The following is a 71,250-nucleotide window of genomic DNA, read 5'->3' as shown; positions in this document are numbered from 1 at the left end:
GGTGTTGGCATCATGTTATGCTTTAGCTATTGAAAAATAGCAGATCTACAAGCTCATATCGCGCCACTGAGTGGCGCGATACGAGCTTGCAGGTCTGCTATTTTTTTAAAATCGAAGAACGACTGACGTAGAAACATATAGCTTTATCAGAAAACTGTCAGGATGTAGAAGACATTTATAGAATCTGATCTCAGGTCAGTGAATAGGACTTTTCCACTACCACCAGTCAGAGCATGGGACATGCAGCCAAAACCCCAGATCTCCAACGGAATCCACAACAACAAATGCCGGGGCCGCAGATTCCAGATCAGATCACAGTGAAGAAGATTCACCCTGGACTTATTGTGAGTGTATCTCTGTGCAGCCTCTCTCTCCCATGGATCAGACGGCTACAGCGTTCGAGGTCCAACAACAAAATGAACAGACACTTCATTGCGGTGACTTGTTGTGTGGTGTTCAATCACCCTGTTTAGCCCATTCTGAACGGGCACCCATTTTGGTGTCAGCATCATGTTATGCTTTAGCTATTTAAAAATAGCAGATCTACAAGCTCATATCGCGCCACCGAGTGGCGCGATACGAGCTTGTAGGTCTGCTATTTTTGAAAAATCGAAGAGCGACTGACATTTCTAGAATCTGATCTCAGGTCAGAATGGGTTCATCAGGACCAGTGTGTGTCCGGCGGAAACCTGGTATGAATCTGATCTCAGGTCAGAATGGGATATATACCCTCACATTGTGCACCCTAGCAGAGAGGTGCACCCTAGATATACTGTAGGCAGTTTTAGATTAGAAGTTTTATATTGTAATCAGCAAAATAATTCAGTGTTTTTCATGGCACCCGTCTTTTTTTTTAAACATTGTGATCATGGCTGAACGCTGAATAATCTTATACATTTGATGACTTAATTGAAATGGGACATTCTGCACAATAAGCATGCACTTTCTCCATTTTGTACTTTTTAAGTAGCCTACATTTTGATACCAATCATTTTGTACTTTTACACAAGTACATACCCGAAGGCGGGGTTGGCGAAAGGGCCTTTCTGTGTGGAGTTTGCATGTTCTCCCCGTGTCCCCTAGGGTAGGTACCCTCACAAAAACATGCAGTAATCCTGGTCTCTAAACTGCCTCCCCCTGGCCAGCCGGGACGCCTGATGGAGGGGAAAGGAACTGGTTGGAATAACGTGTTCCTTCCACGCGCTACGTCCAACCAGGGAAACTCCCCCCTGTCAGGTGTAAAGGAGCAACTTGGACACTCAAGCATGAAGGAAGCATGAGTTAAGTCCGTTGCTCTCCCCAGGTTGGCGGAGGGTGTGTAGAGCCCAGGATCACATCACAGGATGATTGACACAGGGGTGAAAAATGCATTACAAAGTCGTGGGTCAAAAAATATAAATTATAAAAAAAACAAGTACATTTTGAATTCCGGACCTATATGTCACTTACGTTACAGCTGGCTAACGAGCCATGGCCCGATTATATAGGCAAGCTGCAACGCAGCCGACACACTTGTAACAGCTTATGATTTCTGTATTGCAGTATATATTGCTACTGTTACTTCAGTGAAACATTGGAGTGCACTGATAGACGTGACTCATTGAGAGCTAGAGTCGTGGGCGCGTCGTCCGCCGTGCAGAAATCAAAGGCCTCTGGGTGAGTCACCTCCATCCAGATAGCAGCAGGGCCATCTGCACAGCCAGGCCCCCGCAGGAGCCTGCAGGGTCTCACTCATTGTTGACACACAGACCGTCTCTCTCTCTGCTCTGTCATCACCCTGTTATTACAGACTGTCTGCTTCTCTCTCTCTCGTGTGTGTGTGTGTGTGTGTGTGTGTGTGTGTGTGTGTGTGTGTGTGTGTGTGTGTGTGTGTGTGTGTGTGTGCGCGGGGGGGGGGGGGGATGTATGCCCGTGTTCAGAAGGCGAACCGCACATGTACATGCATACCAATATGCTGATTTGCACATGACTGTGTAGTGCCTCTTTGTGTCTGCAATTGCATACGCACGTGTGTGTGTGTGTGTGTGTGTGTGTGTGTGTGTGTGTGTGTGTGTGTGTGTGTGTGTGTGTGTGTGTGAGTGCGTGCACGCGTCTGCCGTTCCGTCTGCCTTTGAAGTGTGTCTGAAGACGTCTTATCGGCGCTGATTAAACTTCAAGAGGGGCAGACGAAGACGAAGGGGCAGACGAAGGCAGACAGACGGCCAGAGATATTTGGAGGCCCTGCACATGCAGACATCAAGTTGGATGTGACGTGGGATAGGGAGAGAGAGAGAGAGAGAGAGAGAGAGAGAGAGAGCAGGGCTCATCACATGCAGATCAGGTTGGATGTAACATGGGGTAGGGAGAGAGAGAGAGAGAGAGAGAGAGAGGGAGAGAGAGCAGTGCTCATCTCATGCAGACATCAGGTTGGATGTGACGTGGGATAGGGAGAGAGAGAGAGAGAGAGAGAGAGAGAGAGAGAGAGAGAGAGAGCAGTGCTCATCTCATGCAGACATCAGGTTGGATGTAACGTGGGATAGGGAGAGAGAGAGAGAGAGAGAGAGAGAGAGAGAGAGAGAGAGAGCAGGGCTCATCACATGCAGATCAGGTTGGATGTAACGTGGGATAGGGAGAGAGAGAGAGAGAGAGAGAGCATGCATTCTGGCTTGTGGTAGCCTGGATTCCAGGCTTCTGACTGGTCTGTATATAGTGCGGGTTGGGACAGAAACACCAGTTTGACATCATATCAATGCCGCAGCTATACTGCTGTTGCCGTGCAATCGTTCGTCCGCGAGTGATGAATCGCCTTCGCGTTTGCGTATAAGGACGCCTCTGTGATTGGCCATTGACCCATGGTGCATGCAAGGACACACTGTGACTGGCCAGTAGCCAATTTGAGTGTCAGTCGGGGGAAAAACGCTCTGAACATGATTCTATTCGGTCCATATCGGTTCGCAAACCGAACGGGGCCTGAGTACTCAGTGGGTACTCGGGGACCCCCGGTGCGCGAGGCACCGGTCCCCCCGGAGTCTCCCGGGCGTGGACGCTCTCGGCCGGGGCAGACTAAGCGAACTTCCCAACGCCTGACACGGCAACGTGCACGCTTTATAGCACGCTCTGTGGTGTTTCTCGTGACTCAAGTTCGCTTGAGGCGGCGCCCCCTCCGTCGCGGTCTAAAAGTGGACTTGGAGGGTGGCGTGACCATTTACTCAAACATGAAGGCGATTCAGCACTCGTCATTCAGTACATTTACCCCACACAGCCGGCAGTTGTTTTGTACTACTGGATCTGACATAGTGGACTACTGAATCAAACTAGTTTACTACTACCTTATCGTGGGTTTTACTCTAGAGTCTCGAACTGGCACCATTTTCTTCAACAGTGAGAAAAGCATAGACAGAGTGGCGCTGTCTGATGGTGGATCAGCGACAACGTGGCGATGTAACAGGTGACGTTATGAAACATGACTCGGTCTTAACCCATTCTGACCTGAGATCAGATTCTAAAAATGTCAGTCGCTCTTCGATTTTTCAAAAAATAGCAGGCCTACAAGCTCGTATCGCGCCACTCGGTGGCGCGATATGAGCTTGTAGATCTGCTATTTTTCAATAGCTAAAGCATAACATGATGCTGACACCAAAATGGGTGCCCGTTCAGAATGGGTTAACAGGAGGCTGGCCAGACGGAGTATAGCGAAGTGACAGGACAAATCACGGAACACAGCCAATCAGGCTGGAGACCAGCTCTTTGTGGTGGACATTTTGTGGTTATACATTCGCAAGCATGCAAAACGAGTGGAATGATACCAAAAACACACAGAGCCCCGAATAACCATAACAGGCCTGTAACTCAGAGAGGGTTCAAACGGAGCCAAATGGACCCGTATAGGTAAAGTAAAAATAGTAAAATACCTCAACTTTTTTGTACTTAAGTACAGTACTTAAGTAAACGTTCTTACGGTAGTTACTTTTTACCACTGGCCCCCAGAGGTGGCACACTAAACACAAACACTCCATTATCACTCCATGAATCCTCCATGAATCCTCAATGAGTGTCACGCTAATGTGCACACACTGGCTGCTGTGCCAGTGTCCTTGGCACAGCCACTCTGTCTCTCTCCCTCTGTCTCTCTCTCCCTCCCTCTGTCTCTCTCTCTCCCTTGGTCTTAGACCTATCAGCAGCATTTGACACAGTGAACCACCAGCTGCTCCTAGAAACCCTAGCGGAGCTAGGCATCGGTGGAACGGCACTAAAGTGGTTCTCCTCCTACCTCACCGATCGGACCTACCAGGTTTCCTGGAAAGGTCTGCTATCATCCCCCCGAACCCTCCAAACTGGGGTCCCACAGGGATCTGTACTTGGTCCCCTCCTTTTCTCACTGTACACTAAATCCCTTGGCACTATCATCTCTGCTCACAATATATCCTATCACTGCTACGCCGATGACACACAACTGTTCCTATCCTTCCCCCCCTCTGCCACTCAGGTGGAAGAGCGCATCACTGCATGCCTGGCTGACATATCACAGTGGATGTCCTCCAACCACCTCAAGCTGAACCCAGACAAGACTGAGCTTCTCTTCTTCCCAGCTAAGTCCTGCCCTATGCGGGAGCTAACTATTTCCGTAGACAACGCCCTGGTAACGTCTGTCCCAACAGCCAGGAATCTTGGTGTTGTCCTGGACAGTCAGCTCTCGTTCAAAGCTCACATCACAGCTGTCACTCGATCATGTAGGTTCACACTCTATAACATACGACGAATTAGACCGTTCCTCACCCAGGAATCAGCCCAGCTCCTAATCCAGACAACAGTCTTGTCAAAACTCGACTATTGTAACTCCCTCCTTACTGGCCTACCAGCATGTGCACTTAAGCCTCTCCAGCTGATCCAAAATGCAGCAGCTCGCTTGGTCTTCAACCAGCCAAAATTCTCACATGTCTCCCCCCTGCTCCGCTCCCTCCACTGGCTCCCGGTCGCTGCCCGCACAGAATACAAAACTCTGATGCTGGCATTCAAAGCAACCAAAGGTATGGCTCCCCCATATCTTACAAGTATGATTGAACCCTACAAACCCTCCCGCGCACTCAGATCAGCCAACGCAGGGAAACTGGAAGTACCCTCACTAAAAACGCCGGGACAACGCTCCACACGTCCCAAACTCTTCTCCCTTCTGGCTCCAAAACTGTGGAATGCACTTCCCATTGCAGTCAGAACTGCAGCATCACTCCCAATCTTCCGCCGTAGCCTGAAAACCCACCTTTTCAGACTCCATCATGGCCCATAGCACTTACCCTAACCCCTTACATAGCATTTCTGTTGGCTTAGATAGCATTTGACACAGACTTATAGCATGTTATGTAGACAGCACTATAATTGTATTGTATATAGTCATAGCACGCCATAGTACATATGTATAGCATAGTAGTGAATATGTATAGTTTATTATGTATAGTGTATGTATAGTTTCATCATATAGATATTCCACTGTTACCTTCTTATCTTACGCATGTTTCATGATAAATGCTTTTATGTGATGTATTCCCATGCTTTTGTTCTTGCCTAAATGTAAGTCGCTCTGGATTAAGAGCGTCTGCTAAATGCCTAAATTGTAAATTGTAAATTGTCTGTCTGTCTGTCTGTCTGTCTGTCTGTCTGTCTGTCTGTCTGTCTGTCTGTCTGTCTGTCTGTCTGTCTGTCTGTCTGTCTGTCTGTCTGTCTGTCTGTCTCTCTCTCTCTCTCCCCATCTAAATGACTGTGCAGTTCATTAAAGTCACAGTGTCGCGTCGTGTCACAGTGTCGCGTCGTGCCTGTCTTTGACTAATTCACTACCTTGTCTGATCCTTGAAGCGTGCGTGCGTTAATGCTTTTAATTTCTTTGGACTCCTAGCTGGGCTTGTGCCTTACTGAGTGACGTGTATGCGCGTGCTTTCATGCGTGTGTGTGTGCGTGCAACTGTGCATGTGTGTCCGCGATAAATGTGCGATAAATGCGTCAAAATGCAGTGGGGCAGATGGTTCCCATCGGCCGCGGTCTTTTTGCATGCTCGTCGTGTGTGGGATTTACTCTACTGTGTTGCAACTCCAACAGGGCCGAGTCGGCTCAAGGGAACTTCGCAACGTTCGACACAACTCTTCGACACATTAGGTCGCTCGGTTTTGACTTATACAGTAGGAGTATTTATTGTATTTGATTAAAAAATATATAAGACATTTAAGACATGAGCTCGACTATATGTATGTATATTAGGGTTGTCCCGATCAGGGGCCGATCGATCACGCCATTTTCAAATGATCGGAAATCGGATCGGGAGCCAAAGAAAGTGATGGGGACTTCCCTATAGTATCAATATTATATCCATATCATGATATTAGCCTGGATATTGTCTGTGATTTTTTGGATAATTGTATACTATTGTGATATGGCATAAGTGTTCTATATAAAATATAAATATCGGATCGGGAAAGATCGGTGCTCAAAATCAAATGATCAGAATCGGATTGGGGGCCCAAAAAAAAAACGTGATCAGGACATCCCTGATGTACTGTATAACACACACACACACACACACACACACACACACACACACACAGAGTGGTCCCCTCGTCAGCTTGCCGACATAAGGTCGTGCGCTCCGTCTCGCGTCAATGAGCCATGAAATGAACTGCCTTCATAGAAGAAGTGTGTGTGTGTGTGTGTGTGTGTGTCTCCCCCCCCCCCCCCCCCCCCCGGTACGTCCAGGAACTGAGTGACATCATCACTGGTCAGGGGTCCCTTACAAGAGGGGTCGCGACCTCTTGAGCGGCAGCCATTATACACGGCAAGTCCACACTCGCACATCATCGATGTGGTGCGTGCGGTGCAGAAACCTCTTATCTCCTGCAATAGGCTAATCTTTGTGGGGTTTTTCTTTTCTTTTCTTTTCTTTTTTTTCTCCGTAAATCAACACCCAACTTCAGTGCTTCTCAGAGTGGGTGCCAAGTCCAGGGGTCCAGAATATACTTGATAATATTTGGAACATATCAATGTCCCTTCAGTTTAACCACTTAACCCATATTGAGCTTAGCATTATGCTATGCTTTAGCTATTGAAATTGAGTTTTCAGAAAACTGTCGGGATGTAGAAGACGTTTTTAGAATCTGATCTCGGGTCAGAATGGGTTAAGGTGCGTTCAGACTTGAATAGTTAAGAGCGGCACGACACACAAAGGCAATGCAAAGACGAGACGTTGCGCGAACCCCGGAAATGTTTTGGCTGTTCCAACCTGGCAACCATAGACTGTAAAGAAATGGGTTCCAACCTGGCAACCATAGACTGTAAAGAAATGGGTTCCAACTGAACTGACCGTCCGGGACTCGGCAATGGTGGGAGAAAAAAAAACAATGTACAAACTATAGGCCTTTTCTAAAGACACAGAACTCATTTTGCTGCTCATGAATGATATATACAGTAGTACAGCAGGAATTATGTTAAATATATTGAACCGAGCCATCTTGGGTGAACAAGCGGGTTCATTTGGTTACACTCGAAAGTTATCGAGTGTAACCAAATGTATCGCTAAAAATATCGCTAAACTGTACTTGGTGTGTTCTTTTTCAGCCTAGATACAGTACACCAATCTCTTCACGTGCCACGTTGTGAGCTTGTAGATCAGACAAAAGGTGCTGTAAAGTGACAATGTAATTCAGGGGGTGATAAATACGTGCCGTGGCTCAAAACAATATGCACAGGGGTGACCTGTGACCTGTGACCTGTGACCTCAAAGATGTTTGAAGACCACTGCGCTATACTTTACCATTATACCACAGTGTCACACAAAAGCATCCAATATAGCAGATCTATACAAGCTTGAAGCATGTTGCTTCGCGCTGCATTTCGAGCTTGTAGATCTGTGTGTATGAGGTTTCCACCCGACAGAGACGACATGTAAAAGCACGTTGAATACACCAAATGTACGTCGGAAAGTCTGTCCCCGGGGTGGAGAGGTCATGTTTTTTCTGTCCCCGGGGTGGAGAGGTCATGTTTTTTCTGTCCCCGGGGTGGAGAGGTCATGTTTTTTTCCCCCCTGTCCAGCAGTTAAGTTTCTCTTTCGTCTGCATGGCTGCATGCAGATGGTGGAACTTAACTAAGTGTATCTACTAGCATATACTCGAGTACAATTTTAGGTCGTTTTACTTTACTTGTATTTGCATTTTTCCAATACGTCATACTCCACTAACATCTCAAGGCAAATATTGTATTTTATTTTTCCTTTTTACTCCACGACAATCATTTTGACAGCTTTAGTTAATCATTTAATAATTTAAATCTAGCAAAGGCTAGATTTAAATTATAATATTACAACAACAAAAAACATATACACTGTACTGTAATACAGCCAATCTATTTTTGAAAAGAGTTCTGACCTTTTCCAATGGTGATGTTACTGTAAGTACATTGTGATGCCAACGACTACTTTTACTCAACTAAAAGATTGAATACAGTCCATTTACTAACAGAGTATTTGTACTTTGTGGTATCGAGTGATTCCTCCACTGTCTGAGGGCTCAAGGCTGCTGGCATGAGGCGCACTGCACGCACGCACGCACGCACGCACACACACACACACACACACACACACACACACACACACACACACACACACACACACATCCGTCACACACATTTATCACAAGCACATTCTGAACAGATTTCTTTACCTTATCGGAATGCTTCTCTCTGTCTCCCCAAGGTTAAACTCAGAGTGTGTGTGTGTGTGTGTGTGTGTGTGTGTGTGTGTGTGTGTGCGTGTGCGTGTGCGTGTGCGTGTGCGTGTGCGCGTGTGTGTGTGCGTGTGCGTGTGCGTGCGCGCGTGTGTGTGTGTGTGTGTGCGTGTGTGTGTGCGTGCGTGTGTGCCGAACAGACCCCACAAGTATAGTAATAATTTAAGGAGCATTTGCTGGCAGAAAAGGCTGGTTTATGAGGGAGACATTCAGGTTGGGGTTTAGGATTAAGGCATATAGAGGTCATGGTTTAGGGGTTTAGGATTATAGTTCAATTTGATTGTGTCAAAACGAGGCGCTACAGTGAGCTTGTAGATCACCTATTTTAAAGGATAAAGTTCACCACAAAAATGACTTATTTTCTATCAATTACACACCCCTTGAATTCATGGAGATTTATTCAGCTTTAATGTTAACATAAAAAAATCACACCCATGTGAACTGAGTGGTGCAACTCTCCACCCCCCCCCCCCCCCCTGTCCTCTCTCTCATTAGCAGGCGACAGTGCACTAATACTATCTCTCTCTCTGTTTCTGGCACAACAGCGCCCCTACTGGTACTCATAGTCATTGGCCATGTGCTCATGGCCAATGAGGTAGGTGAACACATATTATAGGTGAACACGAACATTGCTGTTCCTGAGTGGTTGCACCGCTCAAAAATGCCATTGCCAATCAATAGAGAATTTACGTCATATGTGTCTGAGCAAATGCCAAATCGGCATATGTATGTCGATGGAACCCTTGGCCAATAAGGGACCACCATTCTTGATGATGATGATGTACGCTGATCAGAGCGCCCCTCACTTCACACAGGTGTGATTTCCCCCCCCCCAGTTTTTGTCGCATCCCTGAGCCAATAATTTGATGTCCGGCGGAGAGTCATCATCAAAAGGTTGGCTCAGGAATGGGACGAAAACTGAAACATCTCCATGAATTTAAGTCATGAGGTGTGTAATTGATAGAAAGTACGTTTTTTTGGTGGGTGAACTACATTACACCTTTAACTCTATGGGCTGTATTTTGCGTGTCTTAAGTACCAGGTCTTATTACTTAACTTAAGACCTGGAGGCGTGATCAATGCTCTTTGGCCACTCATAATAGCCAAATGGCATTGATCACGCCTCCAGGTCTTAAGTTAAGTAATAAGACCTGGTACTTAAGACACGCAAAATACAGCCCTATATCTCTACCGCTAGCTGTTAGCATAAACCCCAAGCTTTCACATGGCGGCGGCAGCGCCGTGGTATACAAAGGCACAAATTCAATCCGAAATGTGGATGGCAGAAAATCCACCAATTAAGGACAGCTCTCCTGGAGTCGGACTTATGGAGGTTTGAAGATCCTCCTTTCAACTGTGTGGTTTGATAGGCCTCGACCATTATATAGACGGAGTATACGTTGGGGTACGTACTGTAGATATGCGTACCTGGGATATGAAGCCATCCTATAGCTTCGACGTCTTTATATATACATACCTGGGGAAAAAAATAGTTAAGAGCAACTAAAAAAGGCGTTGATGTCGTTACAAGTCATAACAAGTCGTGTGTGTGTGTGTGTGTGGTAAATGGTGCATTTCTATAGCACCTTTATCCAAGGCGCTTTACATAGATTGTGCATTACATTCACCCATTCACACACACACACATTCATACACCGATGGCGGAGGAAACCATGCAAGGCACCAACCAGCACATCAGGAGCAATTAGGAGTGTAGTGTCTTGCTCAAGGACACTTCGTCACTAACTCTGGCGGAGCCCGGGTTCGAACTGGCGACCTTGCGGTTGCCTATACGGAAACTCTACCCCTGAGCGTGCGTGTGTGTGTGTGTGTGTGTGTGTGTGTGTGTGTGTGTGTGTGTGTGTGTGTGTGTGTGCGTGCGTGCGCACGTGCGTGCGTGCACCTCTGACTAAACCTTCGTGCACGTATAGTGCGAATAAATCTCCTGGCTTCACCTTGCGCTGTAGCCTCGCTTCCCCTCCGAAGTAAGGTTGGAGGAAAAAAAAATACCCCAACAACCTCACAACAATCTGTAGACAAGACGGATAGAGAGAGCACACAGTCACACACTAATCCCTTTGCCTTCTGGCTGCCTCCAACAACACACACACACGCACACACACACACACACACACACACACACACACACAGCCCTGTACATCTGTGCATCCGGAAGATTTGATCTCCCTGACTTTCCAGGTATTAAGCTTCTTACTCCCCCCCCCCCCAGCGGGCCAAGGAAAACACAGTGGTTTTGGTACTTTTACTTCACTACATATTGGATCAAATATGTTCTCCACGCACTGCATTTATTTGAAAACTTTAGTTTAACCCACTCTGACCTGAGATCAGATTCATACGAGGTTTCCACATGGACACACACTGGTCTGATTAACCCATTCTGACCTGAGATCAGATTCTAATCGTTCTTTGATTTTTTTCAAAAATAGCAGACCTACAAGCTCGTAGCGCGCCACTCGGTGGCGCGCTATGAGCTTGTAGATCTGCTATTTTTCAATAGCTAAAGCATATCATAATGCCAACACCAAAATGGGTTCCCGTATAGAATGTACTAAGTTACTGTGTAGATTTTGATTATGGTTATTTATACAAAACAATACATTAACCTCTTCAGCCCCTATATACCGTACATTTAGGCCATTTACAAATATAACTTATACAATCTGTATGGCAGTTATGATGCTCTCAATTAAAACCACGGGTGCCTCAGACGTGTTCAACTAGTATATATACACGTCTTTAGGTCCTTTTTAATTATGATATGAAACAGGATATAGCGATTTATTCTGAAAAACTCTGGCAGCATCATAAGTGTTAACACTATATATAACGTGTACAATCTATATGGTAGAGTATGTTATAATACAGTATAAATACTGTATGTTGGTTGTATTTTCTCTCCCTGCTCTTCCATTGAGACATTTTAGATCTGTTATTTTTGGAAAAGTTTGTCAAATTAATATAGTTCATTTTGTGAAACACGACATACTTTTACACATTTCGATGCCAATATATACTTTTGTTACATTTTCAATACAGGGGCATTTACTTGTAACAGATTATTTCCACATTGCGGTATTAATACTTCTACACACAAACAAAGCACAAAGACGCTGAGTGTGAATACTTCCCGTAAGCTGGAAGTGGCGAGGAACCAGACACAGCACATATGACGGCCATATGTCCTCCTCACACACACGCACGCACGCACACACACACACACACACACACACACACACACACACACACACACACACACACACACACACACACACACACACACACACACATTACTGCATTACTCTACTTGTGAGGACATAAACTATTTACGATTTTTACCTTTTCTTTTGCCTTTTTTTCTTCTTTTTTTTTAACACTTTATTTTGATTTTTATTGATGAATAAATGAAAAAACATATGTGTACATTTTGTTGTATCCGACATGTAAATATCCCCCCCTCCCCCCCAATCAAGGTCAGAACAAGACAAATAAAACAAAGACAGACAGTACAAGACAGTAAAAGGAATTAGTAAACTAGTTTTGAAAGTACTAATGAACATAGTAAGAAGAAAAATAATAATAATAATAAAAAACAAACAAAAAAAAAAATTTCCATCAGGGTATGGTATCTAGGTTACATACATTGTATCCATCTTTCAGTTTAGATAGTAAATTGCTCTATATCCAACTGTCTACTTACTGAGGGCCTCCAACCAAAGGTCTGCCTTTTTATTTTTAACCCTAATCTCGTTGCTCGGTTGCACGCCGGTGTTGCACACGGACAATAGCGGATCTACAATACATGCCCAGCACGACTGCCATTTTCAGGAGGGGACACCTGCACGCAACCGAGTATAAATCCAGTACGTCTTTAACCCCCGACCCCTAACCTACTAAAAAAAGTCTCTGAACCCCCAAGGGACAGTGGGGGGCTGTAGCATGCCACTTGGACACATACAGTAGGCCGGGGTCTGATCAGCCTCGGTCGGGGTCGCCTGTCTACTGTATAAGACCCAGAAACACTCTACGATTCCAGGTTTACGACACTGATGATGTGTCCAAGTTCACGCATCAGTAGATGTTTCATTTACATTCCTCGATGCTATGCTTGTGAGAACATGTATAGGCCTCACAAGTAGAGTAATTTTAACCCATTCTGATCTGAGATCAGATTCATACGAGGTTTCCACTGGACACACGCTGGTCTGACGAACCCATTCTGATCTGAGATCAGATTCTAAAAATGTCAGTCGTTCTTCGATTAAAAAAAATAAATAGCAGACCTACAAGCTCGTATCGCGCCACTCGGTGGCGCGATATGAGCTTGTAGATCTGCTATTTTTCACCAAAACGGTCAGAATGGGTTAAGCACGCACGCACACACACACGCACACACGCACACACACGCAGCACAACACAGGTCCTCTCCCCTCCATCCTCTCTCTCGCTATACCCAAGCTGCCTGTTTTTATGCGTCTCACACCATAGCGTGGGCGGCCAGGCCGCATGCAGCTGTTGTATAATATACACTCACCGCTGTCACACGCGTCGACGGCGGTTTATTTTCAGGCGCGTCACGGTACCTGGCGGCGTACAGTATACTGTCTGCTTATTCATCTACCCCATGAGGAGGCTGTTCCACACAGGATTCACGGCCGAGGCATTTGAGTGTTGATTTTTGACAGCACATTTTTTGATGTAGTTTTAGTTAGTAGTGTTTTGAATACTCCTGGAGGGAAGAAAGAGCAGCATGTTTCCTATAAGTCAAGGACCCCCAAATTGACACTAATGAACCCCATTAGAAAAGATATGCCAGGGACCCCCATAAGAGAAGATCTTTACGGCTCTAGCAGTGATTCTCAATCGTTTTCATTTCAAGGACCCCCAGGTTTGACCCGAATTAGGCTACAGTCCCCTATGTAATGGAATTTCTATCTCTGGGACCCCAATGTTTTATAAACACAGGATATGATGTTATTATCCAAAGTGCCTTGGACTCTGCATGGCCCTCCCTGAGCCAAGCTTGTGCCTAACTGCAGGGTAATTTAACTCTGGGAGTATACAAATGGAACCAAATGGACCGTTTGTACACTCTGAGTTACAGACCCATAAGGGTCCATTTGGTCCTAAGTAGCCTATTGACAGTTTGTGGTTAATTGCCTGAAAATTAAAGCCAACATACACTGACAGTGCTGTCATATTTCAATGAAAAACCGTAGTCAAACAGAATTGCCAAACTCTTGGCTCAAAAGATTTTTTTATACAAGAAATTGTGAAATGGGTCAATCTTACTTTAGGTATAAGTAGGCTATTTTGTGATGCCCATATACTTTTGTACTTTGACTCGAATAAAATTTGAATCCAGGACTTCTACTTGTAAACAGAATAATTCTACATTACAGTATTGATCATTTTACTTTAATAAAACAAGTACGTCTTCCATCGCTGGTCAAACCACATTCAACAGACATGTTTTATGACTCTCAATGTTGGCGACCTCGTCGCCTCTGCCAAAGTAAAGAGTTCTTTGTCTGAAAAGGCAGGGCGGTTTGGGACGGCCGCACCCCCGTCTCTCTATAGTGGGTCGACTTGTCTACAGAAATATATGCTACTGTCAGCACTTGTCACACACTTGCACAAAGATTGAATATGGCAACAAGTTCAAATGTGGTATGAGCCCGTCAATCGGAGAGATGACTCCCCAGTGTGCACAATCGGATCACATAATAAACCCACAAAGGCGCTAATTGGAGTCCAAGTGGGTTTGAAAAGAAACACCCGCACAATTCATTACTTGAGATCATATAGTTGGGTTTGTTCTAGCTTCAAACCAGAAGCTTCAATCCAAACCTCCTCCTCCAGAGGCCTCTGGGTGACTCTGCTTCTCTCCATCAAAGCTATAGCAAGCCTTCGTTTGAGGGAATCGAAATAATCCTGTGTTGACATAATCATCCAAATTGGGCCTATTTTCATATTCTCTGGCCTTTTTGTAGATTTTGGTCTGCACGCTTGCATTAGCCCATTTTGACCGGGCACCCATTTTGTTGTCAGCATCATGTTATGCTTTAGCTATTTAAAAATAGCAGATCTACAAGCTCATATCGCGCCACCGAGTGGCGCGATACGAGCTTGTAGGTCTGCTATTTTTTGAAAAATCGAAGAGCGACTGACATTTTTAGAATCTGATCTCAGGTCAGAATGGGTTCATCAGACCAGTGTGTGTCCGGCGGAAACCTCGTATGAATCTGATCTCAGGTCAGAATGCATTAGTGACTGGAACAAATGCCTGTGGCCTAACGGTCTTCAACATCAGACCAGAAGCATCAAGGCAGGAATCCCTATTACGTATTGCTCAGAGGAACAAGTCGTGTTTTCATTTAAAATCATGAAACAAAACATAGTGACGTCGTTCATTGAGATTATTCAAAGAGAATACCAATCTTCATCAAACAAACACATGCCTTCTATTTGTTCCCTGACTTCCTTGAAACTCTAGAATAGATCAGTGGGATCCGAGGACCCCCCAAGGGGGTCCTTGAGGGGGTCCCAAGGGGGGTCCTTGAGGGGGTCCCAAGGGGGGTCCTTGAGGGGGTCCCAAGGGGGGTCCTGAGATAACCCATTCTGACCTGAGATCAGATTCATACGAGGTTTCCACTGGACACACGCTGGTCTGACGAACCCATTCTGATCTGAGATCAGATTCTAAAAATGTCAGTCGTTCTTCGATTTTTTTCAAAAATAGCAGACCTACAAGCTCGTATCGCGCCACTCGGTGGCGCGATATGAGCTTGTAGATCTGCTATTTTTCAATAGCTAAAGCATGACATGATGCCAACACCAAAATGGGTGCCCGGTCAGAATGGGATAAACAAGGAGCAGCTTCATTTCACTAGTCTTATAGGTATTAGTCTCTTGACATTTGCTTGCCTTGCAGAACTTCCAAATGCTCCCGCCCTAACAGTCTACGATTCCAAGCACTTATAGGAATTGTACCCGTTACGTTTGGTTTGACTCGGTTTCACAGATGAATATTGTGAAAATAGCCGATGCAGCACAAGTGAGACTTCAAGGCAAGCAACGCGTCACTCTTCCATGGGAGGCCGTAAGGCTATGAAGCAATAGCACCGGGCATAACGGCAACCAGTGGCGTGCACAGATAGACACTAGGGGGTGCTAGAGCACCGTCTGTGCACGCCACTGACGGCAACGGATAAGGGAACTCTTAAAGGCAATGGCACGTGACATAGTGATTTAATTATCGTAACGCCCAAACCACACCTATGCATAATGTAACGGGTAACGGAGGTGTTTTAGGGGTTTAGACGGGTAACCAAAATACCAACTTTAGTGGGGGAACACCCCCTTCCCCACTGCTAAATCCCCAAATACTGTATTTAGAAAGCTCGAACGAAAATGGAGCCCACAGCCTACCCAGTGTATACTTCTGGTTTGTTTACTGTTGAGTGAGAAAGAAATCACACCCGTGTGAACTGAGTGGTGCAACTCCCCCCCCCCACCCCCTACCTCTCTCTCTCTCTCTCTCTCTCTCTCTCATTAGCAGGCAACTGTGCAGCACTATCCCTCTCTCTGTTTCTCATAGTCATATACTGGTGCTCATTAACCAACACATAGGTGAACCAACACGGACATTGCTGTTCCTTGGAGTGGGTGCACCACTCAAAAATGTTGCACATTAAGCTAATCCTCTGGGGACCGGCCCCTCAAAAACGAAAAACAATGTGAACCCCACCTGGGGTTCCCGAGCCCCCAGTTTGAGAACCACATGGTCTACAAACATGATACTGTATGTATCCCCTTTGTCCTCAGGAAAAGACATGACCGGCGCGGCGCGTACATTTATAATCACATCGGTTTACAAGACCAAAAGCCAACAGACATTCATATATATCGCGTTCTGAACCTAGACTCTTAGAGAAAGGCGGGACATGCCAGCACAGCTGCATTACTGCACAGCTGTAACTCACAGGGTTACGCTCACACTTGGCAGCCATGCGGGGATGTTGCTGCGCTGATATATCCTCCCGCTGGAGAGATGACGCACTTAGTAGCGAGGCCAGTGAATCTATCAGTCTCACTAGTGCACGGCAGTGCACGGAAAGTATACTAAGTATACGCTCACTGAAGCAATGTACAAGGCATTTTGTACTTTACTTGAGTATTTACAATTTCCAGCACTTTTACTTCTACTCCACTACATCTCGGAGACAAATGTTGTATGCTGCAATTGTTTGGAAACTTTAGTTACTTTGAAGATTTAGATTATTAACGCAAAACATGCATTAATTACTTTAGCCCTATGTACATTTTGTATACTTTTACTTAAGTACAAAATGTGAGTACTTTTTCCACCACTGCATGCCATGCACAATGCGTTTTGTGACCTAGACCAGCGTGTCTAGAATGAGCTGCATGTGAGAGTCAGAAGCACATTTCACAATAATATTAACCACTTAACCCATTTTGGTGTCGGCATCATGTTATGCTTTAGCTATTGAAAAATAGCAGATCTACAAGCTCATATCGCGCCACCGAGTGGCGCGATACGAGCTTGTAGGTCTGCTATTTTTGTAAAAATCGAAGAACGACTGACATTTTTAGAATCTGATCTCAGGTCAGAATGGGTTAATCAGACCAGTGTGTGTCCAGTGGAAAACCTCGTATGAATCTGATCTCAGGTCAGAATGGGTTAATATTGTACCTTTTATGTCAGTGGTTCTCAAAGAGGGGTCCGGGGAGGGGTCCCTACAGTATATGCAGCAGCATATGTTAACCTTGGCTTTTTAAAAATAGCAGATCTACAAGCTCACAAGTAACAAAACGTCACTTACGCTGCGACCTTGTGTATCTGCTATCTTTGAACATTTTTTTTTATGTTTTGTAGAAATGTTTGTGTGTTTGAACAATGTTGCTTTTTTTTAATCACAATATTCTCTTTGGGCCGGTCCCTGGCACAAAAGCTTTTCAGATGGGAGACGGGGAACAGGGATGTGGGCTCTGCCGTATAATCTTTGGGGTCCTTGGCACAAAAAGGTTTGAGGACCACTGCTTTAAATGGCCTTGTGCATACTATAGGCCTGCTGTGTGAGCGACCACGGACAAACAAACACACAGTGTCACACACAGAAGCACAGTAGAGGTACGGTATACGGGCCATTACATTCCTACACGCTAAAGTATTGCTACATTTTGGGTTTTAAAACGAAATCACTACCAGATGTTCATCTGGGTCAGTATCTCCCGAATTCAGTCCACACACAAAAAAGTGTCGTAACTTTGTCGGCCAAGGAATTAATCACGGTCCTTTTAAAAATGTATGCCTACTGTGTGCACTTCTATTGTGTTCTCTGTTTCGGGTTCATGATTTTGTCAGACTCCGCCAATGTCAACGAACGTCAGATGGCCGAATCTCCCTCCGTGGAACAAAAGCCTGCGTTCCAATTGTCCCCCCCCCCCCCCCACCCCCCCCCCCCACCCCCCCCCCCCCCACCCACTGTTCCCGAACTCCGGCCAGGAAAAGAAAAGACTTTCGAGAACTTGTGCGGAGGCGATAAAATAAAAGTTTACAGCTATCAGCTCTCAAATACAAACAACATAATTTATTTTGTTTTTTTTTGTTTTTTTTCGCTGAGCAGTTCGATTCAAACACCACTGCTGCTGGGTCCAAAGCAAGGACGAGCGCTGCCAGTTTCCAAAAGTTATTGCCTGTGAGGAACAAGGAAGCAGTTTATCTGAGTCAGGCGGACACTCTCACTACTCGGGCCTGGAGGGATGGATTATTCCATTCTGACCGGGCACCCATTTTGGTGTCAGCATCATGTTATGCTTTATCTATTGAAAAATAGCAGATCTACAAGCGCCACCGAGTGGCGCGATACGAGCTTGTAGGTCTGCTATTTTTGAAAAATCGAAGAACGACTGACAATTTTTAGAATCTGATCTCAGGTCAGAATGGGTTCATCAGACCAGTGTGTGTCCGGCGGAAACCTCGTATGAATCTGATCTCAGGTCAGAATGGATTATAGCCCTAGCTGGATCCCATCGACATGCTCCGAATGCATGCATGCGCCCGCCAGGCCTGATTGACGTTTAGTAGGAATGCGATCCAGCGAGATAGTGCCATCGTGACATGCATGGCTTTGATTTATGCACGCAACAACACGTGTCCTTAACCCATTCTGACCTGAGATCAGATTCATACGAGGTTTCCACTGGACACACACTGGTCTGATGAACTTTTCTGACCTGAGATCAGATTCTAAAAATGTCAGTCGCTCTTCGATTTTTCAAAAATAGCAGACCTACAAGCTCGTATCGCGCCACTCGGTGGCGCGATATGAGCTTGTAGATCTGCTATTTTTCAATAGCTAAAGCATAACATGATGCCGACACCAAAATGGGTGCCCGGTCAGAATGGGTTGATTTTGACCATGGGAACGATTCTATACATTTCTTCTAAATCCTGACAGTTTTCTGAAAAAGCTATGTTTCTGTGTCAGTCATTCTTCGATTTTTCAAAGATAGCAGACCTATACAAGCTCGTAGCGCGCCACTCGGTGGCGCTATGTAGATCTGCTATTTTTCAATAGCTAAAGCATAACATAATGCTTTAGCCAAAATGTGTTAAATGATTTTGATCATTATTTTCAAAAACAAAAGGAACCTTTTTCGCATATTATACTAAATATAAAGGATTTTCATTAATGGAACGGAATTCTGTGGCTGTCAAAAAACCAAACGCAACCACTCGGTATGGCTTTGGGGAAAATGCTCTGCCGTCAATTCGAGTACACAGTGAGTCATGGTTAATGGACTAACACGGGCCAGACCGCTGCTATGGTCCTTTAAGTTCAACGCTACACTGTTCCTTCTTCCCCTTTCGTTTTATGAGGCTTTTCTTGTTTTGTTTTCTGACAAGACCAACTGAACCACAAGGCCTGAAACACGTGCTATCCTTGTTCAGATTGACTGACGGGGCCAACGTTTTCGTTGGCAGCACAATGTTACAGTACGACACTATAAGCGAATGTAGTTTTACCCGGCTTTCAATTTGTATAGCTTATTGGTTTCACCCTTTATAAAACTGCATTCTATAGGGCGCTGGACTGGTCCCTGCTCAGTGCTCACCACCATGGAGGTTGTGGGTTAGAATCCATCATGGTGTGCATCCGGCATTGGCGGATATCCGGCATCGACACAAACACAATTGGCCCGTGTTTTGGGGGGGCCGGAAACCGAGGCGGGGATGGCGATATCGCTCATTAAACGTATATAGTTCTATTGGCTGGGAGGTGGCACCTGTCTGTGGGGACGTATAGTCCTATTGGCTGGGAAGGTGGGACCTGTCTGTGGGGACGTATAGTCCCATTGGCTGGGAAGGTGGCACCTGTCTGTGGGGACGTATAGTGCTATTGGCTGGGAAGGTGGCACCTGTCTGTGGGGACTCAAATTCTGCCCTATAACCCGACCCATCCGGACTCGCCGCGGCTGGGCCTAAAATGCATGCTAATTAGTGCTAATTATGCTAATGTACTTCATTTAAAAAAACCACAAACAGATCTACAAGCTCATAGCGCGCCACTCGGTGGCGCGCTATGAGCTTGTAGATCTGCTATTTTTTGGAAAAATCGAAGAAGAACGACTGACATAGCTTTTTCAGAAAACTGACAGGATGTAAAAGACCAAATTGGTTAAATATGGAGATAGGAGGTTTCTGCTTTCTGCCGGGCAGACAGATTATCGTATTCGCCACGCCACGCCACCATATGACGGAGCATAAATTATCGCAGCCGCTGTAAATTCTATTAACGATTAGGATCGAGCTGACTGCTGTTATCTCTCTATAACTCATGTCCGGCCATAACTCTTCGGTGCGTGGTGCTCTGCTTACCGTCACTGTCTATTCACATTTCCACATGCTACAGTATATATGACTTTACACAGTTTGTCACGAAAGAGCATGGAACATTATCACTATACTCGAATGGGCCCGTTCCAGCGGTCGTGAGTTTGCTTCATGCATTTTTGCTTGACTATATATTATGTTAGTTATACCCCTTACCACTCACTGTTGCTGTGGTTTCCTCTCAATGAAATTGACAGTTTCGAGCTCTTTCAGTTGGTTTTGCAAAGCAACTTTTGCCTGACTGGCACAGAAGAAATTTGTGTAAAATGTTCACATTTGTATTTTTGTATGTATTTTGTATGTACTTTTGTATGTATTTTTCACTTGGAAAGCCGCAGTCTTGCACATAGCCGGTGATGATGCATGGTACATCGTCTCTGTCTTCATAGGTTCAAAACTGTTACTTTTCAGGACTCAAATTCAGTCCAGCTGTGCCTTTTTGTGTAGATTTTGGCACAAGCAAACATTATTATTGTAATATAATAATCAAAGTCAAAAGTCAAAGTCGTTACGATTGTCACACACGTTACCGCACGTTATACAAAAAGGGGATATACCTTAATCCATTCTGAACGGGCACCCATTTTGGTGTCGGCATCATGTCATGCTTTAGCTATTGAAAAATAGCAGATCTACAAGCTCATATCGCGCCACTCGGTGGCGCGATACGAGCTTGTAGGTCTGCTATTTTTTTTTTATCGAAGAACGACTGACATTTCTAGAATCTGATCTCAGGTCAGAATGGGTTAATCAGACCCAGTGTGTGTCCAGTGGAAAACCTCGTATACATGAATCTGATCTCAGGTCAGAATAGGTTAAACCTGGCATCCCTATATATCCAGGGCATGTCGTTATCCACAACGTTTCAAAAACAGCAAACGCAAACCATGCACAAGCTCGTTTGTCGCGGCTCAATAAGAGTTATTTTTCCCACTGTGTGCGCAGGTTATAGAGTACAGGAGTGTATAGAGGTGAGGTGACCTTGCCCTCCGTTAGGTCTGTTTGGTGCAGGTGTGCTATATTCGGGGCCCAGCCTGACACCGTGATGGATGAACACTCTCTCATCCCCATGCGTGACCACTGCCCCCCCCGGCTCCAGTCCACTCCACGGCCCCATGTGACCTTTCAGCAGAGATGGAAGACCTAAAGTATACTTATACTGTAACTATTATTACAATACCTCAATGTAGAAATACTCTGTTTACGTAAACAGCCCTGTAAATACAGCGTGCAACAACAACAACGACAAGTCCTCTACAGTGACTGTGCGTCCTAAGCATGTTTTTTAACCAATTCTGACCTGAGATCAGATTCATTACGAGGTTTTCCACTGGACACACACTGGTCTGATTAACCCATTCTGACCTGAGATCAGATTATAAAAATGTCAGTCGTTCTTCGATTTTTCAAAAATAGCAGACCTACAAGCTCTTAGCGCGCCACTCGGTGGCGCGATATGAGCTTGTAGATCTGCTATTTTTCAATAGCTAAAGCATGACGTGATGCTAACACCAAAATGGGTTCCCGTTCAGAATGGGTTAAAGTCGGTAGGGTGGGGGTGTACTGTAAGATGGAATGTGAATCCCTACTGTCCTTTCAAAACCGCTCTCAAAGAGCACTTACAGGTACAGTATAGCTGGTATGGCTCCAAACTGTCCCCAGTAATAAATAAATGAAGTCAGATACTCACTTGATCCGAGCTAAATGCACTTATACAGTAGATACTTTTCCCCTTCCGTGACCTCTGAGAGGCTGTGTGGACCGGGGCGGGGCCTCGCCCCCCTCTGAGGGCCCCTGGGGGGGTTACTGGAGGCCCCTGGACTGCAGTGATGTAGATGAGATGTCATTTAGGAAAGGAGAACGGGGGGAGGGGGGCGGACAAAGGGTTGTATAATGCTCTGTGTGTGTGTGTGTGTGGAGACAGACAGACAGACAGACAGACAGACAGACAGACAGACAGACAGACAGACAGACACAGAGAGAGAGACAGAACCAGCTAGGGGCGTGCATGTTCATGCATGTTAAACAGTCAGTGTTAATTAGAGGGCTTTGGCTCACTTAACCTTCACCTTGAAAACACCACACGCTTTTACGTGTGTGTGTGTGTGTGCGTGTGTGTGTGCGTGTGCGCGTGCGTGTGCGCGCGTGTGTGTGTGTGTGTGTGTTTGTGTGTGCGTGCGTCTGCACGCGGGACTGCGACATGCAGCGGAGCGCACATGGAGGATGCTCTGTGCACGCATCTTGGTGGAAATTACTTTTACCTCAAGATGGAGTATTTCAAATTTCCAATACTTCTACTCCACTACGTCTTGGATCCAAGCATTGTATACTTTTACTCCATTTGAAAAGTTTAGTTACTATACTGTAGTTACTTTGTAGATTTGGATTATCACTATACACCACACATTAACCACTTCATTTCGGCCATTTGAAAGTAGCAAAATTGTATTGCATGCAAGCGTATATAGCCCTTATGTCCATGTCGCCGCAGTGCAGCGCCAGAATCATAGACTGTAAAAAATATGGACAAAGCGTTCCCCGGGTCTAACATGGACGTAAAATGAAGCCTCTTATTCCTGCACTGTAAGTCGCCATCTTTCTAGATCCGTTTGGGCCCAGCTGGCCATTGGCTGCCCAGACAACGAGGCGGGACTTCCCCCCTTCTTCTCCGTTGGTTTTTATTTTGACTCGAGTGGGTGGGGACTCCCGATCATAGACTGTAACGGTAGCCACGGCCCTCAGAACATACGTGACTTTATGGTCATTTATTTTATAAATGGGACCATAATTTTCCAAAAAGAATATTTTGACATCAGAAATGAGACATTTAACTAGTGACTGGAAGCAGAAAGTATTCATGACCATGTTTATTAAGGTAATACAGTCTAGGTGAAGTTGGGCCCAAATACATGGACTTCTATGGGGCTATGGGGTTTTTTGGGTCCAGTGACAGCGCCACAACAGGCCATTATATGAACTTTCAGGAGTTTCAGGCTTCACAAAATATCTGTCTGACTGCCCCCCTGGCCAGAATACATCTTTCTTGCATCAAAGAAAAAAGAAAACATAGCCTGTGTCCTTCTCATGGAGGACGACACAGGCTCATGGGGCGCCAACCCATACTGCTCCCGGGTGCCGGGTCTACATTCCGGCTGTCACCTGTCACTATTCCTGGTTGTCACATAGAAAACCGCACAGTGAACCAGAGAGAGTGTATAATGATTCAACGAACGTGACCCCGTTAGATTTGTGACACTTTCTGTATAGGTAAATGCACACTGAGGAGGATTCGCAGTTTAATGTAGAGATGTTGCTGCTGCGCCGATGTATTTATCCCATTCTGACCTGAGATCAGATTCATACGAGGTTTCCGCCGGACACACACTGGTCTGATGAACCCATTCTGACCTGAGATCAGATTCTAAAAAATGTCAGTCGTTCTTCGATTATTGAAAAATAGCAGACCTACAAGCTCGTATCGCGCCACTCGGTGGCGCGATATGAGCTTGTAGATCTGCTATTTTTCAATAGCTAAAGCATAACATGATGCTGACACCAAAATGGGTGCCCGTTCAGAATGGGTTATTGGCCAGCACTTGACCTTGGAGGCAGCAGTTATATTATTATGAGCCTTTGCAGCGAGGCGATGGGTTTTCTGGAGCTTGTTCCAATATTATGACTCATCAAATATATCTAATACACTCGTGCTACGAGCTCACACTGGCAGTGGTGGAAAGTACCTACAGTAAGTAACCTACTATGTACATAACTCACTGTCACTACAGTAAGTAACCTACTATGTACATAACTCAAGTACAATTTTGAGGTTTTCTCTGTGAGTGATGCAACCACTCCATTGCGGAGCTATGTGTGTCTCTGGCTGGCTGGCTGGCTGGCTGGGTCCGTCCTCGCTGTTTTTACTAGTCATGGCTGCCAGTTCCTATTGGCTGTTGGTCGTCATGGCTGCCAGTTCCTATTGGCTGTTGCTATAGTCATGGCTGCCAGTTCCTATTGGCTGTTGGTCGTCATGGCTGCCAGTTCCTATTGGCTGTTGCTATAGTCATGGCTGCCAGTTCCTATTGGCTGTTGGTCGTCATGGCTGCCAGTTCCTATTGGCTGTTGCTAGTCATGGCTGCCAGGTCCTATTGGCTGTTGGTCGTCATGGCTGCCAGTTCCGTATTGGCTGTTGCTATAGTCATGGCTGCCAGTTCCCACCTGATGTTGTGTGGGAGTTCAGAATGCTCCAGACCGTACTGAATAACTGCTAGCTTACATAATGTCTTGAGGCTAGGACTGAAGACTGGGACATCGCTGAACCTTCCAAAGAGAATGACACCATCTCCCACCACGCAACAGCACTTTCTATACATCGTTTCCGGGCCTTTCCCCTTGGGCTTAACCTCCTTCTATAGGAGAAAGTTTCTGGATTTAATTCCCACATATCCTTTAAATAGTGTTATTTTGCGCCACCAAATATGTACAGCTCTACATTGTAGGTGAAGGCTGAATGATATAATCGCGACCTTTCTGGAAGAGGCTGTGCGGAAGGTGTGATCATCCATTGGTTGGTCTCTGTGTCAAACACTCTGATGGTGTCGTTACAGTTGTACTGGTACACATCACCCCCAAATACAAACATCTTTGCCCCAATGATGGTGGCAGAGTGACGTGATGAAACAGGAGGTGGAGTTCCTCTGGTGTCAATTAAAGACCAGACCATTGTGCTGGTGTCCAACTTGTAGATTAGTCATTAGTCCATACAGTCTGGGTCACTCCTCCATGGATAAACATGGCTATCCCCAACTTAAGACACAGGCTGAGTGGCCGTATCTCCCCTCTGGCACAGGCCCAGAGACCTGTGGTTTGAACCATGTGTTGGGCGTCGACATCAAATGCATAAAGCACGTTGCAGAGATTATAACCTGGGATATAGTCGACCCTCCCCAGAGGTACACGGTATATTCAACCAGGACGGCTGTCTGTGTGGCCCTCCTCACGCCTGGAGGGAACCTCAAGGTGGCGTTCTCCTCTTCCAGGGGTCACAGCAGGGGTCAACATCCTCCAGATCCAAAATTCCCCCAGCAACTCCACTACAATTATTTGAATACTTCGGTATTACTTTGCAGATTTGTATTTGTTATTCCAAAACATACATTAACCACTTCAGCCCTATATACATATTATAGGCCTATACTTCGGCTATTTGAAAATAGCCATGCGACATGTTGTGAGTCTGCTTGTAGATCTGCTATTTTCAAAAGATTTCTGCACATTTTTGAATACTTGACGGGACATTTCTCTGATTTCTGCGTAACGTTATAGCCTACATATTGATGCCAATACATTTGTACCCTTTACTTTTAGGATCACATTAGTAATTGTCTTGACTCTACCGGACTGCTGTTTACATTCCAGACTAATAAAGCATTCAAATAAATGAATGACTGACTGACGGACTGACGGACTGAATCAATCAATAAATCAATCAATCAATCAATCAATCAATCAATCAATCAATCAATAAATCAATCAATCAATCAATCAATCAATCACTGAAGTACATTTTGAATATCAAAGTTTTAGGTTATAGGGCCCAGCAAAATGTCCCAAAAGGGGCGTAAACATTTCTTCCAGCCCGCATCCTTGTTGTAACAGAGTCCAGTGGCGTGCACAGACATTTAGAGGGGCAGGTGCTCAAGTGAAAAAAGGGCACCTTGTGCAGCACATTTTTAGCTATTGAAAAATAGCAGATCTACAAGCTCATAGCGCGCCACCGAGTGGCGCGCTACGAGCTTGTAGGTCTGCTATTTTTCTTTAATCGAAGAACCACTGACATAGAAACATAGCTTTAGATTGTGGGGGCCTAAATAATATAGAAGCGTTTTTTTTATCAAGATTTTATCAATGTCACCGCATGGTCCACACACTACAAATTAAAGGATTTTTTTTCTTTTTTTTTTTAGAGCAAAATTGCCAAAAGGGCAGGGGGTGCTCTAGCACCCCCTAGTGTCTATCTGTGCACGCCACTGACAGAGTCTCATACTTGTACAATAGCAAAACAGTCCTGGGAGTATTCTTCTATCACTTCTCACTGGGTGTATCATTTTTTCCCACCCTGTAACTCTGTGCTGTCCTGTCATCATTCCTCCTCGGCACTTTTTGTGGCCCCTCCTGTTGCTTCAATCTACGCGCGCGCGCACACACACACACGCGCGCGCGCGCCGGCATACACCAGAACTGCTCTCATACACACATTCCGCTCCTGTCGTGGAATCTAACAGCGCACAGCCGGACAGACACACACACACACACACACATCACACGGCGTGCAGAAGAAAGCCGGCTCATTTTAATGCAGCCAAAAGGCGCACCGTTTTATTTATTTTATTTTTTATTTTCTGCGGAACCAAACTTGTTTTCTATGGAGTTTATTAAAGTGAAATCGGTTTGAGCTTTTATTGTGCAGCGGGGGTTTAACTTCTCTGTCGGCTAAAGGAGAAGAAGTGGGGAGGAAAAAAACCGTTTTTCGTTTTACTTTCCTCCCGGACAAAAGTTTATTTTCCTTTTTGGAGATCCAGCATGCGTCCTTCATCCAGTTCAGCCAGGCTATCACACTGGATATGAGGAGAGCCGCTGACTGACTCATGACTGATCGACTGACTGACTCTCACGGTTTCGAGAAATTCGAGGTAAATATACACTTCAGCTTTAACTTCAGAGTTCAAATGACGATTTCAAATAACAACTTTAAATCTCGTTGCATTGATGTAGCTATAAGCCTGATTAAACATTGATGTAGTTAAGCTAGTCTGATTAAACATTGATCGCGTAATAACTGTGCGTAAAGAGTTTATTGGATCATTGGATTTCTTCAATTTCTTCATGAGAGAAGTTAAGTTATAATTGTCTCGTTTTTTGAGGGGCTGCATGGCTACAGCAATAAATCAGTTTTTGATTTGTCTTTATCTCCAAATCTAATTTCTCCACAATAATCTATCTCTGCATGCAGCCAGAGCTGGCATGGGGAGAATTAAGGCTACTGCTTATTAACTATATCGCTGCTGTATCCTCCATCTGTTTATGAGAGTTATGGCCTGGGAGGCCAAATAAGCTCTTAATGTTCCATTTGTACACTCTTGGAGTTAAATGAACACTGAATTGTATATAGTGCAGCAGGTGAGCAGGGTTCTTCAGTGCAGGGTTTGACAACTCTTTGGATTAGCATCCATAACCTATTCTGAGGAGAACTTTAGCCAAAAATTTTATAATATCTACATTTCACTGACATCTGGTGGGGTCCTGATCTCCTGACCCACAGGCTGATCGAGAACCAAGTCTATGAGACCTCCCATGAGTGTCTGGAATAAAGCTTGGATGGGATATATCGTGAGCTCCATATTCACACAGAATAGCTCTTCTCCTGGGCCTCTGTATACCTACTTCCTTCCACAGGTGTTACTGATGATACTGATTAAGTATCCCCCCCAGGACACTTTTGAGACCCACTGACTAGCAGAGTGGAGCCAACATAATAATAATAATAATAATAATAATACATTTTATTTATAAGGCGCCTTTCAGGGCACTCAAGGTCGCCGTACAGGTTAAAAACAGTACAAAACACAGTTAAAAGCCGAACAAAACACAGCGTGCAGCAGAAGACACAGGTCACGCAGACTTGCAGAGTCATAGTGTATAGTGCACAATACAGTAGCAGCACCTAGCCGACTCTGTTTGACCATAATGGAACAGAGCCTTCATTATAGCATCATCGGCAACACCTGTGTAGGAAGTAGGGAAGGGGGGGGGGCCCGGAAGTAGTTATTCTGTGTGCATACTTATAGAGCCAATTGAATTGTGTGTCCCCTGCAGTGTGAAGATGTGTCACCCCGCAGCAGCGACGTTGACGGCGTGGGCGTTGGTTGTGATGGCGGGCGTTGCCGGGGCTGTCCCCTACTCACTCCCCTCCTGCCCCCGGTCCTGCTCTTGTCCCCAGCCCTCAGAGCTCCACTGCACCTTCCGCTCCCTCCACTCCATCCCTGCCGGCATCTCCAAACAAGTGGAGCGGATCAACCTGGGGTCGGTACTAGTGCTGCCGATGGTGGTTTCATTATAATTCGGCCACACCAATCATGTCATTATACAGCCCACGCAGGCACATTTAAAGCTGCAATCCCGCAACTTTCTTTTTTTTTGTTGTGTTGTGTTGCAAGGTTCAACGCCATCCACACGTTGACGGAGACGTCTCTGGCCGGTCTGAGACAACTGGAGCTGCTGATGATCCATGGGAACAACATCCATGAGCTGCCACACGGAGCTTTCACTGACCTCAACGCTCTACAGGTATAACTCTTAACCCATTCTGACCTGAGATCAGATTCATACGAGGTTTCCGCCGGACACACACTGGTCTGATGAACCCATTCTGACCTGAGATCAGATTCTAAAAATGTCAGTCGCTCTTTGATTTTTCAAAAATAGCAGACCTACAAGCTCGTATCGCGCCACTCGGTGGCGCGATATGAGCTTGTAGATCTGCTATTTTTAAATAGCTAAAGCATAACATGATGCTGACACCAAAATGGGTGCCCGGTCAGAATGAGTTAAGTCTCTAACCACAGAGCTTTCACCTGCAGACAGGTGAGTCTGCAGGTGAACTGGACACTAGCTGTTAGGGCAACACACACACACACACACAGGCTGGGTAGTAGAACGGTATCGACGTGCATGAAGTGATTGTGCAGTCAGTCCAAGGTGGGAATTAGACATTACCCCCAGGTGAAGGAATTTAAGTATCTCGGGGTCTTGTTCACGAGTGAGGGGGAGGACGGAGAATCGGGGCGGTATTACAGTCGCTGTACCGCACTGTTCTGACGAAAAGAGAGCTGAACCCGAAGGCAAAGCTCTCTGTCTACCGATCAATCTTCGTTCCTACTCTCACCTATATGGCCATGAAGTGTGACCGAAAGAATACGCTCGCGAATACAAGCGACCGAAATGAGTTTTCTCCCGACGGGTGGCTGCCTGGCTGGGCTGCCTGAGATGGGCTGCCTGAGATGGGCTGCCTGAGATGGCGTGAGAAGTTCAGTCACATGAGAGAGACTCGGGAGTAGAGTCACTGCTTCGTCGCCTGGAAAGGAGCCAGCTTATAGGCGGTTCGGGCATCTGGTTAGGATGCCTCTTGAGCGTCTCCCTATAGGGAGGTCCTCGACGCACGTCCCACTGGGAGGAGACCCCGGGGCAGACCAAGGCGTTTGCAGCCTGTGTGTGTGTGTGTGTGTGTTGCCCTTCACACTGCACACCAATGAACTGGACACACTGTCACACACTGCACTACGGCTGTCACGATTACACATGTCACACTAATTAACGATTTCATTGTGTTTTGGGCATTGAACATTCGAACATAATTATGAATAAAAAATACATTTATTTTTTGTCTTTTAGGCTTTACGATCAAACATTGCACAGGGAAGATATGTTATATACAAAGACCTTTCTGACATTTATTAACCCATTCTGAACGGGCACCCATTTTGGTGTCAGCATCATGTTATGCTTTAGCTATTGAAAAATAGCAGATCTACAAGCTCATATCGCGCCACCGAGTGGCGCGATACGAGCTTGTAGGTCTGCTATTTTTGAAAAATCGACATTTTTAGAATCTGATCTCAGGTCAGAATGGGTTCATCAGAACCAGTGTGTGTCCAGTGGAAACCTCGTATGAATCTGATCTCAGGTCAGAATGGGTTAATTGTATACCAAAAAAAGGTAAAATAAATAGCAGATATCTGTGTGCCGAAATGAACACACAAACTCTCACTATTTCTGTGTGTGTGTGTGTGTGTGTGTGTGCGCGCGCGCGTGCGTGCGTGATGACGACCAGATGCTGAAGATGAGCTACAACAAGCTGGCGGAGCTGGACAGAGACACTCTGCACGGCCTGTGGTCCCTGGCCCGGCTCCACCTGGACCACAACCGCCTGGAGTTCATCCACCCGGACGCCTTCCAGGGCCTGACCGCCCTGCGCCTGCTGCAGCTGGAGGGCAACCGGCTGCAGAGGCTGCACCCCGCCACCTTCTGCACCTTCTCCCTGGCGGGAGGGCACCTCCACGCCTCCACCCTCAGGTACGGTACGGGGCACGACGCCTGACCGGGGACGTCAAAGTAAAACAAGTGCCCTTTCCTAGACCACGAATGCAGCATTTACTATGGTGGAAGAAATGCAAAAAAAGCCACTCCTTTCCGTGCCAGCGTTCAGGAGAATTGCTTTTTTTTCTCCGAAGTCTCCATACATCTCCACTAGCCCATTCTGACCCGAGATCAGATTCATACGAGGTTTTCCACTGGACAACACACTGGTCTGATGAACCCATTCTGACCTGAGATCAGATTCTAAAAATGTCAGTCGTTCTTCGATAAAAAATAATAATAGCAGACCTATAAGCTCGTATCGCGCCACTCGGTGGCGCGATATGAGCTTGTAGATCTGCTATTTTTAAATAGCTAAAGCACGACATGATGCCGACACCAAAGTGGGTTCCCGTTCAGAATGGGCTAGCTAAAGAGTGCTGGGTTGCACCACGGAATTAGCTGATCTACAAGCTCTGACTGACTTCACTCCATTATTCAGACAGAAAGTCCTTCCCACGGCAGCAGTTTCTGGAATGGGCGTTGCCAATTAAAGCGGCAGTCTTCCGCGATTGGTTCACACTGGACCAATCAAAATAGACGTCGTTGTCAATGGGGGCTAACCCGGTTGATGTTCAAACAAACACGATCAACAAGCGCTACTAGCATGTAAACAAACACAGTAAAACATGTCGGAGGATGATGATGTTTCTAAAACCTGTCGTTTCTGTAAAGAAATTATTTATCATAGGGCAATTTAATAGCCAGAACGGTATATGGTCACAAGTTAGAAACGAGTTGAAACACGGCAAAAGTGATTGGCCGGAATGACACATGACGTGATGATTTGATTGGCTGAGCACGGAATGTGATGTATGATGATAAGCGCGCCCCCCACCACACACAAGTGTGATTTTCATTCAACCATATCACAATAGTATACAATATCCAAAATCACAGACAATGGATATTGATACTAGGGGATGTTCCCGATCAAGTTCTTTTGCTCCCGATTCGATCGCGGTCATTTGAAAATGTGATTTCCGATCACGTGATGGAATGGAGACAACCCTAACCCATTCTGACCGGGCACCCATTTTGGTGTCGGCATCATGTTATGCTTTAGCTATTGAAAAATAGCAGATCTACAAGCTCATATCGCGCCACCGAGTGGCGCGATACGAGCTTGTAGGTCTGCTATTTTTTTTTAAATCGAAGACACTTTTAGAATCTGATCTCAGGTCAGAATGGGTTAATAATGAAACTGTCAGGATGTAATAGACATTTTTAGAATCTGATCTCAGGTCAGAATGGGCTAACTATTAGGTGAGTCTGTACTAACGGTGACAGCCCTGTCTCCTGTTCCTCAGGCACCTGCACCTGTCGGACAACGCGCTGACCACGCTGGAGCCGGCGCTGCTGGCCTCCATGCCGCGGCTGGAGAACCTGTACCTCCACGGGAACCCGTGGACCTGCGACTGCCGCATGCGCTGGTTCCACCACTGGGACAGCGCGCTCTCCCCGGGTGAGCTTCTGCTGCAGAGTGCCACTTTTTACTGTGGTTTTATTTTTATTTGGGTTATTTTTGTGGTAGTGAATATACATGGCAGTCAGGCAGTCAGGCAGTCAGGCAGGCAGGCAGGCAGGCAGGCAGACAGACAGACAGACAGACAGACAGGTAATGCACCCTCAAACAACCCATTCTGACCTGAGATCAGATTCTATAAACGTCTTCTACATCCTGACCGTTTTCTGATAAAGCTATGTTTCTATGTCAGTGGTTCTTCGATTTTTCAAAAATAGCAGACTATTGCTATTTTTAAATAGCTAAAGCATAACATGATGCCGACACCAAAATGGGTGCCCGGTCAGAATGGGTTAATAGTATGTGTGTGCTTTCCAGCACATACTAGTAAACGGTGAAAGGGGAGCAGAGAGTTTTGCATTATTCTATTTTGAGTCATTCACCCTTCATCATTCATCCCTGTAAATGGTCGCCTTTATCAGTCAAGCATTTACAAGGAGAGCGCTCATTGACGTCATATTTTAACGTGAACCTGTGCCTCCACACTAAATAAACGATGACGTTGTGCGTTCCCGTGTATGCTTCTTCCCCTGTCCAGACGTGCTGAAGTGTAAGAAAGACAGAGCGTACCCCGGAGGTGAGCTGTGCGCCCTGTGCTCCTCTCCCAGACATCTCCGTAGCAAGGAGCTGCAGGCTGTGGTGGAGGAGAGCATGGTCTGCAGCGGCCCCGTCATCGCCAGGTCGTCGTCACGCCAGAGGACCCCCGGTCCGCTCGCCGTCGACGACACGGAGGTCCTGGCCGCGGAGGAGTTCAGGGAGCCGCTGGGCAACGTCTCCCTGGGCCTGTCCGACGAGCACGGGAACCAAGTGGACCTGGCGTGCGCCGTGGGCGAGCCCCGGGAGGAGCTCGCCAGGGTGGACTGGGAGCAGCTGGACGCCACGCGGACGCTCTCCGCCAACGCCAGCCTGTCGGTGGAGCTGGACTGCCCCGTGGACCGCGACAGCTACGAGCTGCTCTGGAGGCTCATCGCCTACTACAGCGACGTGCCCGCGCACCTGAAGCGAGACGGTGGCGCCTCGGCGCCGCGCTACAGCTACACGTACCGGCAGGACGCGGAGAGGGACGCGCTGTACTACACGGGCGTCAGGGTCACCGTGGCGGCGGCGCCGGCCTGGCTCATGCAGCCGTCCGTGGACCTGCAGCTGGACCGGGGAAGGTCCACGGGGACGAGCGCCAGGCTGGTGCTCCGCACGCGCCTCTCGCAGACCGTCCAGGCCGAGGCGGCGCGGAGGCAGCGGCGCCCGTGGGTCGCCATCGAGCCCGCGAACGCCACCACGCGGGCGGCGTCGAGCGTCGTCGTCGTGGCGGGCGGCGCCAGCCGGATGGACTGCAGGGTGCGGAGCTCCGAGCCGGCGGCCGTTCGGTGGATGTTGCCAGACGGCACCCAGGTAAGGGAATAATATGAAAATGACCATTATTGTGGCAAAAATAATGAGATTAACCCATTCTGACCTGAGATCAGATTCATACAAGGTTTTCCACTGGACACACACTGGTCTGATTAACCCATTCTGACCCGAGATCAGATTCTAAAAAAATTCAGTCGTTTTTTCAAAAAATAGCAGTCGATTTAAAAAAAAATTGCAGACCTACAAGCTCATAGCGCGCCACTCGGTGGCGCGCTATGAGCTTGTAGATCTGCTATTTTTCAATAGCTAAAGCATAACATGATGCCGACACCAAAATGGGTTCCCGTTCAGAATGGGTTATTAGATTATGTTCACGCTAATATGTTTATAAAACTTAAAATGCCACTTTTGTTTGCGTAGCAAATGTGCAGGGTTTAAGTGGTGCTGAATTTGCAGCGCGACAAAAGCGAATCAATCCTATAGTGTGTGTACTATAGGATGGAGATAGATTTAAATCTCCCATCGTGTGAGCCGTTTTGTAAAAATCACGATAAACGCTATAATAAAGGATTGTTATCCCGCCCCCCCCCCCCCACACCCAGCTGCAGGCGCCGTCCGGCGGCCCGGACGACCGGCTGACCGTGTCGGCGGACGGAACGCTGGCCATCTCGCCCGCCGGCCACGCCGACGCGGGCGTGTACTACTGCGTCGCCGCCGTGCACGGGGACCTGTCCGTGCTCCCGTTCCGCCTGGCGGTGGAGGAGTCCTCCAGCCCGCCCCCGGGGGGAGGCGACGACGAGGAGAGCTCCCCTCCTCCTCCTCCTCGGCACGTCCAGGGCTCGGTGGGGGAGCCCGTCGCGCTGCCGTGCGCGGCGTCCGGCTCGCCCGACGCCCACATCGACTGGATCCTGCCGGGCGGCGCCGTCGTGAGCTTCGTCGGGGCCAACTCCTCCTCCTCCTCCAGAGCGGTGGTGTTCTCCAACGGCACCCTGCGGATCGCGCGCGCGCAGCCGTCCGACGGCGGCTACTACAAGTGCGTGGCCGTCAACCTGCACGGCGTGGACGCGCTGGCGACCAGAGTCGCGCTGAGCAGGCGCGCGGCGGCGGCCGCGAGGCCACTGCGGACGTTCCCGGCGAGACCCCAGTCGGCCGCGGGCGTCAACACCAAGGTCAAGGTCCCCCCCGCACTGGACGCGGAAGAGGAGGCGTCCGGGGACGAGGAGGAGGAGGAGGAGGGCAGTCGGCAGAGAGGCGGGGGTCAAAGCGCCGGCGGCGGGGGGAGGGGCGGCCACCCGTCCAGGACCATGTGGCGGAGGCCGGCCGCGCCGCGCAGGCCCGCGCTGGCGCCGAACGCCAGCGACCGGAGGAACGCCGTCATCGAGACCAGGCGAAGGATCAACAACAAAATCGACCCGGCGAAGTGGGCCGACATTTTGGCCAAGATCAGAGACAAAACCGCCCAGAGCAACGCCACGGCCAGTCCGACCACCACGGAGAGGAGGAGGAAGGAGGGAGTAGCCGGGCGCCGGGCGCCGTCGAGCACCAACGCGGAGGGGTCGTCGGAGGTCGACACCACCACCGCACCGCCCGCCACGACGGAGCGCCGCGACGAGGCACCCGTGACACCTACTGACCCCGACGCCCGGCGCCCCCACGGCCGGACGCACGTGTCACGTGGGAAACAGCGGGCTCAGAGAGTACGTTTCACGGCCGACACGCGGCGTAAAGCGGCGGACGCCCGCGACACGGCCCCGGACCGGAGCGCGACGAGCGCTTCCCCTCTCTCCACATCTGTCCCCCAGAGGGCAGACGTCACCGACTGGCAGGCCAGGGTGTTCAGCACGAGCAGCAGCGCCGCGCACGACAGCTCCGCACGACAGCGTCTACACGGCGTCACAACCGCCGACGCAGTCACGACGACGACAGCCGACAGCTCTCGCACGTCCGAGCGCTCGGAGAGCTCCGTCAGCAGCTCCGGCAGACACAGAGAAGCGCCTGTCCTCCGCGGGAGCAGACTTGACCCTCCGCCGACCACAGACGAGCCGCCGGCCGCGGAGGAGAGGAGGGATGAGACCACGTTGGCCCCGCCGTCGACGACAACGCTCTCTCCCACAACTACGCCCGCTCGCAGGCCGAGCGGTAAGAAGAAGGGGAGCAGGGGAAGGGGGCCCACTCGTCCCCGAACCCCGAACTCCGGACGGAGGGGAGGAGGCAGGAGGAAGCAGAGGCCCGACAGGAGGAAGCAGAGGCCCGGCCGGTTTACTACTGCCACACCTGCAGCGGAGGCTCCCCCGGCCACCACGGCTCCCATGCGGCTAAAAATAGAACCGTGGGGAAAGGCCCCGTCGGCGGCAGCCAACGACAATAGCGCTGTTCCATTCACTGGCGGCCAAGCCACGTCACCGGGCCCGCTGAGTCACAAAGACAGCACAGTCTCCGGGCACGGCGACAAGCCCCCCGCCACCCCCTCCCCGCCCCCACCACCAGCCTCTCTCCCCCTAACAAAGCACAGCCTTCTTCTGCCTCCGGCCAAACCGCCGCTGCTCCGAAGCACGTCAGTCGCGCCGTCGTTGTTTCCGACGACCTCTCCAGGAGCGGGTCAAAGCGGGGAGACGGCTCCCGGCGCGAGCGCCGAGTCGGAAATCGGCGCGAGCTCGGGCGTTTCCACGCCGGAGGCCGCTGGCCGGAGGTTTACGAGCGCCCCTCTTCTGCCCGTTAAACCCTTAGAAGAGACACGAAGGGGAAGCGTTCCGGGAGACCTTGGACCCGCGCCACGCTCCGACGAGTCGGCCGAGAGCGCTCGGGTTCCAGTGCGAGTGCAACCAGATGTGGTTCAGAGCTACGCTCCCACTGAAGCAGCTGAAAAGGTGCCTTTCAAAGAGATGAATGTGAGGTTATTCCCCTCAGCTGCTCCCTCTGTCCAGCGTGAAATCAACCGTCCCTCCGGCACAAACTCCGAGCGCGACTGGATAACAACAACAGCAGCAGCAGCAGCAGCAGGTGGCATTTATAAGGAGGATGCTTTGGAAACCACAAAGAGGCCTGTGGTTTCTCAAAGCACTCGTCCGAGGTTGGGTGAAGAAGAGAGCACAGCTCACATTCCCTCAGACGGAGACAACCCTTTCAAAGAAGCTGCCCCGGCGTCAGTAAATCCCGTGTCGACGACACCTGCCACAGCAAAGTCGTCTCCTCTGCTCCCGTCCGAGCGGAGGACGCCGCACGCCACAGTGCCCGACAACACCACGCCCGCCGGAGCCCGAACGGGGTCCGTTATCGTCATTACCCGCGAGGGTCCCAAGTTCAACCAGATCCCAGATAGCCACAGCGAGAGAGCCCAACGCCCAGAGCAGAGAACACCCCTCTCCCCGGGCAGGGATCCCCTCGTCATCACCAGCAGCCATCCAGAGCCGGACCGCGCGAGAGCCTCGTTTCCCGCGACCCACTCGGACGGCCAAAATGTAGCTGTATTCCGTAGCACGACAAAGCCTTCCACCCCGAAACCAACCGTCACACAGGCGGTCAAACAAACAGCCCCAGTTCACGGGTCGCGCACAGACACAGCGCAACGGTCGACCCCCGCGCGGACCGACCAGTCCAGAGCGCCGCCCACTCAGGGTGTTTCCGGTGGTCGCCATCTTCCCGGTACGGCCGCCGCCTCGTCCAGGGGGAGGCCGCGGATATCGACCGTCAGCGGACGCACCGTCAGCGTGGCGGCGGAGGCGGACGCCCAGCTGCCCTGTGAAGCCGTGGGGGAGCCCATGCCCTTCCTGTCCTGGACCAAAGTCTCCACCGGTATGTACGCTACCATTCCAGAGACCTGCAAGCTCACAACGCCCCGCGCTGCGAGCTGTTGTGAGCTTGTAGATCGGCTATTTATTTTTTGCACAAAAGTTTTGAGTAAGGGGGGGATAAAGGGCAGACCAAGTACAGAGTCAAAGGTTCAAGTTTACTATGTGTTGAGGGTTTAAGTAGTTCAATGTCTGAAAATGCACTTTAACCAAAATACATTGATTTACAAAAGAATTATCATAGTGCTGCCAAGCTACCAATGAAATCTATGTTCAAGTGGTGGAAAAAGTACTCAAATGTTTTACTTATCAGTATCAATACTGCAATGTAGAAATATGCCTACTCTGTTACAAGTAAAAGCCCGTAATTCAAAATATACTTAGTATTAGTAGTATTGGCATCAAAATGTGCTTGAAGTACCAAAAGTAAAGCTACTCATTATGCAGAAGTAGTGGAGTTTGAGTACAATATTTGGATCCAAGATGTAGTGGTAGTAGTAAAAAATCACACCTGTGTGAAGTGAGGGGCGCTCACTTCATCATCATCTTACATCATCGTACATCAACTCATTCCGGCCAATCAGAATTTGCGTTGGCACGTCCTTCTCACCTTCGTCTTCGATGTCTGTGTTTACGCGAACACTCAAAATTGTCCATTCATTGTCAATGACATTTAATGTTTGTGTCGGTCGACGTTTGTGTTTTCACACACTAAAATCTGGACACAGATCGCCCCTCAAAAATACAGAAAATTGGAAAGTACAAATACCTCAAAAAGGTACTTAAGTACAATAGTTCTAAGTAGGGGGGGGTCCTGCTTCATCTCTCTCCTTGGCCTGAAAAATGTTGAAGACCCCTTCCCCTGACTTATATAAAAATATTCATCCATCTGTAGATACTATAGAACTATAATCTATGAACGATTGCTTTTGTTTCAGGAAGGTTCAGCTGATCAGTGTTTGAAGGGGGTCCTTGCTATTGATGTCTACGAGCTTGTAGATCTGCTATTTTTGAAAAGTCGTAAAAATATGGTGCAAATCTTTGAATATATATTTCCGAGCGAACATTTTTAACTAAAATATTGACTTCTGGGGGGGTCCCTGGAACTACATATTTTGAGATGGGGGTCCGTGGCGCAATAGAGAGAATTCTGGGGGTCCTTGACATGAAAAAGGTTGAGCACCACTGACATAGAAACATGGGTTGTTCAGAAAAATGTTAGGATTTAGAAGCCTTTTTTTTAATCGACCTCAGTCCAAAATGGGTTAAAACATCATGATGAAGTTTGAGTTATTAAAGCATAAACGATAGGGAGACGAACACACATGCCAGCCATGGTGAAGTATAAAAAGTAAGCAGTTATACTGTAGGCATGATGCAATAAGTTGTGATTTAATTAAAAACTGACAACATTTAATCAAGTCTCCTTCAGGGCGTGAAATACTTGTCATGCCAAACGACAACGTAGGTAGAATATTATTAAATGAAACCTTCATACACATATGTGACTGATTTCCTTCATAATTAAGCCTTTGTTAAATGAATACATTCTTTCTAGAAAAAGGCCTCAACAGGTGCGTATAGGACAAAAGTTATAAAAGTTATATCTTTGAAAATCAAAGAAAAGGACCCGCACACTGTCTGAAACTTGGCAAAGATCTTGCTCTTTTATTAAGTCTTATTAAAGAGCAACATTTTTGGCAAGTTTCCGACAGTGTTTTTATTTTCTTTGTTTTTTGAAGATACCCCTTTCTAATTAATACATTCAAAAACACATTCACGCTTAAAGGAAAGCATCTATGATGTCATTGTAGGTTCACTGTGAGTTTGTATATCTGCTTTTTGAAGATTCTTGAACAATATAAATCTTGGAATGTGGAATATTCTTTTATATATATACTGCATATATATATATCGGGAGTCGAACCCACGGCACACTGCCAGACTGGATTACCAGCCACGGTGCCTGCATGGACCGCTGAGCCACGGCCCAGGCCGGAATATTCTCTTTTTTTTTTTTAAAGGGATTGTGACATTAAAAAAAAGGTTTTGGAATTGCAATTTTCTCAATTGCACCCAAAAAACATGAACTTTTAACATTCAGTAGATTTTCTGTGATCTGGGGTTTTCTGGCTCAAACAGGTGCTCTGATTTGCCTGCAGTAAGTGACATCACTTACTGCAAATCCCATATATGTCAATGGGATTTGCCAGAAGATGTCACTGTTTCACTGTGTTGCCTGTTTTCATTGTAGCTCAAAAGGCCCAAAACACCCCAAAGAAAACTTCAGACCACAGAAAATCCACTGAATGTTCAAAGTTCAGGTTTTTTGGGTGTAATTGAGGTCATAAAACCTAAAAGAAAAAAGAAAAATAAAAATAAATGAAAATGAATGTCATAAAACCTTTAACACAAATCTATTCCACATCTGCCCTATAAAGGTGCGAGCGTCGCCCAGAACACGCGCGTCCAGAGGTTCGAGGTCCACCCCAACGGGACGCTGGTGATCCGGGCGGCGCAGCCGTTGGACCGCGGCCAGTACCTGTGCACGGTGCAGAACCAGTACGGCTCCGACAAGGCGCTGGTCACCCTGGCGGTGCTGTCCCAGCACCCGCGGGTGCTCCAGCCCCGGCACCGCGACGCCACCGTGCCCCTGGGCGGCGCCGTGGACCTGGAGTGCGCCGTCACGGGCCACCCCGCCCCCCGGGTCACGTGGGTGCTCCCCGACCGCGTCCACCTCTCCGTCAGCCCGCCCGTCATACCGCCGCACCAGCGGGTGACGCTGTTCAGCAACGGCACCCTCCGAATCACCCAGGTAAATTAAGTTTGTTTTCAATTTCAAGTTTGGATTTTATTTTTTACTTGTAAATGTAGTGGGTAGAGTGTTGGCTATAGTTTGTTTAATTTTTGAAAAGGGTTTAGTTTTCATTAGTTTTAGTTTTATTAGTGTGGTTGCCCTAATTGTCACCACCAGGCCGAAGGCATGGGGGGAGAGTATGTTTTGCACTCTGTCCGTCCGTCCGTGTGTCCGTGTGTCCGTCCGTGTGTCCGTCCGTTTGTGTATCCGTGAGCAGCTAATCTCGGCCACCGTTAACCCGGTCGATGCCAAATTTTGCACACACACTCCCTGGATGCCAACCATGAACCTCTGCCCCAAATTTTCCAGAACGGCCTGTTATAGCGCCACCAGGAGGCCGCTTTGTGCAAAACAAGTTTTTGCACAGTACACCTACAGATTTTGTCCAAACATCGCGCAAATTGGTACACAGTCTCTCTAGAGCCATTCAACGAAACCGGTCTTTCAGATTTCTCAGACTCCATCCTGATTGGTTAAGATTGGCTTCCAAAGTTCACAGGAGTGCTCAGTTTCAAACAAAATGCTGCAAATCATGAACACATCGCGTGATTACCGTGAAATTGTGCACGCACATTCCCACTAGGCCGAGGAAGAAATGCCACATGAACAATTTCAACTCAGCCTCAAGGTGGCGCTATAACTGGCCGAAAAGTGTTTTTACCTCTAACTGCACGGATCTGTGGATAACTTTGTATGCCAACTCCCTAGTTTACTTTTGTTGCCCTTTTATCCAACCACCAGATGAAGGCAAGCTGCAATGTCCTACATTCCTATCCTGGTGGAGACCTGTGCCACCAGTTGTGCCACTAGTTGTTATTGTAATATGCTGTAATATGCGGATGGACGGATATTCAAAGGGTTCAGAAAGACAGTGAGGTCCCTGTATACTACTTACAATCTAATCGCTCACAACGCGACTTTCACTATTTTTTAAGATGTTTGAAAATGTTTGAAAATATTAGAAAATATTTTTTTTCTAATTAGAAAATATTAAAATATTAGACTTATGTGGGACACATTGGCAAACGCTAGAACATGTTCGCACACAATTCAGTTTCAGTTAGCCTATTTTTTTGTACTGTACTAAGTACTATGTAACTGTACTCTTCTACCCCAGATTAGATTCATGTTGCCTGCATAAGTGCTGATTTTGTTTTGCCTGATAGCCTGCTTGCTCAGGGGATAAATTCAGGTGAAAATGTGTGTCAGATCCTGTGTCTAGGAGAGACATGACCTTTGACACCACCTAAATGTATCAATAGAAGAGCAGGGAGACAAAATACAAGCACTCCAATTGTACGCCAAAATTACATTTTATTAATTAAAAAAATAAGTGACATAGTGTCACTTTAACTGAAATGTCTTGTTTTAGTTTCAATTCTAGCTATATTTATTTCATTTATTAACCCATTTTGTGGCGGGAACCCCTTTTGGTGTTAGCATTATGTTATGCTTTAGCTGTTGAAAAATAGCAGACCTACAAGCTCATAGCGCGCCACCGAGTGGCGTGCTACGAGCTTGTAGGTCTGCTATTTTTGAAAAATCAAAGAACGACTGACACAGAAACATAGCTTTTTCAGAAAACTGTCATTTTTAGAATCTGATCTGTCACTTTAACTGAAATGTCTTGTTTTAGTTTCAATTCTAGCTATATGAATTAAATGTATTAACAATTCTAACCTTGCGAAACCCCCCCCCCCCAGGCCAGCTACGCAGACCGCGGCGTGTACAAGTGCATCGGGAGCAGCCCGGTGGGCGCCGACACCGCCTCGGTCCGCCTCCACGTCGCCGCGCCGCCGCCGGTGATCCAGCAGGCGGCGAGCGCCAACGCCACGCTCCCGGAGGGCGGCGCGGCCTACCTCCACTGCTCCGTCGCCCGGGGGACCCCCGAGCCCGCCGTCCGCTGGACCACGCCCGGCGGCCTCCAGCTGGCGCCCTCGCAGTTCGCCGGCGGCGGACGCAACAGCGTCCTGGTGTTCCCCAACGGCACGCTCTACGTGCGGGGTCTGACGGCGGCCAGCGCCGGCAGGTATGCCGTGATCGTTGTTTGTTGTTTGTCGTTTGTCGTGATAAAACCCGCAGACTCACTCTTCCCAATCGTCCGCCGTAATTCGAAGACTGGCCCTCTTCCGACTCCACTTTTAGCCCGTGGCACTTGCCCTTAGCCTTGTCGACCGACTCGACCTGGTAGGCCTATATGCAAAGGTTAGACTGTAATCTAAAATGCCAGGTTAATTTGTCGACCTGTCTGGCTTCCTATAGTCTGTAAAGTTTCAATGTACAGATTCATATTCTTTCGTATCATCATACTGTTTAGACTGATGATAGTTTCTTAGTTTACTTATGAACATAGATGACTATTTACTGTATATGCACTTGATGCGTCACCCTTACTGTAAGTCGCCCTGGAGTGTGCTAAATGCATAAATAGTAAATGTAGAGCAATAATCGTATCACAGAGATTTTACTTGATGGTGAAATTGTCCTCCGCCATACACTACTAGGATGAATTCAGTACAGATACACTCTTATCTCACTCTGCACAAATCTATTCGGCGGCAGGAGACTTGCCTGCCGGAGCCATTAGCATCTTTCCGCCGGTCATCAAATTATTGACGACTCCTTTAAGCATTCTTTTTTGATTAAACCGCAACGTGTAATCTTCGTATGGTCCCATGATCCCCTGCAGGTACGAGTGCACGGCCAGCAGCGCGCTGGCCTCCAGCAGGAGGGTGGTGACGCTGACCGTAGTGAGGGGCCCCTTGGCCCCCTCTGTGCCCGTCTCCTCCACCAAGGCCCGCATCGTGTCCTCGTCCCCCCAGAGGACAGACGTGATGTACGGGGGCACGGTGCAGCTGGACTGCCTGGCCACAGGCCAGCCGGAGCCCAGGATCATCTGGAGGACCCCCTCCAAGAAACTGGTGGACTCCCACTACAGGTGATTGAGTTGAGTTTGAGGTTGAGTTGAGTTGAGTTGAGTTGAGTTGAGTTGAGTTGAGTTGAGTTGAGTTGAGTTGAGTTGAGTTGAGTTGAGTTGAGTTGAGTTGAGTTGAGTTGAGTTGAGTTGAGTTGAGTTGAGTTGAGTTGAGTTGAGTTGAATTGCATTGCATTGCCTTGCCTTGCATTGCATTGCGTTGTTATTGTGCATTATTGTTTTCTAACTCAAAAGTAAACAAAGCCAACATACAGTATAAGTGTATACTGGATATCTGCACCTTTTAAGACCTTTAGAATACCAAATTGGCCAAATTGTCAAATATTATTACAAACTAATGTTGAAATGTTGTCTTTATTTTTATATCAAAAGTCCCCAAAGTTTCTCTAATAACAACATAAAACATGAACCTTGGTTGAAAAAAACTAAAGTTGTCCTTTAAAGGTATATTCAGTGATTTCACTTAATTCAAATATCACTTATTTTTTTGTTTTGTTGTGATAATCCTCCCTACTATAGAGTGTGCTGGCCATATAAGGAGTTCCTCCCTGTCCCCAGTTAACCCCTGGGGGTCAAAAAAAACCTTAGGTTTCGTTTTTGACTCTCTATCCTGATTGGGACGAAAGGCTGGGTCCCACAGCCAAAAACGAAACCTAAGGTTTTTTTTAGTGAAATCACTGAATATACCTTTAAGCCCACGTGCTCCTCCTCCTCCTCCAGTTTCGACCCCAGGATCAAGGTGTTCGCCAACGGCACGCTCACCGTGCGCTCCGCCACGGACGCCGACAGCGGCGACTACCTGTGCGTGGCGCGCAACAAGGTGGGCGACGACTACGTGCTGCTGCGGGCCGCCGTGCTGACGCGCGCGGCCAAGATCGAGCGGAAGCGCCCGCAGTTCCCCAGCCAGGAGGTGGCGTACGGCGGAGACCTGAAGGTGGACTGCGTGGCCTCGGGTCTGCCCGACCCCGAGATCAGCTGGGCCCTGCCGGACGGGACCATGGTCAACCCCGCCAAGCAGGAGGTCGGCGAGAGCAGGCACGGCGCCGGACGCAGCCGCAGGTACGGTCATAGTACACTGTCCTGAATGAACGTTGGGCCATGTTTAGTAGGCATGTAACGATATATACTAGGGGTGTCAAAAAAAATCGATTCGAATTAGAATCGCGATTCCCGTTATGAACGATTCAAAATCGATTCATAATTTCCAAAAATCGATTTTTTTATTATTATTTATTAAAAGATTATTATTATTATTATTTTTCTGGTTAGTTACAGGAGTTTTCACTACATGGTGTTTATAATATGAAATGTAAGCTCACCCTAACCCTCACCCTTACAGTAAACATCATGTCTTCAGTCATATCACTACATGGTGTTTATAATATGAAATGTAAGCTCACCCTAACCCTCACCCTTACAGTAAACATCATGTCTTCAGTCATTTTCAAGTTAATCACTTCAGTTGGCTGGAGTAGATTGTGACGAAATCCTATGTATTGAATCAAGAATCATTTTGAATAGAGAATAGTTTCGAATCTGGAAAAAAAAATCTTTTGAATCTTTTCTATTTTGAATCGAATCGTGACCCCAAGAATCGGAATCGAATCGAATCGTGGGACGCCCAAAGATTCACAGCCCTAATATACAGTATATCGTCAAATATACCAGCTCAGTGGCCTTGTGGTTAGAGTGTCCGCCCTGAAACTGGGAGGTCGGGGTTCGATCCCCGGCCCGGGTCATACCAAAGACTGTAAAAATGGGACCCAAACCCTGCTTGGCACTCAGCATCAAAGGGTTGGATTGGGGGGGTGAAATCTACTAATCAAATGATTCCCGAGCGCGGCACGTTGGCTGCAGCTCACCGCTCCTTGGCTGCAGCTCACCGCTCCTTGGCTGCAGCTCACCGCTCCTTGGCTGCAGCTCACCGCTCCTTGGCTGCAGTTCACCGCTCCAAGAGATGGGTCAAATGCAGAGAACAAATTTCACTGCGGTATAACGTGTGTGACAAATCGTACGACTTTGATATCGTATATCGATATATATATCGATATTAATCCCGACGATATGATTCATTGCAATAAAACAATCCAGTCTGTGACTGTGCCCAGGTGATGATGGTCGTTGATGCTCATCAAGGAAGGCAATTATGTTTCTGCACTGTCAAAAGTAATGCTACTTCTTTTGCAATGTAGTTAAAAAATCTCAGGGGGGGGGGAGATAAATTATATAAAATTTAAAAAACGGTAATTTTTCTTTAAAATATATATTAAAGACAGTCAATGCGACTTTGCCCTCAATGTCCTCAATGCCCACCTATAGAACAAACATGGGCAAATTGTACTTCTACGCCACCACTTCTGCCACCCACCTGGCAGTTGGCGTAGCGGTAGAGTGGCCCGTAGAGCAGCCCGGATGGATCCCCGGGCTCCCCCAGAGTTAGTGTCCAAGTGTCCTTGAGCAAGACTCTGAATCGCCATTGGTATATGAATGTGTGGGTGAATGTAATGCACACGTCTATGTAAAGCGCTTTTGATAAAAGCGCTATATAGAAATGCACCATACCGGTATATAAATTCCAGTGTGGAAGGCCCTGACACCATCACTTAGATAATGTGGAGCTTTAACCCATTCTGAAAGGAACCCATTTTGGTGTTAGCGTCATGTTATGCTTTAGCTATTGAAAAATAGCAGATCTACAAGCTCATAGCGCGCCACCGAGTGGCGCGCTACGAGCTTGTAGGTCTGCTATTTTTGAAAAATCGAAGAACGACTGACATTTTTTGAATCTGATCTCAGGTCAGAATGGGTTCATCAGACCAGTGTGTGTCCAGTGGAAAGCTCGTATGAATCTGATCTCAGGTCAGAATGGGTTAAAAAAAACAGGCCTGAAAATCCTGCCAGGGGGGGGGGGGGTAATTATTAGATTAAAAAAAGGTCTATGGATCTCGAATGATGAGTAAATATGCTGGCAGGTAAATAATTACTAAAAACATATCAGGCGTTCATTAATGTCAGATGTGCTTTAGTGCTTTACCCAGTTTGTTTATAACAGTATTTCTTTAACATGCCACTGTCAAATGGATGAAAGAATTAAGGCTCCAGGATGTTTTTGATCAAACTCTTCACCAGATGGAACTGTCAAGCTGCGCCGATTTATTCATAGCAAAACATTGCTGAGTGATATCTCGGCATTCCCGCTTCGATCTGGCGTTTTGCTTGCCGGTACCGTACTGTACGTCTTATGTATGAATGCTGATGAATACAGTGGGAAGCCAGAGTTATGTGTCGGTTTCTGCCTTTTCTATGCCACGTCACATGATGGATGACATTTCACTCAGTGATTCGGCCGTTAAAGGCATTCATTCACTGTGCATGTAATGTAGTGGCAGCCATTAAGAGAGCCCGTACAATTTTCCGATAGATAATTCAGAAACTATTTATATTAATTATGTTAAGCCTGGAACCAAGCCATCCAGGCTCCTGGTGAATCATGAACATATAAATCAAATAGTGCCGGCGTATATAAACTATTTTTATATACTACAGGTATATTAAAAACAGTTTCCGTGCCGGGAATGGATTACTCCAGGTTAATGTCGCTGCCATATCGGACATACCCGCCTTTTGTTTTATGTGTTTAATCCGCTGTATTGTAATAAATAAAAAGAAAATCCGTCTTCGTCGCGGAGATAGAGACTAGATGCATTCGCTTTGATGACGAAACCGGAAATCTGCTAGGGCTTCTGGGAAATTGAGGCCAATGCAAACGAATGGGGTTCAACGCCTCATGGAGGAGGCTCCCGTGCTGCGTCTTCCGGGTGTACCAAGATGGCGGGTGGTGCGGCCGTTCATAACAAACGGGGGAAGCTTTTTTCGCTCGATTTTCACGGATTAAAAGCCCAAATAATTCAGCGTATGCTCTAAAGGTAATACAACAATCTCGGCAGTGAAGGGGGGTTGATTAAAATGCGGGTTAAGCGTGTAAAACAGTCAAACTGTTAAAATTCCCCTTTTTTGTGGATTTCAAATATTGAATTGAAGACATGGCCATTATTCGCCTGGTTTTTGTTTTGAATATCTTTGAAAAATCTTGAACAGCCAACCTTCTCCTCTGGGTGTGTCCCTGGGTACAAAACATTATAAGATGGAGGGGTGTCCACGGCCAAATATATATCATTTTGGGAGTCCTTGGCATGGAAAAGTTTGAGAACCACTGATTTAGCCCTCTAAGACCCAGCGTTGCTTTTTAGCAACAATTTTATTTAATTTAATTACTATTTTTTTATTTATTTTTTCTGTTCTTTTTTCACCTAAACGTCATCAGTGATGTTCATTGCAATGCCATTTCAATGCCATTGGTCATGATATTTGCATATAAATACCCCCCACAGAGGCTGAAATTCACACAAATTAAAAATGTCTGGACTCTGTGCGATTTTGAACATTTTTTTTAACCTAAGACTTTTGACCTTTACCCTAATAAAAGTAGGTACAATAATTGTAATATATGTTTTTTTGTGATCATTAGAATGTCTAGAACATGTTTTATTCATTATTGTGAAAGATATCCCCCAAATGTAAATTATTAATTTATTATATTATTAATTATTATATAATTATTATAGATTTTCCATCAAACTTTATTTTTGTATTTTTTTAACACGTTTTAGTGTCAGTCCTAGTAGTACAAAGTAGTAGTAAGGTTGAAATCATTTTTTTGCAAGTAGAAATTAATGCGGGTGTTAGAGGGTTAGAAAGCATTTGTAGAATCGTCCTCAGGTCTTAAATGGCTTAACCCATTCTGACCGGGCACCCATTTTGGTGTTAGCATCATGTTATGCTTTACCTATTGAAAAATAGCAGATCTACAAGCTCATATCGCGCCACCGAGTGGCGCGATACGAGCTTGTAGGTCTGCTATTTTTGAAAAAAATCGAAGAACGACTGACATTTTTTAGAATCTGATCTCAGGTCAGAATGGGTTCATCAGACCAGTGTGTGTGTCCCAGTGGAAACCTCGTATGAATCTGATCTCAGGTCAGAATGGCTTAATAAAAATGTTACTGTTGAAGGGTCCTTGTCATCGTGCTGTAACAGTGTCCGCCGTCCATCAGGTACGTGGTGTTTGACAACGGCACCCTGTACTTCAACGAGGTGGGCATGCGGGAGGAGGGCGACTACACCTGCTACGCCCAGAACCAGCTGGGCAAGGACGAGATGAAGGTCAGGGTGAGGGTCCGGGCGGCGGCCACGCCGCCGCGCATCCGGGACAAGACCCCCACGGTGGTCCGGGTGCCGTACGGCGAGGCGGCGACGCTGAGCTGCGGCGCCGAGGGCGAGCCGGCGCCCGCCGTCTCCTGGACGTCCCCCACCAACCGAGCCATCCCGCCCGCCGCCGCCGCCTCCGACAAGTACCAGGTCCTCCCCGGCGGGACGCTGGTGGTCCACAGGGCGCAGCGCTTCGACGGGGGGAACTACACCTGCTCGGCCCGCAACGCCGCGGGAACGGACCGCCGGGTCATCGCCGTGGAGGTCCTGGTGACCCCGCCGACCATCGGCGGCGGCGCTCGAGGCTCACCCGGCGGCGGCGCAGACGGCGGCGTTCTCCGGGTGAGCGCGGTCAGAGACCAGCGGCTGACGGTGGACTGCGAGGCGGCGGGGAGCCCCGTGCCGCGCCTCATGTGGGTGCTGCCGGAGAACGTCATCCTGCCGGCGCCGTACTACGGCGGCCGGATGACCGTGCACCGCAACGGCACGCTGGACATCCGCGCGCCCAAGCTCGCCGACTCGGGCCGGCTGGCGTGCGTCGCCCGCAACGAGGGCGGCGAGGCCCGGCTGACGGTGCACCTGGACGTGAGGGAGGAGGAGCGGCCGGCGCGGGTCCGATGGCCGCCCGCCGCCGCGGACGTCACCCTGCCCCTGACCGTGGGGAACGCCATGGCTCTGAACTGCAGCTTCGAGGACGGCTCGGCGGCGCGCCACGTGACCTGGCTGCTGCCCAACGGAACCCCCCTGCTGAGCGGAGCCCGCCTCTCCAGGTTCTTCCACCGGCCGTCGGACGGCGCCCTGGTCATCGGCAACCCCTCGGTGGCGGAGAGCGGCGTGTACCGCTGCCTGGGGCGCGGCGCCGCGGGGCTGCTGGAGCGCCAGGTCACGCTGACCCCCGGGAGGAAGCCGCACATCAGCAACAGGTACAGTACAACAACCTACCAACGCGTGTGTGCTTACTGCTGCACAGTTAATCGGAAAAAGATCGAGATCTAGATTCGGACACCTAATTTCTAAATTTGACCAAGTGCCACATTTTGAATATAGTAATGTTCAGCAACTAAAGACCATGAATGTAGTAATGTTCAGCAACTACAGACTAAAGACCATGAATATTTTCCCTGGAACAAATGAGAATCGTGTGAGAATCGTGATCTCAATTCTTGTGGAAGAACATCGAGATTCACATTTGAGCAATAATGGTGCAGCACTGTGTGCCAATACAAAAGTATTATTAATACAAAAGTGGAAATGTGTGAGTGCTTTGTCACATTATTTGAAAGTTTGGATGTGCTACGCTGTACGTTGGGATTTTTTTTTTAATTCCTTGCTTTTGATTTGTACCGGATTCTGGGCCTCGCGCTCCACCAAGAAACCCCCATCGTTGATTCTTTTTTATCTTACTGTATAGGTACAACTCTCCCGTCAGCGTCCTGACCGGCGAGGACCTCCTGCTCCACTGCGCGCACGGCGGCGACGGCGCCGAGCCGCTCCGGCTGAGCTGGACGCTTCCCAGCGGCGTGGTCCTCGGCCGGCCCCAGCGCGCGGGCCGCTACGCCGTGCTGCCCAACGGCACGCTGTCCGTCCGCCAGGCGTCCGTGTACGACCGCGGCGCCTACACGTGCCGCGCGGCCAACGAGTACGGCGGCGCCCAGCTCTCGGTGGCCGTGGCCGTGCTCGCCTTCCCGCCGCGCATCACCAGCGGCCCCGCCGCCGTCACGTACGCCCGGCGGGGCGTGGCCGTGCAGCTGAACTGCGCGGCCACAGGCACGCCGCGGGCCGAGGTGGCGTGGGAGACGCCGGACCGGGCGCGGCTGGCCGCCTCCGGGCAGCAGCCGCGCCTCTTCGGGAACAAGTACCTCCACCCGCAGGGCTCGCTGGTCATCCAGAACCCCACGCAGCGCGACGCCGGCGTGTACCGCTGCACGGCCCGGAACGCCGTGGGCGTGGACTCCAAGTCCACGTACCTCAACGTTTTCTGAGGGCCCATTCGCCCGTCACCAAACTGTTCACCGTTCCACTCATCACCGCCCAACCACGCGCCTGGAGGAGCCGACGTGTCGAATGCAGCTACCGCGGTCTTTTACTGCCCCACATACGTGTCCAAATGATCGATGGATTGCAATGTTAACTATAACTCCACAGATGGTTCCAGCAGGTGGTTTAGCAAAACGACAGTTATAAGGTGATGGCTGTTTTAATGTTCCAGCTGTTTCTGTCCTGCCTTTGATCAGTGAACGACAGACATTGGGCGGCGCTATCAACATGAACCATGGTGTGCGTCGTTCCCTATTCTGGGCATGTCGAAATAGCCAACCGTTGAGCGAATGTACAGTAGACAATCTTCCATCTCACGATGCATTTCAAGACAATCTACAAGCTTGGAGATGGGTTTGATGTAGAGGGGGAAAAGGAGAGGGCAAAATATTTACCCTTGGGGGGGCCCCTGTCAATAACGTATATAGGGGTTTTAAAGGGTATTTCACTTGAAAACATGTCCAAAACAAATTCTTTGTGTAGCCCCGGGCGGGTTTAAGTTGCTTGATTCAATATTTAGATATTTTATCTGGAGAAAAAAAACGAATTTGGCCCAGTAGTTAAATGCCCCTTTATAGGTGAAGTGGCTATGACTGGTACATGCTTATGTTAGAGCTTTCTAACATTCTTTTCCATCTCTTCGGATGTTCAAGTGTGTCAATTTTGTTCTGTTGACCCAGACAATGTTGTCTTTTTAACTTATATGATTCAAAACAGTATTTTGATACGAAAACATTGTATGATATTGAAGAAACCGATTTCTCAGCCGGGACAAGTTCATGAGTGGAAATTGACATTGATTCAGTTTTATTGGATTTCTTTTTTTGCTCTTGTTGTGTTTGTGTTTTGTTTTCCTCCCAGAAACCCATTCATCACATTGTCGCTCTGGCATTAAACCATTCTGACCTGAGATCAGATTCATACGAGGTTTCCACTGGACACACACTGGTCTGATGAACCCATTCTGACCTGAGATCAGATTCTAAAAAAAATTCAGTCGTACTTCGATTTTTCAAAAATAGCAGACCTACAAGCTCGTATCGCGCCACTCGGTGGCGCGATATGAGCTTGTAGATCTGCTATTTTTAAATAGCTAAAGCATAACATGATGCCGACACCAAAATGGGTGCCCGTTCAGAATGGGTTAAACCCCCACATGGTCGCATGGGAACCGCAGGGTCTTTGCATCTTAATAACGGCGGTCGGGGAGTTTCCCACCCGCTGCGTGTGTCATCTCTCTCTAAATCAGTAAATGAAAAATGCTGATGCGATGTCTGCAGCCTTGTCCTCATTTGTAAATTACCGTTTTAGTCTTCGACAAAGACTGGTGCCTAGGACTTTTCTTTGTTTGTTTTTTTTACATATTTTAATAAAATATTTTCTACCCAAAAACAAAGGAAATACTTTGGCACTTTGGCACTTTGGATTATTGCTGAGCTAGGTGACAGTAAAGAAGATTTAAAGTAAAACGATGACTGTAGGTTTTGTGTGCAAACTGTGAAATGGCAGGCATAAGGATTTGAATAATATCACTCAAGGACTTTGAATTAATGATTGTGATACTACTATACTAAATACCAGTAAGATGCCCTGGCCCTAGAGGGCAAAGGTCGTGTGCACGCATCGCCTGGGTGAGGGCGGACTGCTGGGCGAGCGTTGGCACTTTGGCAGGGGGGGTCAGATCAACATATGGAATTAATTCTGTAATGGCCATATATGGAGCTTGTCTTGAGTATCAGATCAACATACAGTATGGAATGTCAGAAAAGGAAGGACGGGCGAGGAAGGATCAACATGTGGAATGTCAGAACAGGTCAGCTCCATATATGGAGATCTAAAGGGTTTGAGGTCAGATGGAGAGTTGCTGGCCGGCTCCATATAATGCAGATCTAGGTGATGATCCAGTCTTCTCCATGTATGGCTATCCAGGGTTAGATGAGGTCAGTGTCGTGATCTTCATATATGGAGACGGCAATGTATGGTGGTGTGACGTGTCACGAGGCACCATTATATGGATGTAAGGGTCTTCATGATGTCACGTAATGTCACAAGGCGTGACCATATATGGAGAAATGCTGTCACGAGGCGTGGCCATATATGGAAACATGATGTCACGAGGCATGACCATATATGGAGGCATGGGTGACGGCCGGATAGACAGGAGATGCAGGTTTTCCTAGTAAACTACTAATACTAATAATTGGGTATTCAATTCATCGTGACATAAAATACTATTCTCCACAGAAAAATGACTTCCTGTAAAGTCAAGAATACTAATATAAAACTTATCTTGGCATTCTTCACCTTCACTGCTTATACTGCACGATAATTACGTGCGCAGAGACGCCGCGCACGGTGAGTTCAGAGCGACCCAGTTATTCTTCTCGTGACGTTTCTTCAAAGGAGCCAAGTGGATCATCGGAGAGCACTTTAGAGGGCTGAGAAAATGCTCCGCTCTGCACTTCGGATGAAGGAGAGCTTACGTCACCACCTTCCAAAACCCTTGCTGTGGGAATTATGATGCAGTCACGGTCTCCTTTTCCCATGCAGAGAGAAGAAACATCTGGATGGATGGATGGATGGATTGGGGGAGGGCAGTGTTTCTCAACCTTTTTTGTCCCGGGGCACACTTTTCATAGCCTAAAAATCTCTAGATATATGGTGTGTGTATATACTGTATATACCGGTGTATATATATATAATATATATATATATATATAGTAAATATATATATATTATATATAATATATATATTATATATATATATATATATGAACCCAATATACTTTTAAAAACACACATGACAGCACTCGTCAAATAACTTTAAAGAGAAAGAAAAGGACAGAGACAGTGCCTCAGTTTCACCAATTTATTTTTGAAAACTCATACAAAATGTAGCACACACATGTTCAATTTGTCAATGCAAAGTAATACTTCTAAATAAAAAAAGGAGTTGTAAAAACAAGAACAAAACTCTTTTGCCACAATACAATGGTCTTAAACTTGAGCACTTTTGTACAAAGAAAATCGTAAAAAATAATTGATAAAAAGAAAAGTAAATATGTTTGACAAGTTCTGTCTCAGTGTGAACCTTGAGCTTGTCTGCGGACAGAAAGCACTTTAATTCCTCCCTCAGTTCATATACACGCGACAAAAACTGGTGCACTATACCCTAACCGTTAGGGTATAGTGCACCAGTTTTTGATCTGACAGTACATTTACTTAAATATCGTTTAGGTAGTTTTACTTCTACTCCACTACATCTCAGAGACAAATATTGTACTTTTACTCCACTACAATTATTTGAAAACGTGTTCTTATTGCGAACGCAGTGAGCCACTTACTATGACAGCAAGGGCTGAATGTCTGTGTGTGTGTGTGTGTGTGTGTGTGTGTGTGTCACGCTGTTACACCACCGGCCCGCCACCAGAGGGCGCAGCTGTAGCACACACACACACACACACACACACACACACACACACACACACACACACACACACAGGGCGCAGCTGTAGCACACACACACACACACACACACACACACACACAACCACACACACACGAGCTGCGTTCGCTTCACGCGTTTGCGCGTCTTACTTGTATAGTTACTACAGTTACTTTGTAGATTTGGATTATTATTACAAAGCCCGAGTGGATTCGAGATGATCCGTAAGTGATGTTTAACTTGTGCGATGTTTTAGACTGGTTTAGGGTTCCGATTACTGCAGCGCAACACAAATAATCTGACCCGTCTGAAGTGAGTGGTACTGTACTGTACTGTACTGTACTGTACTGTACTGTACTGTACTGTACTGTACTGTACTGTACTGTACTGTACTGTACTGTACTGTACTGTACTGTACTGTACTGTACTGTACTGTACGTAGCATACCATACTGCAAGGCAAGCCCTTTATTTCCCAAGTTTACCATGAAAACGGAGCTGAATGCAGTCACACGTGGCTGCCCTCCAGATGGTACACATACAGGAAGGCCGTCGAGGAAGCAGCCGCATGTCAGCTAAACATGCAGACTTTATGCTTTACTGCTCTGCGGTGACCTCCAAGCTATTATAGAGTTGTCTGTCTGTGACCTCTCGGCTAGACACACACACACACAAAGCGAAACAGCAGCTCACACGTTGGGACCACCTGTCACCATCATGTGTGACCCCGTTACCTGCAGCATTTAACCCATTAAAACCAGGAAAGCATCTGTTGTCATTTTAGATTTGAGCTAAAAGGCATTATTTTATACTTTAGAATACTTATATATTTATATTCTTTATATTCTAAAGTGCGGATAATCTGAAGTTCAGATTGTGTCTAATGCCGTGTCTCACCTAGACAGACACGGCATATCTGTCTAGGTATATGCTAGACAGATATATATATAGTATATATATATATGTGTCTACTAGGTGTCTACTGTCACCTAGACAGTAGACACAGGATCTGACACGCATTTTGACCCGATGGTCAAGATTAAATGTATCTTTTGGACCAATGCTGTGCTTGACTGTACCCTGTACGGTTTGCATCTTATTGTCATAAAATGATCAATCAATCAATCACCCTGAGCAAGCAGGGCAGGCTCTCTATTAGCTCAATGGTAAAACATTCCAGCGAACCAGGTTCAAATCTGCGGGGTAGAAGAGGAAAGATATACAGGTCGTGAAGTTGCACTTGATGGAATATTATGCAAATGGACGACAATACACCGCAATAATAAATCAGCAGAGAAGAGGTTCCTTGAGGTGATTTCTATTCATCAGGGGCATATTCTGGGCCCATATGCCACGGAACTATAAGTGAAACAGCGGAGGGCGGGCAGCTGTGTGATCTAATTTATGATTGTCTGGTTTTGTTTCAATTGATTTGAATCAAAGCCTCCCCTAGCCTGGAACCCTCTGGGCCTTGCTGCAACACTTGGGCTGCAACACCGTCAATATCATCTGAGCATCAAAATAAACCATAGGCTCTAAGCACAGCAGTCATATTGGAAAGAAATTGGGCCTCTTCCTTATAGGCCTATACCATAGAGTATATATATCTATAGAGAAGACACCCGAGTTCTCCTCCCATCCACTTGCATTGAGTTGCTCAAAAGCGCATGAGGCGGATTCACTCCTCCTTCCTGGTAGGAAGAGAGTGCATTCTGGGACGGATTGCAATGGTGAGTGGCCCCAAACACATGAACGCGCTGCCGTTGAACGCGCACGAGCGTCGTCCGTCGTGAACGTGTACAATGATAGTCAACGGACAGCGCGTTCATGTGTTTGGGGCCAGGCTGCAATACCTTCATTCGGCCACTATGTCCATTTCGCCTCAAGATTTCCTCTGGGTGCCTTCTCTATAAATATATATACTCTAAGGCCTATACGTCTTTGTGTTGTGAAGGTTGTGTAATTGGGCCTCTTCCTTATAGGCCTACGTCTTTGTGTTGTGAAGGTTGTGTAATTGGGCCTCTTCCTTATAGGCCTACGTCTTTGTGTTGTGAAGGTTGTGTAATTGGGCCTCTTCCTTATAGGCCTACGTCTTTGTGTTGTGAAGGTTGTGTTCCATTCTGGTCAAACAAAGTCGAGGTGCTGATATTGGCCATGCTGGCTCACTTCATGGAAACATGTCTCAAAGTGTGTGGTCCAATGTGCTACATTAAATGGAACAGAGCCTTCATGAGAATAATTGTAAGAGACCTGTGAATCAAGTAATTTATTTCCAATATGGCTGCCTATTGCAGGGGTTCCCAACCTGTTTTGGTCCAAACTAGTGAAACTAGCAGATCTATGAGCTCGTAGTATAGATATTTTCACCACCTCCTAAACCTTTTTATTTATTTGGATTTTTTTTTTTTTTTTTTTTATGATAGCCCAATACTTCTTTTTTTCAAACCCTTTTTAAACGCTTTTAAAACGTTTTCAAATACATATTTATTTTCCCCAAACAGTGGGACCCAAACATGCACACCCGACCAACCGTTTGGGAAACGGTGGCCTAAATTGCATATGGGTTGAGAGAAAGACAATCCCTACAGACAGATGGTGATCTCTCTCTCTCTCTCTCTCTCTCTCTCTCTCTCTCTCTCTCTCTCTCTCTCTCTCTCTCTCTCTCTCTCTCTCTCTCTCTCCCCGTGTGCAATGGGAACATGGCGTGGATGTTGATCTCTCTCTCTCTCTCCTCGTGTGCCATGGGAACATGGCGTGGATGTTGTCGAGATTCCACGGTAATGAAAGCATGGCTTCCTCCTCTCTGTGGCTCCGCGGTCGCTGTGATGTCCCCAAATTTCTGATGACGCTAAACATGCTGTCATCTAGCTTTTAACCACATTCACCCTGGCAGCCCTGCATTTTGGGCCACGTCATTATGAGGGGAAGATCTTTAAAAAAATGTAAAGAATAAATAAAACAAAAATCGTTTTGCCGATCTACAAGCTCACAATTCAATGTGTTTTTTTGCTTCCTTTATGATGAATTCCTGTTCTGTTCTTTAACTATATAGAAGTGTCTATTTGTACATCTCTAAATGTTTTGATGAATTGAACATGGTGGACCCTCTTGTAAACAAGTGTAGGCCTAATGCTTAATTGGGTCGTCCACTCACAGTTAACAGTCTTTGTATTGAGTTTGTGCTTGAAATGTACTGTAATTCTGCAAACTGTTAATACATATTTCAATCAATCAATCAATGCAGGTGATCAGCTATTTGACGTGCGACAAAATGGCAGTTTCTCATATAGGGTGGCAAAGGAAAAAGCTTACAGCACCTGGTATTCCCAGGCGGTCTCCCATCCAAGTACTAACCAGGCCCGACCCTGCTTAGCTTCCGAGATCGGACGAGATCGGGCGTGTTCAGGGTGGTATGGCCGTAAGCAACAGAAGTTGGGCCCATCGGTCTTTTATAGAGCAGTACGTCGTCAGTGTGTCGCTTCTACCCCGGAAGTGCTGACATTTTTTAGCCCAAAATATTGTGTTTGTTGTCATGATTTGTCACAACTCGAGTTGACTTTGTCCGCGGCATAGGCTACAAACGTCTTTAAATAAATACTTTTTGAAAAGCCTATGGTGAAAATGAACGGGGAATTCACTTATCTGGGTCTCTCGTCGTCATATTTTATTTCACAGTATGTAGAATGGGTACATTTCTTTTCTTCATATTTTTTTTACAGGGGCCAGTTTTGATTGATTGATTGATTTTATATTATTTCATTTCACAGTATATAGAATGGGTACATTTCAAATGGAAGTCAATACAAAAACTGCTACTTTGTGATAGTCTCAGACTTATTTTTTATTTTTTTACGGGGGCCATGCAGTTCCAGGGGAAAGTAATCACTGGCACACACTGGCGTATACTGTACGTGTGATAGAGAATTTATTTATATAAAATTAAATATTTGAAAACATGTACTGGAACCGGAAGTAAATTAAGTCCTACTTAGTACTCAAAGTATAGTCTATCTCTTTAACTACTGTAGGCTATGCTGGCCACATAATAATATAATAATAATATAGCCTATGCTGCAGTGCTTATGTATAGGCCTGATGAAAAGATTGATCACTGAAACATATAGTGCAAAATAAAAAATCAGACTTGTCTGAAGTGAGTGGTGCAACAGCGCCCCCTGTTGGTACCCTAAACATACAGACAGACAGGCAAGCAGGCAGGCAGGACAAAGATGGCTGCACCCTTATGGTTGCACCACTCAAAAAATACATGTATATATGAGTATTTAGAGCCTAAATACATGAATGAAAGAATAGAAAATGTATTATTGTATTGCATTTTGAATGTTGGCCTTTTGTTAAGAAGATGACAAAGGTAAGCAAACATTGAAGCTTTTATTTATATGCGGGGTTTGCTTATTATTATTGTTATTATTATTATTATTATTAGCAACATGCTTATTATTGCGACCCTTTTTAAGGTAGCAAATAAAATATATAGCCTAGGCCTATAAGTAAACTGTTAAGACGATAGCCTGCTCTGGTAGCCTACTGCATTGCTAAATTAACTAGGCTGTACTATAATTAACTATAATTTGCGGAAACACACACACACACACACACACACACACGCGCGCGCGCGCCCAGCTGACTCTGTTTTGACGTGAATGCGTCATTAACACACCTGCTATCTACAACAGAATCACACGCGGTCATCAGCTTATAAATGTAAGTGCCAACACTCTACTCTGAGTTCAGAGCCTATACTGTAAAGCAGTGGTTTTCTTTCAACCCTTTTCATATTATAAGGTCCATTCTTTATTCTGCATTTTAGACCACCATGATTAGATTTAGCCTCTCGCCCAAGACTTCTACTATTTTTGTCCACATTTCCATGCTGTAATGTAGGCCTATTCGTCAATCATAATGGTATTGATTGATTGATTGAAATATTTATTAACAGTTTGTAGAATTACAGTACATTTCAAGCACAAACTCAATACAAAGACTGTTAACTGTGAGTGGACGACCCAATTAAGCATTACACTTGTTTACAACAGGGTCCACATTGTTCAATTCATTCAAAACATTTAGAGACATAAAAAATAGACATTTCTATGTAGAAGAACAGGAATTCATCATATAGGAAGCAAAAAGGGAAAAGATACATATACAGTGAGGGGAAAGGGGGGGGGGGGGGCGGTGGGGGGTATTCAGATTTTACAAAGGCCAGTTTCGAATTGCAGCCATCCGTAGGTGCCCTTTGAGAGCGGTTTTGAAGGAGTCAAGGGATTCACATGTCTTAATGACTGTCGGTAGGGTAGGCTACGAGATAACAGGCAAACGTTGATTAAAAAAAAATAATAGTTATATGTTACAGTCAGTCAGCTGTTCACCTGCGGATTTTATGAATGAAGTAAATCGCTGTCGTTGTGATCCAGGCAACAGCGTCTGCATTCGGACCTTTTGGTGGACCTGGTTGTAAACATGAAGTTAATGCTTTATCTAGCTCTGGTCCATAGCCAAGAAGCATTGGCTATGGACCAGAGCTAATGCTTTATCATGGTGTCGTATTGACTTGTGCTTTCGTTTGAAATGTATCCATTCTGCATACTAATGAGTTTGTTTGTTTGTTTGTTTGTTTGTTTGTTTGTTTCTTTGTTTCTTTCTTTCTCCAGCGTACTCCGGCAGAGTAGCCATGGCCCATGTTATCAGAGCGAATTAAGGAACCAGAGGTCAACACGTACCTAGCCTGAGCTAACGTGTTATAGGTTTCTGGTCTAGAGAGGCGGGTCGCGGCTCAGATTTGCGCACGCCCTGATTGGATCTCATCGATCTGTCCGTCACCCCCGTCAACCCCTCCTCTCCCCCCTAGTGCAGCGCTATACGTCACATCATTTGGAGCGACGCCCACCCGGAAAGGGTTGACTCCCACTTTTAGACCAGAGCGGGCCAATGCGTTCCTCCAGGCTTTCAATTTTTTGCACCAACAAAAAATGAAAGCCTGGTACCGAGGCTAACACGTACCCAATCTGGGAACCCATTGGCAAAAAAGGAAACACAGCACCCTCTGCTGTTTGTTCTGTTCTTGAGAGATTAACAGTACCTGGCAGAGGGACACCCTCGCTTGCATGGACGACTCTGAATGGCATGGCCAGTGTCCAACCTCCTCCACCATATCAAGCTCAGCTTCTTCTTCTCCTTCTTCTCGTCTGGTCTTGAGGATGGAGATGACTGGAGACGCCGCTGGAGGGCTCGTCCGAGGACGAACTAGAGAGAGAGGGCGTCTCTATCGCAGTGTGGCCATCACCATCACACAACTGAAGTCAAGTAGAAGATGGCTCAAAGTAGGAACCTTATTTATTTCTCTCTCTCTCTCTCTCTCTCTCTCTCTCTCTGCTGATTCTTGTGTTGTCTGCTGCCTGTGTGGATACTGGATACTAATGTGATTCAGCTCTGTTGATGTTGTGTTATATTATTGTCGTGTATGATTTGATTCGGGCGTTGCTGCCATATTAGGTCCCAGTGATTGGGTGGCATGCATACTGTATTACGTTAAGTTACTGTTCCTGTTCTTGATCACAGGAATGGAAAACTCATGTTCATGGATCTGTGGTGTGTGTTGTGGTGTCGGAGGTAGTGAGTTGTGACAGCGTAATTGGTCACTTCTGTCAGCCTGTGTGTGTGTGACTTTTAGTTGTATCTTGTTTGTTGCATATGAGAAACAAATATATAAAAACAACAGTTCAGGGGACAGTATGAGAACGTACAGTATATGAAAGCAAAACTCATAACATTTAACATTTAAATGGTTATTCTTTCCTGTGAACAATATGTATGTGTGCTGTTGTCAAAAAGACGGGTCTTTATGCCCACCTCGAGAGTGTGATGTTGGGCCTGCACCTCGACACTGAGGGGGTTTTAGAATGTGAACAACAACTAAAACAAGAATCAAACCTTGTGCTTCACTGTCATTTAATTCTTGTATCATGAAGCACGATGGATGTTTAAATTCAACCACAAGGTGTCAAAAACTGCATTTGATTTGGTTAGCCGCCCCTAAATGATGCAGATGGATTCAAAATGGCTCTTTGGGTACATTTTGCATTCTGACTATTTTAGAGAATAGATGAGAGCATGGGATAGAATAGATAGATAAGCCGTGGAGGAGAATATAATGTACATGGTGTGACTTTTATCTTTGGGTCATGTGATTAGTATTTCATTGTTTCCTTCTCTTCGTGTAAACTGTTTACCGTGCAGCTATTGTGTTTTTGAGAAAATATATAATGCTTTTTTTTAAGCCATTTTAGGAGGGAACCCCTTTTGGTGTTAGCATTACGTTATGCTTTAGCTATTTAAAAATAGCAGATCTACAAGCTCATAGCGCGCCACCGAGTGGCGCGCTACGAGCTTGTAGGTCTGCTATTAAGAACGGCTGACATATAGAAACATGGCTTTTTCAGAAAACTGTCAGGATGTAGAAGACATTTTTAGAATCTGATCTCAGGTCAGAATGGGTTTTTTGGTGTGGAGTGAATAAACCTATTCCATGCCTACTTCAGACAAAAGCACGCTTCTGGGTGGCTGCCTGCCACTCTTGCCTGGCCGCCACTCGGACATTTTGCTGGCTCTGTCTCTTGGGGAAAGCCGTGGTCGCTCCTCTCCGTCCGTGACAGACAATGCATTGAAGCTATGACCACTTTCTGAAATTGTACTGCTGCTGTGAAGTCGGCCCAGCCCAGCGCTGGCTGGTTGTTTCAAGTATCAAGCTTTTGTGTGTGTGTGTGTGTGTGTGTGTGTGTGTGTGTGTGTGTGTGTGTGTGTGTGTGTGTGTGTGTGTGTGTGTGTGTGTGTGTGTGTGTGTGTGTGTGTGTGTGTGTGTGTGTGTGTGTGTGTGTGTGTGTGTGTGTGTGCATTTTGTGAAACATGAAAACCATAATAGCACAATCAACACCCAATTTGAGTGGCTTGTCGAAGGGCCTCTAACGCTATTTCAGCGTTAACGTAACGTGTACTCCTTGCAAGTTATCAAAATTGCATCTTTCTTCTTCTTTCTTATTCTTTTTCTTTTATAGTATAATATATTTAAATATCCATTGCATAGAAGAGTTCACACAACAAGTGTTAGGCCCAGTGGTTCTCAAAGTAGGCTACAGGGACCCGTATAGGTGTATTTAGGTATAGGGGCTGTTGGGGGTCCCCTAGGGGGTTCCAGGGACCCTGTATAGGTGTATTTGGGTATAGGGGCTGTTATGGGTCCCCTAGGGGGTTCCAGGGACCCCGTATAGGTGTATTTGGGTATAGGGGCTGTTGGAGGGGCCCCCTAGGGGGTTCCAGGGACCCTGTATAGGTGTATTTGGGTATAGGGGCTGTTGGAGGGGCCCCCTAGGGGGTTCCAGGGGGCAGGGACCCTGTATAGGTGTATTTAAGTATAGGGGCTGTCCCCAGTATGAACAGTTTTGAGCCTATATTTACATTGTCTAATTTAAAGGTATATTCAGTGATTTCACTCAAAAAACCTTAGGTTTCGTTTTTGGCTGGGACCTAAGCCTTTCGTCCAATCAGGATAGAGAGTAAAAAACGAAACCTAATGTTTTTTGACCCCCAGGGGTTAACTGGGGACAGGGAGGAACTCCTTATATGGTCAGCACACTATAGTAGAGAGGATTATCACAACAAAACAAAAAAATAAGTGATATTTGAATTAAGTGAAATCACTGAATATACCTTTAAAGTATGTCTTTAAAACATTTGAACAACAAATCTAATAGGGGGGGGTTATTCCTAGCACAAGATATGTTCAAATGTGTGTCCACTCCACGGATAAATACATGTTTGTTGTTCTGGGGATCCTTTTGTGAGTGGTAGGCTACTCAAAGTTCCAGTTGCACTGGTTTAGCCTCATATTAAAAGAAAAACGAGGGAAACACTCGTAGAATGTGTTCTTTGCAAAGTGCTCCCAGAGTGTGGAAAGGAAAACATTAAAGCAATGTTTTCTTGACGAGTTTCCTGCTTTCTAGATGTTTGCTCCAAGCACTGTGGCTAATTAAAAACTTTGCCTAATAAAATACATTCATTAAGTTTTATTCAGAGTGTGCATTGCATGCATGGGTCTGTGTGCGTGCGTGCGTGCGTGCATGTGTCAAGTCGACCACCACAGGCAGGGGTTATCTCAGACATGCAGTGGTGTACACACACACACGTCACACACACACAAACACACACAGACAGACAGACAGACAGACAGACAGACAGACAGACAGACAGACACAGAGAGTTTTTGGATGAAAAATCAACAAGCTCATAGCTGTCACAGAACCGTAAGTGCCACCAGCTGCTGTGGCATGGGGCAAACTGCTCTGAAGCATAGGTCCACACTCCTAATGGCTGCTGGCTTGCTAACTGTTGAAGCATGGCTGCTCCACTCGTCATAATGGGCGCTAACTGTTGCGTGACCACTTTAATTATTCTCCAAAGCCATTCCGCCTAATATGATCAGTGGCTCCACCAGTGGTGAAGTCCGTTAATGACACGCCACTTTTCCCAGCGGGCACGTCATTTGGAGAGCGGGGACGTGCACACATAGACATCAAAGGGGGCTTCAGCCCCTGCCCTTTTACCCTTTTGCCCTGTGAAACAACTGCCCTTTCCAGACCACGAATGCAGCATTTACTATGGTGAAAGAAATGCAAATGCAGCCACTCCTTTCCATGCCATGCCGGAAGGCAGCATTCAGGAGAATTGCTAAACTAACTCCTACTAGGAACCATGCACTGATCTATGGAACCAGGTCAAACTAACTCCTATACAATTCCAAGTGCTAATCAGGGTGGAGTCACGGCAGCCTCGGTACCCAGGCTTTCATTTTCCTCGCATCAAAAAAAGGTCACGGCCTGAAAAGGTTGAGAATGCAGTGATATATATATATTTATTCTGTCCTATTCTAGCACTACACTATGGTGGTTATGTATTGTAACCGCATGCAGGAACCTGCAACGACCACCATTATGAAACGCATTCATTATTCAAATATTCATTGTTCAAATCCACACAAGAACCTTTGTTTTCACTACCAACACACTCACCTGACGTTGATTCCTTTCCCCTTTTTTGCACATACTAGGCCATAATTTGTGTGACACCATGTAGATAAGAGAACGGCATACATTATCTGTGGAAAAGCTCTTTATAACCATTTTAGACTCCTCTATAATCAGTGAAACGTACCTGAGGTTTGCTCTGTATTTGGTGTGCTCTGCTTTCCTTCTACACCTAATCTCTTTGCCGCAAATATCTGGGACCCCAATGCACAGTATATTGTAAAACCACTGTTAATTTAACACTGCGAGTGTACAAATGGAACCAAATGGACCCGTTACACTCTCTGCGTTTCAGTCCCATAAGGGTCCATTTGGTTCCTAACTATCATTTAGTTGGGGACCCCCTGGAACTCCCTCAAGGACCCCCGGGGGTCCCCCGATGCTCACAATGCGCATTGGGAGCTCGCGGTGATGCGCGTCCGACTGATGCCTCGGTAGTTGTCTGGCTTCGAGAGGTCCCCAGCCTTGGGCACTGGGGTGATGTTGGGAGAGAGACCATATGTCAGGCTGCTTGTTGTTTAGCAAGGCGAGGTTACAGAACTGTAGGATGATGCTGTCAAGACCACAGTTCTTTACGACCTCTGGGGGGGATGGCGTCCGGCCGGCCCAGCACTTTTGCCCACTCTCAGTGTGGCTTTTTCGCCGTGACAAACTCACTGACCGTGAAGGGGGGCCAGCATCATCGATGTTGAGGTTCTGGAGGAATGGTGGTGTGTCTTCCTCCTCTCCAACTGTTGTTCCCAGCAACCCTTATGGAAATGGTTAAACCAGGTGTTCACCCTTTCCTCAGGGCTGAGCCCCTCCACCTGTCCCTCCTTGGTCCTCTTCCGTCCGTTCATTTCATTAACACATTCTGACCTGAGATCAGATTCACACGAGGTTTCCACTGGACACACATTGGTCTGATTGACCCATTCTGACCTGAGATCAGATTCTAAAAAATGTCAGTCGTTCTTCGATTTTTCAAAAATAGCAGACCTACAAGCTCGTAGCGCGCCACTCGGTGGCGCGCTATGAGCTTGTAGATCTGCTATTTTTCAATAGCTAAAGCATAACATGATGCCAACACCAAAATGGGTGGCCCGGTCAGAATGGGTTAATGACCCTCCAGGCCTCACCGTACTTTTGGTCATAGTCTAATAAGTCTATTGAATACAATTCCATTTAGTCATCTGAAATGTTTTAGTCAACTAAATATCACAAGATTTTACTAAATCTACAGTTGACTTAGTCGACATAAAAGGTCTTAGTTCTACTACAGTAGATCTCTTCTAACATTTTAGTCTAGTTTGTATTTATTGATTGGAATTTGTCAGTATATTTAGTCGTATTTTTAGTCCTCATAGCTTATTAGTTTTTATTATGTTTTTATTTAGTTTTCGTTGGTGGTGCTTTACAGAGCAATGGAGAAATGGGAAAATATGGGTCTGTACCCTAAACCTAACGCGTCCATTTAGTTCCATTTGTACACATTGATTTAGCAATACAAATTGGGGTCTCAGAGATAGAAATGTAGCCTATATTGCATATCAAACTGAGGGTTGTTGAAATGAAAATGGTTGAGAATCACTGCTAGAGCTGTAAAACTCTTCTCTTCCCTGGCATATCTTTTCAAATGGGGGTCCGCAGGTCAATTAGTGCCAATTTGGGGGTCTAGACTCCTACTCTATAATCAGTGAACACCCCCCCCCCCCCCCAGAATAAGGGGCGCTAGGGTTCAAGTTCAAGTTCAACTCCATGTGTTTGTGTACTGTAGAGTCGACCAGTGGTTCCCAAACCTTTTCATGCATGTCAAGGACCCCCACATTAAAACTAATCAGCCCGCAGACCCCCATTTGAAAAGCCAGGGACCCCCATAAGAGAAGATTTGTACGGCTCTAGCAGAGATTCTCAACCCGTTTCATTTCAAGGACCCCCAGTTTGACATGCATTAGTCTACGGACGCCCCATTTAATGGCATTTCTACCTCTGGGACCCCCAATTTATATTGTAAAAAATCACCATTAGTTTAACTCTGAGAGTGTGCAAATGGGAGTTACAGACCCATAAGGGTCCAATTGGTTCCAAACTATCATTTAGCTGGGGACCCCCTGGAACTTCCTCAAGGACCCCTGGGGAGGGAAGCCGGGGGGGGGGGAGGCGAGGGTGATACACGATACTCCATGTACTCTGCACCTGTCAGCAGGGAGTGTAGGGCGGAAGGAAGAAGGCTCTACAGTAAGTATAGTATAAGTATACGTCCTGCCGGTGGGGGCTCCTCCCTGGCAGGTCAGTCGGTATATAGGATACAAGTTACATTCAGTACACTCTCCTCTCTCCAATGCTATATTTAATGCAGTGATAAACATATGAATCCGCTATCCATTTCTGCCATATACTGTACCTCTTTTAGCTCCACCTCTTTATTTAACCTGTATTATATTTGATCCAGTATCTTGTTGCCATATATTATTGCTAGCACATGTAGTCTAGCCCATTCTGACCGGGCACCCATTTTGGTGTTGAAAAATAGCAGATCTACAAGCTCATATCGCGCCACCGAGTGGCGCGATACGAGCTTGTAGGTCTGCTATTTTTGAAAAATCGAAGAACGACTGACATTTTTAGAATCTGAACTCAGGTCAGAATGGGTTCATCAGACCAGTGTGTGTCCAGTGGAAACCTCGTATGAATCTGATCTCAGGTCAGAATGGGCTAGTTAAAAAAAACAAATAATTGAACCGTGCAGGCCGTTTGCACGAGTTCCACATTCCACCTGAGACTGAGGCGGTGTGTAGGCTATACCTGTCTGTCTGTCTGTGCCCTGCGTGGCTGGGAGGAATGTCTGAGGGTCCGTCTGGCCTTCAGACGTCCCACACGTGTCAAAACAAACACTCCGACGCCGTGGAATTCTGAGCCCGGGGGTTCACGGCGGTGTCAGCTCCACGTTGGGCCGAGAGGGTATAACGGGGCCAGCTGAGGCAGCTCTGACTGACTGACTGACTGACTGACTGGGAGCAGCAGCCAATATACAGATATCATTGTTATACTCTCAAATTAAAAAATGGAGCTGGTTTCTCCACCTGGCACTGGACTGGAGTCCGGTCCTAATGTACTATAACAGTAGCCGATTTGAATGTTATCAACCAGTAGGTATGACTAAAACATAATTGCCCAGACTCTGTACAAAACACTGAAGTTCAAGTCCTTAAACCAGAACCCTAACCTCAGTCTTCCTGTTTTCACAATGCTTTCTCTTCGGCGGCAGTAATTTCACTTCTGCGTTTCCTAATCGCAGTCAGTAGTAGGCTCCAGTAGAGGCTACTGGTCAGTCAGTAGGCTCCAGTAGAGGCTACTGGTCAGTCAGTAGTCTCCAGTGTAGAGGCTACTGGTCAGTCAGTAGTCTCCAGTAGAGGCTACTGGTCAGTCAGTAGGCTCCAGTGTAGAGGCTACTGGTCAGTCAGTAGGCTCCAGTAGAGGCTATTGGTCAGTCAGTAGGCTCCAGTGTAGAGGCTACTGGTCAGTCAGTAGGCTCCAGTAGAGGCTACTGGTCAGTCAGTAGGCTCCAGTGTAGAGGCTACTGGCTCCATTGCATGCATTGCATTGCATGGGGGGCGGCGGTGGCTCAGGGGTAGAGTGCCTGGATGGTAACTGTAAGGTTGCCAGTTCGAACCCGGGCTTCCCCAGAGTTACTGTCGAAGTGTCCTTGAGCAAGACACTGAACCCCTAATTGCTCCCGATGTGCTAGTTGGTGCCTTGCATGGTTTCCGCTGCCATCGGTGTATGAATGGGTGAATGTAATGCACAATCTCTGTAAAGCGCCTTGGATAAAGGCGCTATATAAATGCACCCATTTACCATTTATGCATCCCCTGGGAGATGGATTGCTGAGGTGGAGCGCCCACACCTACCATCAGCTCCCAGTGCTTCCCGCACGACTTGCCGCACCCAAGCCGTGCTACTCATACGCTGAGTTGGTGGTTGCCCGGGATCGAACCCATGAACTTGTGGTTCAAAGGCTCTATATACCGACTGAGCTAGCCGGACACAAGCATTTTTAACTCAAATCATTGCATCAGGGGGTCCCTGCGGAACAAAATATGGGGGGGGGGGGGGGTGTCATTGAAAACGTTTGAGCACCCACATGATATCGCAACATATGTTTAGACGTTAGGATTTATGGTGGCGTGGTTATATCTTACAGTGAAGGTGTGTTATTCGACATTCTCTGGCAGGCTATGTGTGCTCACCTCAATGTGCCTTCTCTCTCTCTCTCCCATCTCCGCACTTTCCTCCCCTCTCCGTCTCTATCTCTATCCCCCCCCCCCCCCCCCCCCCACACCCTATCATCCAATCTCCTGTCACTGTGCTGGTAGTATTAACAGTAGGCCACTATAGGAGGCGTGACTGTGTAAATTACAAGAGGGCTGTACAATGTATTGTTCCCAGTGGACTGGATCACACACACGCACGCACGCACGCACGCACCTGCAGTCAGCTCAGCTCTGTGTGTGTGTGTGTGTGTGTGTGTGTGTGTGTGTGTGTGTGTGTGTGTGCATCATGGGCCTGGCGGATTGAGTCAAAAAGCCACAGTGACCCCTAGTGGAACAATGAACACACTGCAGGTACTTTTACATTTGCACGACTGACGTGGAAGCACATGAGAAGAGAGGTGTTTGCTGTGTGTTCCATACCTGAAGATGTGTTCAGCCTTTCGTTCGATTCGATTTATAAACCCCTCTTTATTAAATACTGTGAATGTGGGCAGAGAGAGAGAGAGAGAGAGAGAAAGATCCATCTGAAATGGGAATCCATTAAATGCATTTAAAACTAACTTGACTCAGTTGTAGAAAGCTATCTTATTGAATAGTTTGCCAAGTTGTACGCTGACTCAGCAGGGAGGGCCACGGGTCTGCGCATTTCGGGGGAAATGCACAACACACACACACACACACACACACACACACACACACACACAGGCTCGGTTGTAAAGTCACTGAGTCAGTGATTAGACCTCTTCATCTGACCGCTTCCATTCACTAGGACGAAAAGATAAATGTTATGACCTGAGCTTCAAACTGCCACCGAAAATACTCCTATTCCTGATCTATGAATATAATATTATTTACAGAGATGTAAAGCATGTTTTGTAATACCGTAATAATCCAAATCTACAAAGTAACTAATGTTTTAAAATAAATGTAAGTGGAGTAATAGTAAGTACAGTAGGCTACTTATAGTTACTTTACACCAGTGGTTCCTAATGTTGGGTCCTTGAGTAGCCTGATTATCAGACTGTTCTTGAAGCTTCAGTCTGACATTGTCTCCCGTCTGAGCGATTTCAAGGGGGAGGGGATTAGAATTTCCCTCAACCAATAGCCATTGTTGTTGTTTTTCCCTCCTTCCTCATGTGTGTTGCGCTGTGTGATGACGCTGAAAACGGGCCTCGGCGCTGATTGGTTGTTCGTTAGACCCACCCCCCCACCACCGATTCTCATTGGATAATACATTTTTGTACCGAAGAAATGATAGGTTCACAGCACAACACCAGACCAAGAGACGCAGTCCACTCAGAGAGTGGGCGGGGTCTTTGGGCTGTATCCAGGCTAGACCTTGAGGCAGTTCCAGGGCGTCCCCAGCTAAAGGATAGTTAGGAACCAAATGGACCGTTATGGGACTGTAACTCAGAGAGTGTACAAATGGAACCAAATGGATGCACCGGGTCCATTTGGTTCCATTTGTACACTCTCAGAGTTAAAGGACCTATAACATAAAATTCAACTTTTTCTATTTCTTTTGTGTTTTTGGGGCTCCCATGTGTGTTTTCTATCCCCACAAATAACCTATTTTGAACAATCAGGCCTTCATATCATATAGGTGTTTTAATGGAAATTGCTCTCAGGAACAGCTCGGCTGATTTTGGCCTCATCGTGATGTCATCAATGTCACCCTACTTTGTATAATTCCTCCTCTTCTTCAGTCCCAAATTTGCATTTCCACTTTGTTTACAATGTCCACCATTGTTGATTTTCCAAGCTGGCATGGAATGGAAACAAGCCTGGTTTTATCTAGCATCAGTATTATAATGACTCAAATATTAAATAATCTGCATATCAGCACCCCCACCACCTCAGGACATTGTGGTACTGCAGCTAAAACTGCTTTCAAAGTCCAGAAATAAATGACAAGGCCTGGTTATATCAGAGTGGTGATTGAGGCTCAAACCATTAGAAACTAGAACTGCACTCTGTCGAGTGCATACTTGCTTGTTGCACACTAGTAGGCCATAAATGGCCAACTAGTGCGCAAGCAGAGCGCGCAAGTCCTTTCGACCGCTGTAAACTGTCAAATCTCAGTATCTTTGTGAAGGAACGTTTGAAATGATTAATGTTTAGATGTAACTATTTGCTACCTACTTCATACATATAAACATCTAGTATTATTAATTATGATTCAAGTTTCTATCTATATAAGAAATACTGTTTTATCGTTGTAGATATATTCTTGATCCCTTTTTAGTTTTTCAGAGACAAATAAATCATTTATATGTGTTGAAAAAAAGGGTATATAAACTGAATTAAAATATGTTATACAGTATAATTTTTCTGTAAACGGTGGAATCTCAATATCTCTGTGAAGGAACATTTGAAATGTCTAATTATTAGGTGTAACTATTTACTACCTATCTACTTTATGCATGTAAACACCTAGAAAAAAAAGTATATAAACTGAATTAAAATATATTATACAGTATAATTATTGTATTAACAAAGTATTATTTATTGTAAATTGTCAATCATTTTAAATCTATTTCATGTTGGACTATAGTGATATTAATACTAAATCATGATCAGAGTAATATGTATCTCTAACTCAATTTCTTTAATAATACTTTCACATTTGTTAAAATATACATGATCTAAAATACTTCCGTAATCTGTAGTTGGATTTGTATTTAATTGTTTAAAGCCTAATTTTGACATGTAGGTCTTTATACTTCTTTCTATCTCAGTATTATGGTCTTCATTGAAATCTCCTATTATCATAATTGCAGAAGTCGGAGATGATAGACATCAAAACATCAAATCTGTGCC

The 71,250-nt window shown here is 46.5% G+C and overlaps 1 protein-coding gene across 1 annotated transcript; it reads left to right on the top strand.

The window, feature by feature from the left end:
- Nucleotides 1–27,191: 27,191 nt before the first annotated feature.
- mxra5a (matrix-remodelling associated 5a) lies at nt 27,192–50,690 on the top strand. The gene is made up of 13 exons (XM_083759035.1): nt 27,192–27,371; nt 28,555–28,761; nt 28,896–29,025; nt 30,569–30,810; nt 32,184–32,338; nt 32,937–33,787; nt 34,351–37,540; nt 39,978–40,351; nt 42,097–42,422; nt 43,083–43,331; nt 44,049–44,387; nt 48,443–49,519; nt 50,008–50,690. Exons 2-13 carry the CDS (start codon nt 28,562–28,564, stop codon nt 50,576–50,578), a joined length of 7,704 nt encoding a protein of 2,567 aa, XP_083615161.1. The 5' UTR covers nt 27,192–27,371; nt 28,555–28,561; the 3' UTR covers nt 50,579–50,690.
- The last annotated feature ends 20,560 nt before the right edge of the window (nt 50,691–71,250 follow it).

This window comes from Protomyctophum parallelum (genome assembly GCF_964188405.1).
Source record: "Protomyctophum parallelum genome assembly, chromosome: 23".
Classification (NCBI taxonomy): domain Eukaryota; kingdom Metazoa; phylum Chordata; class Actinopteri; order Myctophiformes; family Myctophidae; genus Protomyctophum; species Protomyctophum parallelum.
The sequence above is the reverse complement of the archived record's forward strand: the minus strand, read 5'-3'. Positions and strand labels throughout refer to the sequence as shown.

Coding starts and splice junctions, on each gene's coding strand:
- mxra5a (XM_083759035.1), top strand. CDS start 28,562: ATGTGTCACCCCGCAGCAGCGACGTTGACGGCGTGGGCGTTGGTTGTG. Junction 43,332..44,048: donor CTGGTGGACTCCCACTACAG/GTGATTGAGTTG, acceptor CTCCTCCTCCAG/TTTCGACCCCAGGATCAAGG. Junction 44,388..48,442: donor GGCGCCGGACGCAGCCGCAG/GTACGGTCATAG, acceptor GCCGTCCATCAG/GTACGTGGTGTTTGACAACG.